The sequence below is a fragment of the Rattus rattus genome, chromosome 11 (assembly GCF_011064425.1).
Source record: "Rattus rattus isolate New Zealand chromosome 11, Rrattus_CSIRO_v1, whole genome shotgun sequence".
In the NCBI taxonomy this organism is placed as follows: Eukaryota; Metazoa; Chordata; class Mammalia; order Rodentia; family Muridae; genus Rattus; species Rattus rattus.
The window spans coordinates 88476820-88548107 of NC_046164.1; the positions used below are offsets into that span (position 1 = coordinate 88476820).

A 71288-nucleotide genomic window follows, 5' to 3' on the forward strand; every position below is an offset into this window, starting at 1 on the left:
GGCTGACCTCGTTCATACCAGAGACCTATCTGAAAATACTGAAACTTTTCTTCTATGTCTTCACCCACCTCTCACCATTTCCTAGATGCCTGACTCATAACTGACGATGTATATTACAAGGATTTTTCTCCTGTTGGGAAACTAGGCAATGTCCACTCCGAACCCTCACTAAGGTTCCAATGACAAGGAGTTTGATCCTATTTATTGGACTTACAAACTGATCATGGATGGGTAGTTACCAAGCTGCATTGGAAGTCTCTACCCAGTGGGGATAATGGCTCCCCACTAGCCACATGGATGGAGCCCCCTACCTTAGAATTCCCCAGCACATACACTTTAGGCCCTCACCAGGCAACATGCAATTAGGGTAAAATTGCATACAAGTAGGTGGAGAGTGCCTGGATACGGGACACTAGGCTAGAGTTCCACGACCCTCCCCACTCCCTCCATCCATGAAGGGATGTCCAGTTGTGATTGAAGATCTTTTGCAAGCAGATACAGCTGAAGCATGGAGATGGCTGCTGGTGTGCTCTGAGGTTAGTACTATACAAGAGCATACGATTTATACATAAGTAAGTTACGATTTTAACGTTTTGACCAAATCTCGTTTAGTTACTGCAGTGGTGGTGGTGTGTGGTCTATATGTACATATCACAGCACACCTGTCAGGGGTCAACTCTGAGGGGCCAAATCTCGCTTTCCACCTTCAGATGGTTTGGGGAACAAACTCAGGTTGTCAGGCCTTCACGGCAAGTGCCATTACCCGTGAGCCATCTTGCTGATCCTAATTCATAGTTTTTGGATGTATAGGACCGTGAGTTCTTTTGGTGATGTTGGGACTCAAAGCCAAGTGACCTGGGTTTTGACAAGTATGTACGGTTATATACCTAGCCGTCATTACAATGAAGATACAGATCCCTCAAACCAAAGACATGCATCCTTTGCGTCTCTTTTCAGACGATCCCTTCCTCCCACTCCTCATGCCTAGCAGTCTCTAAAGGCCACATTCTTTATGTGTATTTTTGTACTTTTCCCCAGGGGCCTTGTCTGTATTCTCAGAATTTTCTAACCGAATGGTAATCTCCTTAAAGACAAAGAGTTGTAGTCATTCAATTTTATATTGTTTAAGCATATATTCCAAGTACAGCTGGGTGGGCATGGTAGGGCATGCTAGAAATCACAGGACACGGAGCTCAGGGGAGTTCGAAGCTATCCTCGACTACACAGTGAATTTGAGGCCAGCCTGAGTTCCATGAGAACCTATCTCAAAATAGCAAAGCACACCTACCCTTCCTTCTCTCCCCAAACCCAGATCAAGGTCTACATACATTTATTACGTACCGGGTCATATACACCTGAAAAAGAGTGGAAACAAGAGAGAAAAGGGAGAGAGGAAAGGGGGGACAGCCACAAGGGCTGGAGAGGCTCAGCAGGTGAAGGTGCTTGCTGCCAGGACTGGTGTTCTGAGCTAAATCTCAGAGTCGTCTGTTGAGACAGTGAAGCCCTGAGACTTGGTCTCGGCCCTTCTCACATGTGTGCCCTGACACGTACCTCCGTACACCCACACATTTCTGCCCTCGTGTGTGCCCTGACATGTACACCCCCCACCCCTGTATACCCACACAGGTAAATAAATAAATGATAAATGAATGTGAATGAGGAGGAGGCGGCGGCTCTGGAGAGATAGCTCAGGGGTTAACAGTAATCGCTGCTCTTGCGGATGATGAGAATTCTATCCGAGGACCCTCTGTAACTCTAGCTCCAGGGGATGCCATGCTGTCTTCTGGTCTCCCCTGGGTGCCAGCACACATGTGTGAATACCTACACACAGACACACACACACACATATATAAATATAAATCTTTTTTCCTTTTTCCCTTTTAAAGGCAGAGCTACCTAGGAGGGCCTTTCTGCTTTCTCTGTCATGCTGAGACTCAAAGCCAGGCTTCACTCGTGTGGTGTCTGTGCTCAACTGCAGATCAGACCTCCACCCTCCAGAAAGGCTCTCCCTCAACCTCAGGGCAGTCAGGAGAGCGTGTAGTGTTTCAGTGAATCATTCTGAGATTGTAGGCAAATTCTGTCTTTGAGTGAGTTTCACAGGAGCTTAGGTTAGAACTCACTGTGTGGCTCAGACTCTCCTCAGATTCCTACCGGTAACATTTGGGGGTTGGGGAGATGGCTTGGTGGGTAAAGTGTTGCATATGCACTTTACCGGAGGACCCTTCGTCCCATGTGAAAGCCGGTGATACACATCTAACGCACTCGTGCTGGAGCACAGATGGAAGGATCCAGGAGCTCAGTGGCCAACTGGAGATCGAGCTCCAGGTTCAGTGAGAGACCTGGTCTCAGAAAGCAAGGTGGAGAGTGGCAGAGGAAGGAAGGCATGTGCGGTTGACCTTTATACAGGGACACATGGTCACACGTAATGCCGGCAGACACACATATATGCCTACATAAGAAATGGGGGGAGGAGAGGGAGAGAGGGAGGAAGAAAGAGATTATTTTAAGATACATCTAAGAGTTGGGAGTAGTGGCACAGGAACTTGATCCCAACACTTGGAAGGCAGAAACAGCTGGAGCTCTGTGAGTTCAAGGCCAGTGTGGTCAGGGAGCAGGACAGCCAGAGCCACACAGTGAGACCCTGTCTGGGAAGGCAGGAAGTATACGATTATTATTGTTATTATTATTATTATTATTATTATTATTATTATTATTATTTCTTTTTTTGAATGTTTTACCTGTATGTATGTATGTGTGTATGTATGTATGTATGTACACCACCTAGAGGCCAAGAAAAGTGCTTTACTATAAAACTAGTGTTATAGATGGTTGTGAGCCACCATGTGGTTGCTGGGATTTGAACTCAGGACCTCCGGAAGAGGAGTCAGTGCTCTTGACCACTGAGCCATCTCTCCAGCCCAAGGAACCTTAATATCAATAACACCTATGTTGCAGTAGGATATAGGAAGCTGGCACTCACTATTCCACAGCCATGATGGCTTGGGGGGTTACTAGAAGATGATTTGTTGGGAAGTTAAATAGTTAATGAAAGAAAGTTGAGCAAATTTACCTCTAAGGAGGCAGACAGATAAAAAAAAATGGAGTTTTGGTGGTAGCCTCTCTGTATGGTGGTAGTGCACTCTGTAGTGCTTTCTTTCTGAGAGTCTGCTTTCCTTAACCTTCATGCTTAAGCCTATATTAAAGATTTATTTATTTATTTCATGTATGTGGGTACACTGTCGCTGACTTCAGAAGAGGGCATCAGATCCCATTACAGATGGTTGTGAGCCACCATGTGGTTGCTGGGATTTGAACTCAGGACCTCTGGAAGAGCAGTCAGTGCTCTTAACCACTGAGCCATCTCTCCAGCCCTTAAGCCTATATTAAAATACCGCCACTAAAACCCCAGCTTGGGTTGGAGAGATGGCTCATCTGGTGAGGACATTTTTTGTTCTTGTTGAGGACCCATGCTCAGTTCCCAGCACCTACCACACTGTAACTCAAGATTCAGAGTATCAAATGCCCTATTCTGGCTTTTGAGGCCAAGAGGCACATGCATGGAACACATACATACATACATACATACATACATACATACATACAGGCAAGACATTCATATACATAAAATTAAAATTAAATGATAGATTTGGGGGTGGGTATTGAGACAGAAGTTCACTGTGTAGCTCTGTCCTGGAACTTACTATGTAGAACAAACTCACAGAGAAGCACCTGTCTCTACCTCCCAAGGGCAGGAATGAAAGGCATTGCTTCACTCTGTCTGGCTTAAATGATAAATCACAGAAAAAGAAAAAAATAAACAACAATAACAACAAGATCTTTGCTTGAAAAATTGAGTTTGGGGACACTTCGGAGTTTTTATTCTGTGAAATGATAGGAGGACATATCTAAACATGTGTGGTGCTTCATTCATCCGTCTAGGGTTATTTCAGAAGTTAACACAGAAAAGAGCCATATAGGATGGGCATGATGGCCCCAGCACTCAGGAGGCAGAGGCCAGTGAACCTCTGAGTTTGAGGCTGGCCTGGTCTATAGAGGGAGTTCCAGGACAGCCAGGGCTACACAGAGAAACCCTGTCTCAAAATACCAAAAACCACAACGATAACAAAAAAAACCCAAAAACCCCAAAACCTATCTATGTATGGTCTGATGAGGCTGTCAAGTCACATGGAGGAAGTCCAGAGGGATGTGTAAAATATACTGAGTACATGGTTAGAGATGAGAACAGCCTCTTTTGCTTATTTTTGTGTCATTGAAATTCAGAAATTAAAAGTAAATCCGCAGTTGGAGATAATATTCTTGCTTAGAACAAGTTGGAAGATAAACTTTGGACAGTGTATTATACTATGCCCTTTGGAATAAATAACCCAAGATAATGTGTTAAAGTTTAGTGGAGATTTAAATTCCTGAGCTGATTAAAGTTAAGGTCTGAAAAATGTATTAATATTAGTTCTGGAGTCCAGAATGAGTTTCCTGGCTTAAAAAGACACTTATTATTACCCAATGTTACAGACGGACACAGAATTAAAATAACTAATAAAAAACAAACAGCAGCAGCAACAACAGCAAAACAAACAAACAAACAACCCCCAAAACTTAACAAACCAACCCAACCCCAAAAGCCAATTCAACTTTAAGGCCTCAAGTAGAAAGACTAGGTTAAGGTTCATTTTAGCCTGAGTCTCAAAAGCACAATGCAGAGCCTTCAAAGGTTGGGAGGTCTAGATGGAGGAGCAGTTTCAGACAGGTAAATCTGATTGCGTGTGCAAATGGACGGGGGGCAGAAGAGAGACTGGAGCAGGGTCCATTTGCAGCTATTTCAACATCAAGTTGCTAGAGTAAAACGGTAAAAACAAAAAAAAATCAGAAAAGGAGTCGGGTGAGTGTGACTACAGAGGCCACCTGACTTTCCTTCTGTCCTTAGAGCAGCCCCAGACTCTGATGGTGTTGGCCCCTGCGTTCTTGCCAGAGCAGAACTCGTCAAGTTGTCCCCACCCCGCCTCATTCGGTCCCAGCGTTCCTGGGAGCCCCCTCCCCCTCGGCTGCGGCACCTCCCTCCGCCCGGTTCCTTCCTCCTCCCCCTCCCCGTGGGGCACTGACTCGCCCTGCTGCCACGTCTCACTGATGACATCAACACAGTCCGCTCGACCTTAGCCAATCCGCTAGGGGGAGTCCGAGCGAAGTCCTAGCCAGCAGGCCAGCGGGGAGGGGAGCAGGAAGGGCGGGGTGTGGGGGTGAGGGAATCGGGACGGGGCGGGCGACAAGCTCGCAAGTGCGCATGCGTAGAGGACGTGGGGCCTAGTGGGAAGCCGAGTGCAGGCTGCCCTCGGCCTCGTCAGGCTGCCCAGCGCGCGGAGTGCTCACGACTCTCTTTCCCAGCGTGCCCCGCGACGCTGCCGCCCTCTGGGCCGCGACAGGCCCCTTGGCCTAGGCTTCCCCAGTTCCTGGTTCGCCGGCGGCCATTTTGGGTGGAAGCGATCACTGAGTGGCGGCGGCTGCTGATTGTGTTCTAAGGGTCGGAGTGGGGTCGACGTTTGCTCTACCGGAACAGCTTAGCTCATTCCTCCCCTTCCATTACCCGTGGCGCGGAGGCTTGGGGCGGCGGCTGCGTCAGCAAGGGCGGTGGCGGCGGCGGCAGCTGCAGTGACATGTCCAGCATGAATCCCGAATAGTGAGTGCAGGAGAGCCGGGGCGGGCCGGGGTGAGGGCGTCCAGCTGGGATGAGGGCCGCCTGGAGGCTCGCTGCGCAGCACTCGGAAGGTCGACCAGGCGAACGAGACGGAGCAGCCCGAGGGCCCCATTGTCTGATGGCCGAGGGCCGCAGCGGGGAGGGGTCGGGCCTCCGGGCCGGGTCCCGGGCGCAGCCGGCGGGGAGCTAGGTGCCGCGGCCGGGCGTTGGGGAGTGGGCCTCGGACAGCCGCCAGGAAGGGCGCGTCCCTGGAGGCAGTGACGGCTGGAGGAGGACTTGTTTTTAAGGGGAGGTAGGTGGGAGAGTTCTGCTAGAGGGCACTGTCAGACCCTGCGCCGGCTCTGCGGAGCTGTCAGCGTCGACAGGAGGAAACCAGCTTTACTTGTAAATCCTGAGCTTGTTAGAGCTCTCTCACGATTGGATTTCTGGTAATATGGATGCTTCTTGGGACTGCGTGGGCTTGAGGGGAATGAGGAGATGGCGAGAAGCTATTTACAATGTTTAGTTTCCTTTAGGGCTTGTCTCCTGGAAGAGTTGTGTAAGAATTGTGAGATGTGACCCTTCTAAAATCCTGAACATTTGTGAAATTTTTGTTTTAGGGGGACACATGAGTCTCTCAGTCACCTTTTGTTTCCGGTAGGTTAACAACATCAACAAAACTGAACTAAAAATAAACTAGAAACGTCTTCCTGGCACCACCAAATTAAAGTACAAGTTTGCAGACAATTTTGAAAAGAAACTAATGGGGCCTTTGATGATAGAACTGTAGGTTTTAGATTACCTGGTTGAATGCCTGTAGATAGGGAATGAGGTTCCATGACGTGTCATGAAAAGTTAATGCATTCCTTTTTCTTGCTTACTCAAGAAGTCACTCTAGCAGATGTGACACACCTGGCACCTTCATGGGAACTGCTCTTCTCTTTTCTTGGATAGATATTGTTGGGCTCTCTCTTTGACCCTAAAATTCTCCTCTGGCTTCCATATATGAAAATAACTCAAAGAGATGTCATTTTTATTATACTTTAGTGTCAGAAATCTTTAAGGGAGAGGGATTTTTTTGTTTGTTTGCTTTGTTTTGTTTTGTTTTTTTTAATAAGAGAAATCAATACTGCCCTAAAACCTGGGCTTATTTGTTGCTTTGGTCAGTCCCCGCTAAGTGTGTCCCCAGGAAAGGTCCATCCATCAGCTCAGCTGACTTGTCATGTGTGTGTCACATGGCTCTTGCAAAAGACATTCTAAGTTCAAGTTTTCTAAGACTGGTTTAATACTGAAATGTGCTTTTTCATTTGGGTTAAGCAGAAGTCTTGGTATCTTGGTAGAACTTTACATACTTTATTTTTATTGTGTGTCTGTGTGTGTGACACATGTGATTGCAGGTGCACAGGTGCCACTTTGTTTGCGGCAGAGGTCAGGGGACAGATTTTGGGAGCTTGTTCTTTCTCCCTTTGTGGGTGGCTTCAGGGAACTGAACTCAGATAAGCACTTTATCCACAGAGCTCTGTGGTTGACCCAGGCTTTTGAATTTCTTTAAGAAGTTGGGAACAGTTCATATGGTGACACACTTACTGTGGTGGCAGCCCCTCTCCCAGCACAAAATCAGTTTAGGGAATGAGGTTCCATGACATGTCATGAAAAATTATTGGGATTCCTAGTTAGATTTTAGGGAAACAGAGAAGAACATGGATTTGTTAGGAAGGTTTCTAATTTCTATTTGAGAAGATTCCTATATTTGTTACATATGTATTTAAATATTTTTATTCTTCTCAAATTTCCTAATGCTATGACCCTTCAATACAATTCATGTTGGGGTGACCCCTACCCATGGCATTTTCATGTCTATTTCATAACGGTAATATTGCTATCGTTATGAATCATAATGTAAATATCTGATAACGCAGGATATCTGGTATGTGACTCCTGTGAAAGGGTCCTTTGACCCCCATCAAAGGAGTTGCCACTCACAGGTTGAGGACTGCTGGGTTAGAGACATCCCCTGGCACTGGAGTTAGAGTACTTGTGACCAGCTGATGTGGGTGCTGGGAATGGAGTTAGAGTTTTCTCCAAGAAGAGAAATATTCTTCACTACTAAGCGATCTCTCCAGCCCTTGTTATATGTATATCTTTTAAAAAGATTTATTTATTTATGTACAGCATTCTTATATTTTTAAATACTGTAAGAGATTTAACTATAAATGACAAAAATTAGATGTTACTTAGACTATTTCTCTTTTTATAAAGTAGTACAAGAGACAGTCATTTTTACTACCTATTAAGGTAGTAGTGTGTCCATGAGTATGTAAAAAGGACAGCTATCCAGATCATGTTGTAAACAGTATAAATCATTTTAAAGCAAGCTAGGACTTAGGAGTGTAAGCCTTAACCTCAAGGGGCCTGTAACATAACATAACATAACATAACATAACATAACATAACATAACATACAAAATAGGTTCTATACATGTCAGATACTAGGAGATAGAGCATGCAGATGTGCAGCATGGGTCAGGACAGTGTGACTTTAGGGCAGAGTCACTTGTTCTGGTTGGCTGTTGGGTTTTGGAAGACTGTTCTAGAAGAGACATGTAAGGTAGTTCAGCAGAGGAAGCCATCTGCCACCTTTATGAGTTCCTTCCTTGGGACCTATATGGTGGAAGGAGAGAACTGGCACCTGCAGGTTGTTCTTTTCATGTGTGTCCCTCCCCCAATAATCTAAACAAATAATTTTAGAGAGCAAAACGTACTCTAAAAAAAGGAGAGTTACTAGCACAGAAGTGAGGCAGGGAAGATTTTTCTGGAGGAAATGGAAGAGGAATGGCTAATAAATAGCAAGGCTAATAACTCTTTTTGTGTTTTGTGATGTCGTCCTGGCTCTCCTGAAACACCCTGTGTAAATGAGGCTGACTTTGTATTTGCAGCAGTCTTCCTGTTTCTGCCTCCCAAGTGCTGACATTACAGATAGGAGTCACTGTGCCCTGAATGGACAGTGCTTTAGTCATTCTTCCTGAGTTCTCAAGCATGCCAGTATCTGGCTTATATTTGCATTCTAGACTGTGTAGTAAATTGACCAGGAGTTTGAGGAAAGGATTTATGAAACTTGCTCAAGATTAGAGGTGATGATAGATATTTTATTACTATTTTAAGTGCAAACATATATTAACTAAGAGTAATGTCTGAGGCACTTGCATTTAACTGACAGTGTGATGTGAACTGTGTGGTAAAGTATATGGAAAGGGCCAAAACTTTTTTTTTTTTTCTCTGGAGATCTGGAAGACAGCTTTGACATTTTACACTTATTGTATGTTTGGAGAGGGGGCATGTGACTGCTACAGTGAATGGGTGGAGGTCAGAGGGCAGCTTGCAGGATCAGTTCTCTCTGGCTACTATGCAGGTTCTGGGGTGGTAATTGTCTTTAGTCATGGCTATAGGCACTGAGATATGCTGCTGGCCCAAGATTTGATTTTCAGAGCTAGGGAGTGAAGCAGGCAGTGATTATTCCAACACACTGATTGAAGATGCTAAACAGAGCCAGGAATGGAGGAGCCTGTGCTCTGAGCACTTGAGGCAGTGGCAGGAGGCTCACTGAAGGTTCAAGACCACCCCAGTCTATATTAGTGAATTCTAGACTGTCAACGGTGACATAGGGATTTTGTCTCAAAAGAGAGATAGACAGATATAAATACAGACTTGATACTAATTAGCCTCATACAAGAAGTAGTTGTCATAATCTATTAGCTTCTAGGGAAGTTTTATTTATTTTTTATCATGAGACAAATTATCAAGGATCCCAACCTGGCCTCAAGCTCACTTTATACCTGAGGATGACCTTCAGCTTCTGATCTTCTGTCTCTGCCTGCTGAGTGCTGAGATTTGAGGTGCTGAGATTTGAACCTATAGCTTTGCGTGTTAAAGCTATCCAGCATCCTACAGCTGAGCTCTAACACAGACCTTAAGCTTCATGTGTGCATGTGTGTTCTCATGTATGTATGAGTGTTGTATGTATGAGTGTTGGGTGTATGTGTACGAATGCCTGCATGCATTTGGTGGTCAAAGGCCAACCTTGGGTTTCATTCCTTAGGAGCTTTCCATTTAATTTTTACCTTTTATTATTTTCATTTTGTGTTTTTGAGTGTTTCCCCCTTACTGTGTACATGCAGTGTCCAAGAGGTCAGAAGAGGCAGTCATCTGAATTACAGATTGTAGTGGGCTTGCATGTGGTTGCTGGGAACCACACTAGGATCTTCTGGAAGGACAACCAGTGTTCTTAACCATTGAGCCACTTGTCCAGCCCCTGTTTATTTTCTTGAGACAAGGTTTCTCACTGGGATATGGGGTTCACAGAAATGGCTAGGTTGGCCAGCCAGCTAGCTTCAGGGATCTTCCTATGTCTACTTCCCTGGTGCTGAGATGACAACAGGTATGGGACACCACACCAGTTTTGTTTTGTTTTGTTTTTTAAATGAAGTGGATGCTTTCTAACTCTGGTCCCCATGCTTGTCAGACACACAAGCATCTCCTAAGCCACCAAAGTTTAAAGAATTTTTAATAGAGCCAGGTGGTGGCGCAAGACTTTAATCCCAGTGCTTGAAAAATTTATATTTATTACTCTGTGTGTGTGTGTGTGTGTGTGTGTGTGTGTGTGTGTGTGTGTGTGTGTGTGTATGTGTAAGACAGTCTGTGAGAGTAAGTTCTCTCCTTATACCATGTGGGCCCTAAGGATTGAGCTGAAGTCTCATGATTGTTTATTAGTTAAGGTGACAAAGTAGCACAGCACGGTGGCTCATCATATGATTCCAGTACTTGGGAGGTTGAAGCAGGAGGATTGCCTGAGGTTTGAGGCCAGGCTGGCATACATAGTGAATTTAAAAAGCTAAACCAAACCAAACCTCACTGTGTAGATGGGAATGACTGAATACCCATTATTTCCCAGATGCTCTGATTAAAAGTGAGCAACCTTCTCTGGGGTTGGGCAGAGCAGTTTAATGACAGTGATCTTTTCTTCCCATTCCTCCTTCACTTTAAAATGAGACTCCAGATTTCCTGAAAATGTTAGCAGTTTTTACACTTTTATGCTTTTCTGAAATAGAGCTGTTTCAATTAAGTGCCTTTCCCTTTTAAGTGTTTGATAATAAAATTGGACTAATCAGTTATCTGTCTGACAGTGTATTAATATCATTCCTGGCTTTCATGTAGTTTTCACTGCTTTTTACTGTTTTGTTTGTGAGTGTGTATGTGGCTGGTAGTCAAATCCAGTACTTGCACATGCCAGGCAGATGGCCCCTGTCATTCTCTCCTCCAACCCTTGTAGAACAATTGGAAGAAAGGTGATTTGGGTCCTTACTGTGAGGAATGTGATTTTAGTGTCCAAAGCATCACTGTCTGTGGTTGTCAGGTAGACAGGCAGCTTTTGGAACCTTTACAAAATGTTCAGGCTGCAAATCTCAGTACCCAGGAGAGTCAGGAGTTTAAAGCCAGTCTTGATTCCAGGGCAGCTTGGCCTACAGATTTGTCTCAGAGAAAAGTCAGAAAGGACAGAAAACCAAAACCTGAGTGCCATTATGTGAGCTATTTTAGATGTGACTTACTTTTTATTACCCTGTCTGAATTTCACATTGGAGTGTCTTAGTAAAAGACATTGGTAAATTGCTCCCTCTGCCTTTTAAAGAGAAAGGAGTGGTCTGCCTGTTGTTTTCCTGTAGAAGTTGGGGCTGAAATTGCTGCTTTGGTACTATAATATGATTAATTTTTTTAAAAAATTGATATTTATGTTTATGGGTGTTTTTCCTTCTTATTTGTCTGCACCTAATGGATGCCTGGTGTCAGAAGAGCTAGAAAAGGGAGTTGAATTCCCTGGAACTGGAATTATGGGAATTGAACCTGGATCCTCTGGAACATTCTGCATCTAGTGCTCTTAAATGCTGGGCTATCTCTTCAGCACCCCTAGAATATAATTTAAAGGAAAAAACCCTGCTTTTTGTTGCCAACATTGATTGAATTTATGGTCTCCAAATGCATCCCCCCTAACCCTAAAATTTTTAAATTTAAGCCAGATAACATTTAGATAAACATCTACTTTAAAATTCATGGAAAATTTTTTATCTCTCTCACACACACACACACACACACACACACACACACACACACACACACACACATACACACTTACTTTTAAAAAGCCTTATTTTTATTTCATGTGTATTGGTACATGCATGTCTGTAGGAAGGTGTCATCTGCCGAAGCTGGAGTTAGAGGTGGTGGTGAGCTTCCCTGTGGGTGCTGTGACTTGAACTGAGCCCTCTGAGAGTGCAGTCAGTGAGGCATGCCCAGCCCGGACACACGTGCTTTCAGACTGGGGGTTTTACTAGACCGTTTTCCATGCTAGGCATATACTCTGCCACTGAGCTTTTCTCTTTTGTATTTCAACACTTGGTCAAAAGGGGAGTTCAGGTTGGCCTTGAACTGGCTCTGTAGCTGGGTAGGCCTTGAACTTGTGATACTCCTGTTTTAGCTTTCCAGTTAACTTGAGATTAAATGCCTGCCACCAGACTCCAACGGAGAGATTTAAAAACAGAGAGAGGCTGTTTTGAGTAGGGACTAATGACATGTTCCTGTACTCCTAGAGTAGGCAGGGGAACCTTGGGAGTCTTAGGTACACAGTTCTGACAAGAGGGTTTGTGAAGTTTACATGGTGGTCCATGCCTGTAATTCCAGGCTACTGAGAAGGCTAAGGTAGAATTGTAAATTCCAGTTCTAAACTTAAAATGCAGAGATGGCAGCAGTCATGGAATATGACATCTATAGTTAGGTCTAAGTGGCCTTTGACCTCTTTTAAATATTGTGTCTGTCTTTTCTCTTTCTTGTCTATTGCATGTTTTTTATTGGGACCTTAGAAGTTGTGAAGTCTTTCTGAGAGTGAAAAGCCATGGAAGCCATTAGCATTTTTGAACTCCTGGAGCAGCTATGAGTACTTATGTAAGACCTTCCCAAGATTGAACCATTGGCTTCCTGTCATGGATCAGCAAGGGCTTCTCCCTCCAACACAGCCTTCCCTGAGAGTCTTCCGGAGCTATTTGCTGGGGGAAGGAGATTCATTTTCCTCAGTGGTGTAGCCACTGACAAGGTGCCTGTGCTCCTGTAAACAACACTAATGAAGTTCATTGCCACCCCCACCTCCAATGGAAGTAGAGGGAGTATTAGTTGAAGAGGATCAGTGACCCTTAGAAGTAGGACAAGAGAGGGAGGGCCATGTGAGTATGACCAAGATAGATATGCAATGCCATACTAAAATGCATAATGTATAATTAACAGATGCTAATTAGTATTTTTGAAAAAGTCAATCTCAGTTCCAAAGACTTAGTGTCAAAATTGTTTACCGGTTCATGTAAAGAAAAGGGCTGGTTTGGCTAGATTGGCTGGCAAGAAGCCACAGCGATCCTTCAGTCTCCCCAGTGTTGGGATTACAAGTGTGCTGTGCTGTGCTGTGCTGTGCTGTGCTGTGCTGTGCTGTGCTGTGCTGTGCTGTGCTGTGCTGTGCTGTGCTGTGCTGTGCTGTTTGTTTTCCCTTTTTTTTTTTTTTTTTTTTTCTCCTTTTGGTTACTTTATGTAGCCCTTACCATTCTGAAGCTTGCTTTGTAGATCACCAGGCTGACCTCAAATTCAAAGCCTCCCAAGTGCTGGGATTAAAGGCGTGAGCCTCTACTGCCCGGCTGTTTTTTTTTTTTATTTTTTAATTGAGGTTTTAAATTTCTGACTCATCACTGTTTCCATGAATGTTCTTTTTCTGGCCTAGGGTTTGATCCAGATTACTCTGGATTGCTCTCTTTATATTAGTTACCTTTGTTCTCCGTGTCCCTCCTTTTTCATTGTCTCGGCACTTGTTAGGGCTTTTGTCTTTTTGAGACAGGATCTTGCTTATGTAGCTAGCCGTTGTTGGCCTGAAGCAGACCGAAGACTTGTAGGAGAGCATTCTTTTGCTGTCTCCAGAGTACTAAGGTTATAGGCATGTGCTACTCTGCTTGGCTTAATGATGTTGACATTCATTAATTCTTTGTTTCTCTTCTTTCCTTCCTTTCTTTTCTTTCTCTTTCTTTTTTCTTTCTTTTTTTTTTTTTTTTTTTTTTGAGACAGGGCTTCTCTACATAGCTCTGGTTGTCCTGGAGTTCATTCTGTAGACCAGGCTGGCCTTGAACTCACAGAGATGCTCCTGCCTTTGCTTTCTGAACCACTATTGCTGAGACAGGTTCCTTTTTACAGTTTATTTTTTATTTTTCTGTTCTTTATGTGGATGGGTGTGTTACCTGTATACACATCTGTATTGTGTGTGGCTGGTGCCCAGGGAGGCCAGGAAAGTTAGATCCCCTGGAATTAGTTATTGGTGGTTGTGAGTTGCAATGTAGGTACTGGGAATTGAACTCAGGTCCTCTGGTACAGCCGCCAATGCTCTTAAGCACTAAGCCATCTCTCCAGCCCCATAAGTTTATCTTTTTAGTTTATCTGTGTATATGTATATCTGTATAGGACTGTTTGAATGATAATGTAGGTGCTTGTGGAAGACTGAGGCATGGGATCCCCCCTGGAGCTGGAGTTACAGATGGTTATGAGCCAAATTCAAATCCTCTGTTAGAGCAGTATGTTCTATTAATGCCTGAACCATTTCTCTAGCCCCAAGATAGCTTTCTTCTCCGGGCTGGCCTTAACCTCACAATTTAGCTGAGTGTGCCCTTGAGTTTATGGGCTGCCTTTATCTTCTACAGGCTAGGATTACAGTATGGGAATGTGTCTTCAGGCTGGGTTTATGTGGTCCTGGTGGTTAAACCCAGGGCTTCATGCATGCTAAGCAGGCATTCTTCCTACTGAGCTGTCCTCAGCCCTGAGTCTGGATATCTTTGAAGTGTGCCTAGACTGCCTCTCACTTTACATTTGCGTGTTGCTTTAGTTTTCTTTTTCAAGGATTCATTTGCATTTATTTTATGTGTTTGGTTTTCACCTTCATGTATGTATATGCATACAAGTGTTCCTGATGTCAGCACAGGCCAGAAGAGAGTGTCGAATTCCCTAGAAGTGGAGTTAGAGATTCTCATGAGCTGCCATACAGGTTCTGGGAACAGAGCCTTAGTCTTCTGCAGCAGTCACTGCTGGGCCACCTTCCAGCCACACCCACTCCCCCTTTCTGAGGTAGGGTCTTACTGTGTAGTCCTTTCTGACCTGGAGCTGACTAGGTTGCCTTTATTTTATATTGATCCTTGTCTCTGCCTCTCAAGTGTAATGAGTTCATCTGGTTAATTTATAACTGGTTAAGGTGATAGATTTTGGGAAAATGCTACAGAAGTCAGTGCTTTTTCTATTCATTGCACTGTATCAGAAATCTTATGACAACCAGTATGGGATTTGACTCTTCATTCTGGTGATGCTATTACTGGAACATTGTTGTAATATCTGTACAGCATTGTAAATGACAAGTTTGGAGAGCCGCTAGTGCCCTTGAACACTAGTGTCCTTCAAAAGTGTCTTCCCCCTTTGTCTGTTTTATTAGATACTGACCAGATTTGCTCCGTCTCCCAGGGAAGAAGGATTTAAAGCAGTTATTGGATAGAGTTGCTAAAATCAGCAATGCAATGCTAGGTGTGGTGCCTGGCTGTAAAACCAGCTCTTAGTCAGGGTGGGTGATCAAGAGGTTTTGGGCAGCCTTTGCTTCCTGTGGAGTCAGAAGCCAGCCTGGGCTCCATGAGACCCTGTTTCATAAGAAGTTTCTCCCAAACAACAAAGCCCGCCAGCGCAATCAACACTTGGGAGGATGTAATTTGAAGCCACACAAATACCTTATTTTTCTCTTAAGTTGTACCTACTAATTTAACTTCGCCTGCAGGTTTTCCTCTTGGTGATCTACTCGTTTTCTGTTTTCCTTCTGTATGTGCATGGAGATTCTATATGGAAGAGCTGTTTCTCCAAATTATTTAGTTAACCATTTATACCACAATAGAGTAATTTATATGTTTATTTTTTGAGTTATAATCCAAAATGTGGTTGTATATACTTTGTGGCTCAAATTTTTCTGGCTTTGCCTTTGAGAGAGCCTTAAAGTTTGCTCCTGTATCTTTTTAAAAAACCTGAGTGAAGATGATTATAAATTATCGTTTTCATGCCTCTGTTTTGCTAGTAAAGCTTATGGTTTAGGAGCTAGGCTCTTTATTTAATATTACCCCTAGTTTTGGCTGGCTGGCTGGCTGTGGTTTTGTTTTGTTGTCTTGAGACAACAGTGTCTCCAAGGTAACCCAAGCTGGCCTTGAACTTGTGGCAGTCTTGTCACCTCAGCCTCCAGAGTGCAGGGTTATAGGCATGCACCACCAACCCCAGCTTCTGTAATGGCTTTGACTTACTTGAAAACTCCATGCTCAAAAATAACATTTGCAAAATTTTAGACTATGTTAAGTTAAATGCTTTTTTTTTTAGTTCTTTTTTTCGGAGCTGGGGACCGAACCCAGGGCCTTGCGCTTTCTAGGCGAGCGCTCTACCACTGAGCTAAATCCCCAACCCCGTTAAATGCTTTTTTTAAAAGGTCAGTGCTATAGCTAGTAACAGTGTTTCTGTATCTTCCATCCTTGTCATTGTGCTGAATAAACCAGAGTCGTTGGTTGATCTTTAAGCAATGACACTGGGCTGGAGAGATGGCTTAGTGTAAGAGCACTGACTGCTCTTCCAGAGATCCCGAGTTCAATTCCCAGCAACCACATGGTGGCTCACAACCATCTGCAATGAGATCTGATGCCCCCTTCTGGTGTGTCTGACCACAGTGTACTCAAATATATAAAATCAATAGTTCTTAAAAAAAAAAAAAAAAAGCAATGACACCTCAGGCATCATTGGTGGCCCAGTTCAGTCCTTTATTGTAACAGGACTCAGGACAGCTTAGGGAGGATATGCTGTTCAGACAGTGTCAGATTGGAAATCTCAAATTTGGCAACTTATCTGTGTTTCTTTTTGATTTGTAAAAGGCCTAGACATGAAATGTAGGGTCTGGCGTGTGCTAGGTAAGTACTTTGTTATATATACATGCCCAGGCCTCCTTTACTGATGAAAACATTTTACTATTTTTATGTATATAGGTGTTTTGTTTGCATGTATGCCCATCCACCATGTGCATGCAGTGTCCATAGTTGTGAGCGGCCACATGGTTGCTGAGTGTCTAACTTAGGGCCTCTGGAGCAGCAACCAGTGCTCTTAACCACTGAGCCATCTCTGTCCTGAAACTGTTTGTTTGTTTGTTTGTTTTAAAGGTAGGGTCTCATGTATGTCAGACTGGTCTAGAATCTTCTGATCTTCCTGCCTTCACCTCCCAACTACAGGGATTATAGGCGTGTGCAGCTGTGTATAATGCAGAGTATCATGTGTGATAGACATGTGTTGGGCAACTGAGCCGGTATGCCCCAGTACTGATTTGTTCAAAAAGGCCCTTTATTTTCTTCTGTGACCTCTGCTTCACTGCTCATTAGCAGTTTAGATTTTTCCTTTTAATTTTTTTGTTCAGATATATTTAGGAGTAAGTATACTGAGGTAATTTGGTAAAATCAAAAAGATGTTTAATAATACAGCTCTGCAAGCAGAGATAGGTAACAATTTATGGATAGTCACAACTTGCTTACATTGGAATTATAGTTTCCACAATAAAGATTAGTCTTAATAGATAAGCTGTTTTTTAATTAAATAACAAAGCTCAAAATGAAGTGTACCTTCTGAAATTACAGAGTCTTGATTTGGGGGTGTGCTTAGACTGTGAGAGTAGTCAGACTTAGGGAGGACGGAGATTCCTGTGGGGGACGGGATCATCTGCTGCCTTTAGGTTGGGAAGACATCTTTAAGTGGTGGTTATTTGAGTTAGTCCTAGCAGCGGGGATACCAGAATCAAAATCAAAGCCTGTGCCATCGAGTGGCCCCAACAAGCTAGGTTTGGCCACTCATCTTTGGCAAGCCAGTGAAAAGAGCCAAATTAATAGCAAAAAGCAGAAAGGGGGACATTTATTCAGCATGACACATTGGGAAGAAGGGCAAAGAGATCCAGCAACACCTTGAGTCCCTATTTAGGGCTCTGACATGAGGGTGAGGTCTAAGTAGAGGCCAGAGTTCTCTATGCAACCAACCAGTCTCTGTCAAGGTGAATTCTTGCCTGTCACTGTCTGGCTTCAGTCTCTCATCCCAAGGTGGTCTGAGAAATTGCTAGGACTGTGTGCTGGCACCGGGCTTCTGTGCTTTTCTTTTCCTGGCGTGAGATCCCTGGGGGATCTTTCAATTCCCTGGGGTCTGTTGTTTCTACTAGTGGCATAACTAAAGGAAAGTTAAAGTTTCTCTTTCAAATATTCTCATTCTGCACGAGGAAATTGGTTCCATGGTAAAGACTTGTCCATCAAGCTTGATAGCCTCAGTTAACTTTCTAGAATGTGCATGGTAGAGAGAACTAACTCCTACAAGGTGTCCTCTGACCTCCATGTGGCGTGTGCATGAGCACACACAGTTAATGTAAAAGAAAGCTGGATGTAGTGTCACATGCCTTTCATCTCCTTACTTAGCTGTCAGAGTCTGGATCTCTGAGTTGGAGAACAACATGATCTACATAGCAGGTTTCAGGACATCGAGGGATACATAGTGATTAAAAACTAAAGTTAAATCAAAACCGTCCCAACAGAACTTAAGAAAAATTTCCCTTTCATTTTAGGCATTATGGTTACACTGATGACAATATCTCTATCTCTATCTCTATCTATCTATCTATCTATCTATCTATCTATCTATCTATCTATCTATCTATCTATATATCAGAGTCTAGCAAGTTTCCTTCCTACCCTTTTTGATAGGGTCTTAACCCTGTAGCCCAGGCTGGCCTAGAGTTCTCCATGTAGATTAGCAGTCCTACCTTGGCCCCTTAAGGCATGCCACCATAACCTGCTTCAGAGCCAAGATGCCCCCCAAGCACCCAGCTTGGGGATTTAATATAGAGTGTATATGCTTGGTGAGCTCTCTCCCCATAGCTATTATCTCTATCGCCAGAACCTACTTGTCCAGGTCTCTGAAGACTTACTTCAATAAGCTTAAAATGTTGGTAGCATTTTTATTATGTTTCTAGAGTTCAACATTCAAAATACAGGCTTTCACATGCTTTAAATATGTGTATGGGTGTTTCGTCTGCTTGTGCACCATGTTATGCAGTGCCCTGGAAGGCCAGAAGAGGGCATCAGAACTCTTGGGACTGAATGGAGTTCTTGGGAGCATTGGAACTCAAACCTGGGTCCTCTGCTAGAAAAGCCAGTGCTCTTTACCATGGAGCCATATGAGGGGACATTAGACCTAAGTCTAGGAAAGGATCATAGAAATTATTTCATTGGAGGATTATTCTGCATAGTGAGTCATTTGGTTTTCGAATTTGGAAGAGAGACTTTTGTTGTTGTGAGAAGGTCTCATATATTCCAGGCTAGACCTCTAACTTGTTATGAGGCTGGCCTAAAACTCATGATTCTCCAGTCTCCCCCTCCCAAGTGCTTGCTGAGATTATAGGGTTGGGCCACTAAGCCTGGAGAGGCTAATTTTACTAGGAGCATAGGGTATGCTCCTCTAGTCTGATAGGGTAGAGGTCTGGGATTTTGTTAGCGTAAGGCTCCTCGGTCCTCTCAGAACAGGAATCATGAGCTTCCTGTTGTACTTTCTTTGGAAGAGGAAGCCCACTCATCTGAGAGCCCATGGTGGCATTGCCTGCCTTACTGGAGTTCAGCTGTGCACCAAGGGCTGCTGTTGGCTTTTCAGGACCTGCAGTCTTCATGACGTTGCTTGTCATTAGCTTTGCTTCCTTGTAGAGCTTACGGTGCCACACGCTCTTACTAACTCGGTTCCCTTCTCTCTTTGCAGTGATTATTTATTCAAGTTACTCCTGATTGGCGACTCTGGGGTTGGAAAGTCTTGCCTTCTCCTTAGGTTTGCGGTAAGTTGAAGTTAAAATACTTTTTACAAATAACAGTGTGCTTAGTTGGTCAAATAATGCAGTGGTTTTTGTTTTAGACAAAAATCAAACAATTTTATATAGTTCTTTCAGAGTTTATATATCTAAGTGCTCCCAAGCAACGCGCCCCTACCCACAGTGGTATCTTTGATTGTTAAAATAAATGTTTTTAAAAGAAAGTCAAGGGAGAGCTGGCTCTGGTAGTGCATTGCCTGTAATCTTCCCACTTGGGAGGTGAAGAGCGGGCGTCACTTTGGGCTTGAAGTCAGTTAAAAAAAAAAAACAAAACAAAAAGAAGGAGAAGAAGAAGAAGAGGAAGAGGAGGAGGAAGAAATAATAATAATAATAATAATAATAATAATAATAATAATAATAATAATGGGTTGGGGATTTAGCTCAGTGGTAGAGCGCTTGCCTAGAAAGCGCAAGGCCCTGGGTTTGATCCCCAGCTCCGAAAAAAAGAACCAAAAAAAAAAAAAATAATAATAATAGGAAGAAGAAGAAGAAAAGAAATGGCCAAGGAAGAAGTGCAGGGAAGTATGAGATAAAGTTAGTGTCCAGTGCTAGTTGTAGAAGGCTGCTGAGTCCCACACAGGTGGAGAGGAAGATGAGAGCCTTGGCCTATATTGAAAGTGACCTGAAAGGACAGACTCGAGCCCTATCTTAAAAGACTAAAGAGAAGTGTTACCAGCCGGCAGAGGGGGCTGTTCCATGTTACATGTGTTGAGGTGACACGGACAATCCTGTAACTCAGATTAAGCTCTAGAGCTGTGATAACATAGTTCTTTGTAGCTTTTTTTTTTTTTTTTTTAAATTAATTGAAATGTGAAAAAGATCTTTAAATTTTAGTTCCTTACTTCATAAGCCACTTGGGGCTAGTGGCTACCTTATTGCCTGGCAGTTTATGTCATACACTGCTCTTACTAGAGTCTGGCTTGACTAAGTTGAGGTCCATCATTGTTTCCAGAGTACTCTGAGGTATTGCCTTACAGTTCTGTGATGATTAGTCGTTCCAGTCTGGATTTTTTAAAAAGTTATGTGCGAGTACACCATTGTGCCAGAAGAGGGCATTAGATCCTATCATAAGATATTGTGAGCCACCATGTGGTTGGTGGAAGTTGAACTCTGGAAAAGCAGCCAGGCTCTTAACCACTGAGCCATCTCTCCAGCCCCAATTCTGGAATTGCTTTTAATGAAGACTTCTTTTAAAACAGTTACTTACTCTGGGTGGTGGCACATACCTTTAATCCCAGCCTCCCAGCACTTGGGAGGTAGAGGCAGGTGGATCTGTGAGTTTGAGGTCACCCTGGTCTGTGGAGAGAAGTCAAGGCTACACAGAGAAACCCTGTCTCAAAAAACAGAACACACCAAAAAAACCAAAACAACAATAACAACAAAAAAACCCCAGAAACCCAACCAGTTACTTGTTTTTCTATGTATGTGTGCCTGGGCGGAAACATACACAAGCATAGTAGCAGGTCGAAGGTCAAGAGACAACTTGCAGGAGCTGGTTTCCTCCTTGTACTTTTTGAGTCCTAACAACATTGAACTCAAGTTGTTAGGCTTGGAGGCAGTCAGTTTTATTCTCTGAGCCATCTCAGGGCCCCTCATGAATTCTTTCATTTGAAATAGAGCCTCACTGTGTATCCCTGTCTGGCCTTTAATTTCCTAGACAGGATGGCCTCAGATTTTCAGTGACTTTTCTGCCTCAGACTCCCAAGTACTGAGATTACTAGCATGTCCCCAAAAAGAGAAACATTGGTTTAAAAAATTGACAAGCAACTTGATAAGAAATGATCACTTATTATTATAATGACCCCCAAATGGAAACTACCCAATTCTTTCATAAATGAAATGTATCAATGGGCTTTTATTCACCTGCAAAAAAGGATGTAGTTAAAAAAAACAAAAAACTGGGGGTTGGGGATTTAGCTCAGTGGTAGAGCGCTTGCCTAGCAAGCGCAAGGCCCTGGGTTCGGTCCCCAGCTCCAAAAAAAAGAACCAAAAAAAAAAAACCAAAAAACAAAAACAAACAAACTGAAGCAGTACGTCTGGCGAGATGAATCAGCAGGTTAAAAAAAAAAATGCCTGCTGCCAAGGCTGATGAGCTAAGCCTTGTCCCCAGGACTGACAGGGTGGAAGGAGAAAGCTGACTAACACAGATTGTCCTATGACCACCACATGTATGTACTAGGCACGCACATGTCTACACACAGACATTGAGGAATTTGTCTTGAGACAGGGTCTTAGTATGTATCCTTTGCTGAACTCAATATTACAGTCCAGGCTGACCTTGAATTCACAGAGATCTACCGATCCCTGCCTCCTGAGTACAGGAGTAAAAGTGTGCGCCACCGCGAGCACTTGATAAAGTAATAAACTTACAAACCAACCGTTAACCTGAGTAAGGTGTGGTGCGCCTGTGATGTCAGCACGAGGCCAGCACCAGCTACCAGCTGACTCTGATGTCTACGAAGTGTTCCCTAGGCAGAGCTCCAGGGACAGTGAATAGTTTGGTTGCTGTGATCTGAAAGAGAAAAGGCAGTAGAAACTGCTAATGAGTCTCCTTTTGGGTAGTGAAATACTCTGGAATTAAATAATGGTTGTATAACTTTATGTGTTTACTAAAAACCACAGAGTTGCACACTAATAAACAAGGAATCCCTTACATGCATTAAATTTCAATTTAAAAACTCAACCAGGTTGTAAAACAGACTCTGAAATCCATCCCTAAGAGGAAAATGAAATGAGCACTGTTTTGTGGTTAATGTATTGGATGTTTGAGGTTCAAGAACTTTACTGATTAGCAGTTAGGAAAACTCATAGGGGTAGGGGAGCTCTGACAATTACAGAATCTTTTCCTGACATGTAAAGAATTTACCAAGAGATGCTGTCTTTAGTTGGGGTTTTGCTGCTGTGAACAGACTAAGGCAACTCTTTTTTTTTTTTTTTAAAATATTTGTTTACTTATTCTATATGAGTACACTGTAGCTGTCTCCAGACACACCAGAAGAGGGGATCAGATCCCATTACAGATGGTTGTGAGCCACCGTGTGGTTGCTGGGAATTGAACTCAGGACCTCTGGAAGAGCAGTCAGTGCTCTTAACCACTGAGCCATCTCTCCAGCCCCCAAGGCAACCCTTACAAGGACAACATTTTAATTGGTTCAGAGGTTCAGTCCATTATCATCAAGGCGGGAGCATGGCGAGCACCAGGCAGGCCTGGTGCAGGAGAAGCTGACAGTTGTACATCTTCATCTGAAGACTGCTAGCAGGATACTGACTTCCAGGCAGCCAGAATGAGGACTTTAAAGCCCAAACCACAGTGACACACCCACTCCAACAGGGCCACACCTTGGGCAGCGCATATACAAACCATTACAGATGTATGAAAAAAAAAAAAAAAAAAAAGAACTTGAGAAATATCTCAAAGTAAAAAGAAACTTTTAACTAATTGGTATTTTGTAATGAGATAATTAGAACATAAAACAAGATAGAGTCAGATGTTTAAAAACTTAGTTTATAATGTAAGCAAACTAACAGATCTCCTGTGTTAAACATTGATTTCACTGACTGTCCCTCAGGATGACACGTATACGGAAAGCTACATCAGCACGATTGGTGTGGATTTCAAGATACGGACTATAGAGCTAGACGGGAAAACAATCAAGCTTCAGATAGTAAGTGGTCTTGGAAATTATGTTGGTAATGTATAGTATGTATGTAGTATGCTAACAAAGTTGAATATAAAGTTTCTTTTTTTTTTTTTTTTTTTTTAGTTCTTTTTTTTTTTTTTTTTTTTTTCGGAGCTGGGGATCGAACCCAGGGCCTTGCGCTTCCTAGGCAAGCGCTCTACCTCTGAGCTAAATCCCCAACCCCGAATATAAAGTTTCTTAAAAAGAGTCATGCATTGATACAGATTTTAGACCAAAAAGCATTTCCCAGGCTTAACTTTTCTTATTGATAAACATCTATTTCGAGGATTGAACCCGAGGTCTCCCATATGCTAAGTCTGCACTGTTCACATGGAGCTACAGCTCATGTCCTCTTTGTTGAAATTTGTTTGTAAGGCAGACTTTACTTAATTAAGTCAGCCTTTTCTCCTACTAAGTCAGAAGTCTGAGCTCCTCGTCTCACAGTGTTACTTGGCATCTTCTGTGTCTCCTCCTGTGCTGAGTGGTACCACATGTTAGAAGGAACCTAGGGGAGCCTCTTTGCTTTAAAGGTGACTGTTTCGTTCTGTGAGTGTTTCTCTTTTTTTAAGGTCCTATATTCCAACTATAGAAACAGAATTTTATTGGAAAGAAACTCTTAAATATGCGTGTTTTACTCTCAGACAAAAAGGATGCTCAGAGAATCATTTGTTTAGGAGAACCAAGATGGAGAACCAGAGCTCTCCATCTTCAACCTGTGTTCCCTTGCTATCTTCAGTACCTCGTCCATCCTCACTCCCACTCCAGTCGAATGCTTCTATGTCTTTAGCATGAGTCTAGGAACTACCAACATGTTAAGAAGGAAAAAGTGATCATGGGTCAGTGTGACAGCCCAGCAGGTGCTTGGTGAGTTAAGGACGACCTGAGTTCGATTCTCAGGACCTGTGTGGTCCTGTGTGGAGAGAAGTGACTTCCTGCAAGTGGTCCTTTGCCCTCTGTGTGGCAAGGGTGTTGACAGTATGAGTATCATCACACACACAGAGACACAGACACACAGACATGTGAGTGTGCACGCACAGTTAATAGGAGTGTGTGTTTGTTTAATTTCAGAAGTTAGTCTGTTGTAGAGCGGGCTCAGTGTAAAGGAACACTGAACACTGACCGTTGCTCTTTTCAGAAATGGAGTTTGCTCTGTGCTGAAGTCCTGAATTTTGAGTCAAAGTTATTATTTTGATTTTGATATTTCTTTCTTTTCTTTTTCCTCTTGGGTTTTTGAGGCAGGGTTTCTCTGTGTAGCCTTGGCTGTTTTGGAACTCTGTAGGTCAGGCTGGCCTCCAACTCGGAGATCTGCTTGCGTCTGCCTCCCAAGTGCTGGGGGTATGGGGGTATGCCAAGCTTTTTGATGTTGACTTAGAAAAATAACAAGTTTGCTCAGCTCCACCCCTCGTACTGTCTCCTGGCTTACTAATTTATGAGGTAGTTTTGAGAATTACATGGCTCCTGCTATGTGTGTCCCTTTCTGATCTTGGAGACAGGTCAGTGGGCTCTGGGGTATGCTATTGTATGATACGCTATGTGACACAATATTGTACAGGACCCATCCAAGCCTAGGTATCAGTAGAATATGTGGTCATCAATCTCTACAGGATTTGTGTATTTTAAAATATTTTAATTTTGTCACTTCCTTTGTCTGGAAAGGATCTTGCAGTTTACTCTCTGTAACAGGAGTTTTTAACAGGAATTTTCTTTCCTTATCTGGTGTTGTTACATAAACATATTTAGGAAATTCACCATTTTCAAAAGCAGGTACTTTTAGTTTACTGGCTCTAGCTCTCCATTCTTTATATTGGGCTGGAGTCAGTGTCCTTTAACTGTTGTGGAATTCCTCTGCAGTTTGAAGCTGTGTGAATCAGGTTAATTACTTTTCTTTTGGCATCGAACTTTCATGTCTTGCATTTTCAAGTACCTTTTATAAAAGGGATTCCTAAAATATAGTACAATACAGTATGTGAGACAAACTTTTCTGAATTTCTTAAAAATTTTCTCCCTTTGGGTGTGGAGAAGTGGCTCAGTGCACTGGGGGTTCAGTGCTGCACACACCACAATTTCAGCCCCATGAAGTCCGATGCCTTCTTGCCTCTGTGGCCGACAGGCATGCACTTAGTGTACAGACATACATGCAGGCAAAACACTCATACATAAAAATAAAATTTCTCTCTTGGTCTTCGTGGATTTCATGCTTATTGTTAATCTACTAAAGAATATAAAAGGAATGCATGAGTTTACATTCACTGTTACATTAAGCACCTTCCCCAGCAGTCTGTATTGTTAAGATTTAGCTTTGCTTGTCTTTAATTTGGGGCGTGTGTAGAAAGGGCTGCAGATATGGTCCAGTAGTACTTGTGACTGCGAGGACCCGAGTTCACCTGTGAAGATGCTGTAGGTGGGGACCCACCTGTCTGTAATCCATGGAAGGCAGAGAGTGGGTTACAGGAGCATGGACAGCTTTGTCAGCCATTCAGTCAGCTCTGGGCTCAGTGAGTAAGGTGGAGTGTAATCCAGGAAGGCCTTAAGTCCCTACATATACACGCCATATATACACACAAAAAGAAAATGTTATAAGAATGTAAATGCAAAAGTGTACGTCTGACCTACTGCCTGTCAGCTTGTCAGGCCGTGTGCTTTCTTCCAAGTGCTCTAAGTCTGTCCCTTCATGTTTTATGCTCTGTCATGATGGCCAGGTCTCCCTGAGCTGGGTTGGAAGACTCCAGAGGGAAAAGTGAAATGAAGCCAGTATTGATTTTATTTTGGATTTTAGATAAGTAGCTGCTCACCTTGAATATTATTTGCTTTCATTTTCTTTTCTCCCTCTCTTTACCATTTAACAGACCTGACTCTTCTGAAAACTGCTTTGTAGACTAAGCTGGCCCTGAACTCACAGATCTACCTGCTTCTGCCTCCCAAGTGCTAGGATTAAAGGTGCGTGCCACCACACCTGGCTGCTTTCTGTTTCATCTGGAAGTTTCCTTTGTTAATGTTTAAAGGCTTTGGGGGTGTTTTGAGACAGACTTACTATGTAGCCTTGGCTGGCTTTGAATTTGTTGTAATCATCCTGCTTCTGCGCCCTCACTGCTGCTGGGACTACAGTTATGCACCACTACGCCCAATTTTACAAAAAAAAAAAGACTTACTATAATTAATATGCATCTACATTTTATTATCTGTTTCACCATTATATTTAACAGAATTATCATTAATATTTTATATCTAGTTTTCACATTTTCCCAAATGTAGTTTTTGTGTGTGTGTATGCATGCGCATGTGCATCTAAATGATAAGGTATCCTAATGTGTTACACATTTTTGTCTTTAAAAACATAATTAATAATTGTCAGCCAGGCATGATGGTGGACACCTTTAATTTCAGCACAGGGGAGGAATTACAGAGGCAGAGGCAGAGGCAGATTACTGAGTTGGAGGATAGCCTGATCTACAACATTCCAGGACAGGCAGGACTACACAGAAACCCTATTTTGAAAACCAAAATCAAAATAAAAATTTAAAAGGCCCTATTAATATTACCATGTGTGTGGGACTTCTGTGCCATGGCACATCTGTGGTGGTCAAAGGATTTTTATTTTTAAAAGAGGGTCTCAAACTATATAACCCTAGTTGGCCTAGAACTTGCTGTATATAGAAAAGGCTAGTCTTGAACCCACAGAGCTCCACCTGCCTTTGTTGCCTCAGTGCAGGGACTATAGGCAGTAACCACCTTACTTGACCTGAGGATACCTTCTTATAGTTTCTTCCTTCTGTCATGGGTTCCAGGGATCAACCTCAGGTTGTCAGGTTTGCATAGCTCTTGCTGGCCTATCTTATCTGTCTTTTCTCATTAAAAAGTATTTTTATTAAGCATATGTGTATATGAATGCATGTGCCTGAAGAAACCAGAGGCATTGGATGCCTTTGAAGCTAGAGTTAGTTACAAGCATTAATCTGGGTACTGGGAATTGAACTCAGGTTCTCTGGAAGACCAATATATCCTCTTAACGGTTGAGCCTTCCCTCCATGCTCTTCTCCACTTAGAAGAAATGAGCTTCATTTCAAAGGTGTTAAGGAACATTCTCCTTACATTATTTCTGCTCAGACTGAGCTAGCGCCTCCTTGTTACCCTAGGGCGTGGCAGAGCCTGGTCTGTGACAAGTGGCTGCAGCCAAGAAGTAAGCTGTGGCTCTGGACTCTAGTTTTACTGACGGCCTAGCCTAGCCTAGCATAGCTTATATTCTCAAAGAATTTAGAATTTTGGCATCAGTACTACCTGCTAAACTGTAGGCATTATCTTCTCTTCTGGATTTTAACATATTTGATACTTGCAATGCAATTTAATAATGTAAGCATTAAATACTGCTGGTATTTCAAATCCTAGTAATCTACAGTTTTCTCCTGCATGTTCCCCCAAGTATGTTTTAATGGAATTGTTTGCCTTCCCTGATTTTTTTCTATAGTGGGACACAGCAGGCCAGGAAAGATTTCGAACAATCACCTCCAGTTATTACAGAGGAGCCCATGGCATCATAGTTGTGTATGATGTGACAGACCAGGTAAGTTTCTAGAGAATATTATATGCTACCAACAAAGCAGGAAGTCACTTTTGTGTATGTGTGTGGATGATTTTGACACAATCTCACTGTAGTTTTGGCTAGCCTGAACTCACTGTGTGGACTGGCCGCCCTTGAAGGCTTTTGAACAGACCTATAACTTTCGGTCAGAAATTTATTTTTACTATTCGAGAAAAACTAACTCATTTGCTTGTAGCAAATGTTAAATCTGAACTATCTGAATGAGATAGTTAATTTGGAGATAACTTAAGAGATTTACCATTACAAGCAAAAGGTAATGGAATATGAATAGGGAAAGAAAATGCTCCATTAGCATGATGTCCTGTGCCTCCAGTTAGCTCCTTGGGAGGCTGAAATAGGATCTCAGGAGCCCAGGAGATTGAGACCAGCCTAGGCAGCAGAGCAGGATCTCATCTCAGTAAAGTAAAAACCCAAAGCAGACGTAACTTGTTAATTTTAAACATCTGTAGACTGTTACCATAGTTTTTGTTTGTTCTTTAAGACGAGTTTCTCTGTAGTCTTGGCTGTATATAAAGCTGACCTTGAGCTCAGAGATCTGCCTGCTTCTGTCCCCCAGCACTGGAACTAAAGGCATGCACCACCATACCATGCCCAGCCTCACGTAAAACATTTTTATGTGAAAAACAAAATGGAAAATCCTTACCTGTTGTTTGTAGATTTCTCCTCCCATCCCCTGTCTTACAGTGGGGTTTAAGATCAGGGCTTTCTGTATGCCCAGCAACTTGTCAGCCATTGTGCACCCTAGGCCAAATAATAGTGCTGACACTAGTGTTCTTCATAACCAGTTTTTTGTTTTGTTTTGTTTTTCAGTCAGGATCTCACTGTGTAGTCCAGGCTGACCTGCAACAGCTTTTGTAGACTGGGCTGGCCTGGAACTCGAGATCAATCTGTATCTGTCTCCCAAGTCCTGGAATTAAAGCTGTGCCACTGCACCCAGCTCATAAACCAGAATTTTATCGTTTCAAAAACTAGGTCTTATCAATATTTTAAAATTTCAATTTAAAATTGGGCTTGCTTGTCATTAAACGTCAACTGTTTCCCTTTCCAAATAAGCTATTTTCACTCCAGGCCTGGGAGTCCTTCTTCCCATTGACTGGGTGCGTACCGTTGTGTTAGCAGATTTCTTTCCTTAGTTACAGCTAACAGTGGCCTCGAGCCCTTTCTCAGTTGGTCACTGGTGTCCCGAGCTGCATCACCCTTTTCTCTCCCTCTGCAGGAGTCCTTCAATAACGTGAAACAGTGGCTGCAGGAGATCGATCGCTACGCCAGCGAAAATGTCAACAAGTTGTTGGTAGGGAACAAATGTGACCTGACCACAAAGAAAGTAGTAGACTACACAACAGCCAAGGTATGTGTGGGTTTGACTTTAACACTGCATTCTAATTGTGGGGACTGCCTCACCCGCTAAAAGCCAGTGAGCTGAGTTCCCCATTCCCATTTCAGAAGGCAGGAGCAGACTAGGTCAGAGAGAGACTTTCCATTGTTCATTGTGCCTTATTATTCTCTCAGGAATTTGCAGATTCCCTTGGAATTCCATTTTTGGAAACCAGTGCTAAGAACGCAACGAATGTAGAACAGTCTTTCATGACCATGGCAGCGGAGATTAAAAAGCGGATGGGTCCTGGAGCAACAGCTGGAGGTGCGGAGAAGTCCAATGTTAAAATCCAGAGCACTCCAGTCAAGCAGTCAGGTGGAGGCTGCTGCTAAAATCCGCCTCCGTCCTTTTCTCACAGCAATGAATTCGCAATCTGAACCCAAGTGAAAAAACAAATTGCCTGAATTGTACTGTATGTAGCTGCACTACAACAGATTCTTACCGTTTCCACAAGGTCAGAGATTGTAAATGGTCAATACTGACTTTTTTTTTTATTCCCTTGACTCAAGACAGCTAACTTCATTTTCAGAACTGTTTTAAACCTTTGTGTGCTGGTTTATAAAATAATGTGTGTAATCCTTGTTGCTTTCCTGATACCAGATCGTTTCCCGTGGTTGGTTAGAATATATTTTGTTTTGATGTTTATATTGGCATGTTTAGATGTTGGGTTTAGTCTTCTGAAGATGAAGTTCAGCCATTTTGTATCAAACAGCACAACCAGTGTCTGTCAGTTTCCATGCATAAAGTTTAGTGAGACGTTATATGTAAGATCTGATTTGCTAGTTCTTCCTGGTAGAGTTATAAATGGAAAGATTACACTATCTGATTAATAGTTTCTTCATACTCTGCATATAATTTGTGGCTGCAGAATATTGTAATTTGTTGCACACTATGTAACAAAACTGAAGATATGTTTAATAAATATTGTACTTATTGGAAGTAATATCAAACTGTATGGTGATAAGTATTGTTTTAATTCCTATGGTTAAAGGGAAATAGAGCTTTGCAGTCTACTCAACAGCCATTTGTGTGTGCAGCACTGTAGACCTATCTTAACAGCACAGCGCCCAGGGTTTGCTTTCTAGTACAGTCTGATGAGTGACCTAGAAGCTTTCTGCTGTGTAGACTTCACCAACCTCACTGGTTCAAGGAACTCAAACTCTGTGGACTGTGTGCTTCTTAGCGCTTCATCTCCAGCCCTGACCATCCGAAGTGGCCTCACCAGCAGCACTTGTCATGCATGTGTGATCGAGATGGAGCACAGCACATGCTTCCTCATAGGCAGTGATCTGGTATGTGTGCTGCTGTTTCTTCATGCTGAGTCTGAGGGCATACAAGCCTTTCTATTTCTTCTTTATTTTTTATTTTTATTTTTTTTGGCTATTGGAGACAGGGTTTCTCTGTGTATCGCTGGCTGTCCTAGAACTCTCTGTAGACCAGGCTGGCCTTGAACTCAGGGATCCGCCTGTCTCTGTATCTGAGTGCTGAGATTAAAGGTGTGCGCCACCACACCTGGCTTTTTTTCCTCCTTTTTTGATACAGTGTCTCACTATGTAGCCCTGGCTAGCCTGGAACTTAAGTGTGTAAAACAGGCTGACCCCCCCCCACCTGCCTTTTCCTCAGAAGTGCTGGGATTAAAGGCATGTCCCAGACTGCACCCATTTTTTTGAGACAGTGTCTCACATAGCTCAAGAGGCCTCAAATTCACTTGTAACCAAGGATGGCCTTGAACTCCTGATCCTCCTGCCTCCACTTCCAGGTGTCACCTTTATTCTTCTCAACTGTATAACTCATGTTGGAGGAGAGGTTAAGCATTAGATTAGAAAGCAGGAAATGTTGATTGCCCTAACTGTAGACATTCTATCCCCCAAATTAACTGAAAACATGAACGCTAGATGGGAATGATGGGAGAAATAATATATTTATTTCGGTGAAATTTTGCATGTGTGAAAGTTTTGTGAACTAGGACCTTCGAGATCCTAGACTGCTTTTGTCTTACTGTGGGAAAGAGTCTCTTGTAGACACTAGCATTTTAAGGTGACAAAGGTCAGAGGTTGTTTCCTTTGGTTTAAGCGGCAGCCAAGCATTCTTCAATTGGGGGCTTAGGGTGTGGCTGTTGACAACACATTTTATTATGGGGTCTTTAATGATAAAATATTAATCTAAAAATAAGCCAAAAATTACAGGTTTATTTTTCACTAAACAGACAATTGAAATACATGGTACAAAAATAAGTGGTAAGATTATTGTAAAATGAAAAATGGACAGAATAAATATTCAATTTAATTTTCCATCTATGAGAATTTCACAATAAAATCATAGTTTACTTTGTATTATAGATGCGCTTGTTGGGTCTATTCATCCTTATATATAAAGAAGGTTAACTGGAAATTCCTCAGGTCACCAGTAATTGGGTATCTCTTTTACTTTTTCTTTTGTAGCTGTTGGTTTTTTTCCTTGTCAATACAAAGGGAGAAAGAGTTCATAAGCCATTTTCTGTCATAACTAAATGATACAAAACCAGTATAAGACAAATGATGCCAAGCACTTTAATTTTACACAGCAAAAGTTGTCCAAACTGTCAGCTTATTCTGTTAGCAGAAAATATTACATGAATTTATTTTTAATATAAACATATTTACAGACTTTGTAAAATTCTAGTGCTCTTTCCCCACTGGCAGCAAGCTTAGGGCTACCAGATCATTTCAGCATCCTTCACTGTTTGCTTTTATGTATGTGCTGACAATTGCTGTTTTAGAGGAGAAATAACCCATTTTTCTTACACACCAGAAGAGGGCATCAGATCTCATTACAGATGGTTGTGAGCCACCATGTGGTTGCTAGGATTTGAACTCAGGACCTCTGGAAGAGCAGTCAGCACTCTCAACCTGAGCCATCTCTCTAGCCCCCCATTTTTCAAGTATAAACATTTCAAGACTCCAACTTGTTCACATAATAGAAGATTATTCCTCACTATATTTTAAAAATGACTGCCGTGGAGTAACTTGCATGAGGAGCATTCTCTGTGTCCATGGCTCACCCTAACTTCCTGTGCTCACTTGGATAGAAGTTCCCTCGGGCATATATTTGGCCAAACCTTGTACTACTGTTTCCTTTGGGGTTCCATCTAAGTTTCAAAACAGCTTGTGTTTGAATTCTCTTTGTGCTAGAGCTTACCTGTAGACCTGTAAGAACCCTGTCTCGAGATGCTACTTTACTGTGAACTCAATGAACTTTAAGGGACCATTTATAAATTCTAAAAAGGCTATTTGAGTCTAGTCTGGCCACATTTGCACGTGGAAATGGCGGTGACATCCGAGGCTGAGACAATTTTAGTTGAAGCATAATACACACCAGAAGATGTAATTAACAGCTGTGTTGATGTTCCTAACCGCAGTCCCAGCCAAGGCCAGCCAGACCCTAAAGTTACAGTAAAGGCTGCCTTTCTGTTACAAAGAGGCTGAGCAAACCAGACCATGTTCAGGCAAGCACTCTGCTGCGCACCATGTTGATGTCAGGTGAATGGGTTGTAATTATACAGTGAAAGAAGAGGGTTGCCCCATTTTGCATTCAGTTGGTACAGCTCGCTCTTTTCTGAGTCCCCTGACTTTCATGCTTGTCAAATGGGTTTAATACCTGAGGGCTCCTCTAACATTGGTGAAAGGCAGTTTAAAGCCACATCAAAAAGGTAAGATGTGCTTCTGGCCAATTTAGGTTTCATAGGATGTTTTACATTTAACTTAATTATTTTCTAGAAAAGTTTTGTTTTAACCTTTTGAAAGCACCATGCACCATGTCATGCAGCATGTACAGTATAAGAAATAAGCTTAACTTAGAGATGGCAGAATAAAACTAATTTGAGTTGGGCGGTGGTGGTGCATGACTTTAATCCCAACGTTTGGGAGGCAGAGGCAGATGGAGCTCTGTGAGTTTGAGGCCAGCCTGGTCTACAGAGGGAGTCCCAGTCAGCCAGGGTTCTGTTACAGAGAAACCTTGTCTCAAAAAATCAAAAACAAACCAGTAACAACAAAAATCTTTAATTTGGATCATGCCCGTAAACACGGTAAGTCATACTGTGTAGCAGCAGGCATGTGAAAATACTGTGTTTTATGTAAACTTAATGAATAGCTAATCTTTTCTTTATAAAGGCCTGGCCAGCCTGGACTCTAATTAACATAAACTAGGCTGTCCTCAAACCCAAGCGCTAGGACTAAAGTCACATACATGCTTATCTAAGCAGCTATTTTCTTTTTTAAAGCTGAAAAGCCCACCTCTGATACTTTGCGGAATTTGTGGTACCCAGCATACAAACACTTTGCTTCAAAAGCTGTAATTGATGCTTTGAACAGCTAGATAGATAGGGATTGTGATAGGTCCATAGAAATTTTTTCTTACTGACAAGGCACTACCTGTTGACTCCCAAATCACAGAGTCGTCTCCCTCCCCACGCCCCCATCACCAATGGCTGTTTTAATTTATGTACAGATCAGACCACGTGGCTGTCTCTACCCATTCCCTTCCTTTGACTAGTCTTCAAAGGAGAGAGGAGTAGCGGTTTGAGTGCCCCAGAGGTAAGCAAAGCTTGTAGTTCAGAAGCATGATGGCAGGCCAACTCCTGAGGCATCTTCTCCACAGGGTGGGAGACTAACCACTACAGGTGGCACCCGGTAGGCCGCTGCCAAAGGACGCTGTAGAGGATCTCCTGACTTCTGTGGACTAAGGGCTAACATTTTCCCTCTCTTAGATCCCACCCCCCTGTATGCCTGAGAATCCCCAAGTATTTGGGACCTTCTTTCTGTAGATGGCTTCAACACATTTTATCTGCTGGTTTTTAAACAGAGGGGTGGGGTGCAGGAGACCCACAAGTCAAAGTGTTTTACCAAATAGTTATAAAGCCACATATTTTTGGTAGAGAGGCACCAAAAGATAAGGTCTTAGTTTGGAGGATTCATAGTAAATGAAAATAGTAATAACTCAACCCTTCAGAGGTGAGAAAGGCATCTTAAAGTACGGTAAAGTTGAATCTCTCCCCTTCCTTAACTATTAAATGGCCCTTGCAAGGAGTTCTTGAGTTTTCTTCCCAACGGCCAATTAGCTGATGACGCCACCTCTGCCTGAAAGAGAGAACAGCAAGGGTTACAGTCCTGTTGCAGAGGCAGAAATGGCCCCACCACATCTATTTACATCACTTTGATGCAAATACAAGTGCCTACTATTTTTTTTTTTAGAGATGGCCTTGGTATGTAGCCTGGGCTGGCTTCTATAGAATCCTCTTGCTTCGGCCTCCAGAAGGATGAGATTACAGGTTTGTACTACCGTCCTCCCTCTGCTGGAGTCTCTGCTCGACGTATTTCCAGCATTTGCTCACAGATTTATTTGATAAACATTTTGTAAGAGGAAAAAATGCAGTCCAACGTGGGATTCTGAAGTGCTAGGTAGTGGAGGTCCCAGGATAGGCACCAGGTAACCTTGTTTTTCTCTTGGCTTTTTCCTGTCTCATTCCCAGTCTAAAAGTTGTATTTAACAAGTAGTATTAATTAAGTCTCTAAGATGTGTCATCCCCCAGTTTTGGGGAATGATGTGGTATGGGAGATTTGCAAAGGTCCTTTGTAGCATAGAGATCTGGCGGGTAACTGGGTTTTTGTAGATGTCTGTGTTGTCAGAGATGCTCGGAGACAGGTGCTAAGTGACCTGGGCAAGAAAGTCTCCAGGACAGCCACGGTCACAGTCTGATCACGGCCCCACACTAGAGAAAGGGGCACTGTAAGGATTACCACTGTGGACTGTGGGTAGCAGAGGAGGTAAAGAGAAGACAGGTATGGGATGTGTTATGCTGTTCAACAAGCACATGTAAATAGACACTGGAAACAGTGAGTTCTACCACAGGAAGACCACGTTCCCGGCAAGGGCAGGCTTCCTTCAGAATTAGGAGTATTAATTACCCCAGCCAGGTACCTAGGCAGTAATTATTCACAGGACAGCCGTGTGCTTATTTACTAGCACAGCGGCTGGATAGCAAGTTCTCTTCTTGGATTTCTCTACTTACTGAGTCAAGGCCCTTCGTGCGGGTGTTCTGCTGCTGCTCTTGGCTTGTTGTCAGGGATGAGGGTGCAGCCAGCCAGCTTGTCCAGAGACGCTAAGATAGAGTCATAGAGGTGATCTGCACGGCTCTCCAGCTCTCCAGACTGCTCTGCGATCCTCCCAAGGACATCCTTTAAAACTAATGGTCAGGTTATAAAAAGGTGTAGCATGTTGCTCAGATAGGACTGTCATAGTTTCAGTGACTCCTACCCCAGCAGGGTCTCATACAGCTCAGGCGGACCTAACCTTTCTTGCTGTATATGACCTTGAGCTTCTGATACAGGTACACACCACTGCAGGACACTACAGCAGTTTATGCCATTCTGGGGACTGAAGCCAAGCAAGGCTTTATGTGAGATACGCAAGCACTCAGCCACTGTCCCAGCCATTTACTCTTCCTTTACACAGTGAGGTGCCCTCTAGAGGCTCCAGAGGCTTCTGTTGTACTGGGGAAGTTTGTGCACTTTTGGGGGTCAGAAGGATCAGTGGCCAAAGCTGGAGGAATGGTTTGAGAATGGGCTAAGAGTCAGCCCTGCCTGTCTAAGGGGAAGAGGGAGGTGCTGGGTCAGAGCGCTCACAAATGCCTGGCTGTTTCCTTTGTTAAATACAGAAGCTGCTTGCTTTCCCGAGCTTTATCAGCTGTGATAAACGCTCCCTAGCTTCCTGTCAGAGCAACATCTGCCAGCAGAGGATAAGAAAGAGGAAGCCTTTGTTCTGCTCACAATGTGAACTAGATGGGGCCGGAAGGGAAGGGGAGCCGGCTGAGGTCAGCCCCTCAGGAAGCCACGTCAGGGCCCAGTGCTGGCCTAACAATTCTCGGAGCTGGTGGCAGAGGGATGAATGTTGCCAGGGTTGCTGAGCCAAGCTCCGTCCAGTCTTCCTGAATGTCGCAGAACTCTGGAACTTATCTGAAACTTTAAACAGTCATGGAAGAAAGGGTACAGGTTCCTCTTTCCTTAAGATTTATTATGTAGATAGTGTCCTGCCTGCATTATGCCTGTAGGCCATAAGAGAGCATCAGATCCCATTACAGATGGTTGCGGGCCATCATGTGGTTGCTGGGAATTGAACTCAGGACCTGTGGAAGGGCAGACCTCTGAGCCATCTCTGCAGCCCTGTTTTTGATTTTCCTTTTTCCACCCATGCTTTCATTGTATACATTCACATGGGAGCCTCAATTGGTGTAATTGCCATGAGTCCCAGTCACGTGACTCATAAGCAGTTGGGGTATAAAATAAGATGTCAGCCTGTATTTCTGTAACTAGATCAAACTTCCTTTGACAGGGTGCTGACAGGGGCCTCTTGGCGGTAGGGGCAAGCCTCAGCCACTCCTGCAGTTACACTTGGAGCCAAGAAAGCAAGCAGGCACTTAAGCAGGATGGGACAGTGTGTGTGCTGACAGAGGCTTCTGGGAAGAGGAAGTAGAAAGCATCAAGAGTGACTTGAACAAAACAGCTAAGCTTTCCAGTTATTCCTGGAGGAGCGCTGGGAGTGGTTAGAGCACCAATCTGAAAGTATCTGGGCATCTTCTGGGACACAATGAAACCCAAAAGCCTCTTCTGGCCAGTTTGACTCCTAAGTCTCTTCTCAGAGGAGGACAAAGTGGAGTGTTCTTGTTAGCTTACTCATTTAAGTATTAATGGATTTATTTAAAAGTGAAAGTCAAAATAGTTTTGGGCAGCCTTCTATTACACATGGCTTAATGGATGCCCTCTGTGAAGAGAAGGCCTATACCGAACTCTTCCTGCTCAGGCCCTGGATCTACAAGTCTCTCTAGCCCGATGCTAAGATTGTTTGGTAAATGCCAGTGTAGTCGGAAGCAATAAAGCTCGCAACACCAAATTTCTGCCCCAATACAAAACCTAAAACTTGAGGCTGGTGTGATGGCTTAGCAAGTTAAGGCATTTATCACAAAAGCTTACAACCTAAATTCAATCTTTAAAATATGTATAAGGGTAGAAAAGAACTACACAAATTATCACCTGACCACTTACACACACATACACACACAGAGACACATACATACATACATACATACATACATACAGACAGACAGACAAGACACAATCACATCCATTCATATACAAAACAACCAAAACAAAACCATTAAGGCTAAGCTACAAAAGCAACACCTAAAAATCCTATGTAAGAGAATATAGGAGGACTTTCAAAACAGGCCTTCAGGGAGGCAAAGGGCTCACCAGTTCACACTGCTGGAGACCTGTTAGTGGTTGCTCTCCATTGAAACCTCTCCATGTGTTCACTTCCCAGGGAACACCTGGCACTGCCTGGAAATGTTTTAGGTGTTAGCACCGCAGGGTTGTGAGGGCTTCTGTGTTGCAAAACATCCTGCAATGCACAGGAACACCCTACAACAAAGTTACGTAGTTCTGTATGGCAGCGGGACCAACCCTGAGAAACCATATTCTGTAACTTTTCCAGTAGGTACCTGGCCATCACCTCTTACAAGGTTCATCATGAATGTCTTTATGCCATTTAGTTCCCATGTAAATTCTTCCCCTGGAACTGAGGCATAATATAACTGGATTCTTCTAGTACCTTCTTATACAGTACTACACAATGTGACTAGCTACTTATCAATTTAAGGCTTTAAGGATACATCAGTTCTTGGCAACAAGCAGTTAGAAATACTCTTCAAGTTCTCATTTTGTGCTAAATTTGGAATTTACCCTGCAAATGGGTTTGAGTCTGGCTTATATGTGACTAACCCTGACCCCGATCAGTTCAGTTCTCCACTCCTACCCCAACCAACAGGGTTTCTCTGTGTAATAGCCCTGGCTGCCCTGGGCTGTCTTGTCCTGACCAGGCTAGCCCTCGAGTGCAGAGACAGCTGCCTCTGTCTCCTGATCATGCTGGGATCAGAGGCATGCACCACATGCCCAACTCCCGTTTAATTCTCAAAATTCATACATCCATCCGTACTACATCCACTTGTGAAATTTATATAATGTGTTCTGATCATACAGTTCCCCATTCATTCCCCTAATAAGTCTGTCTTTAATCAGTCTGTTCCTGGTTTGAGGGCTTACATTGACTACCCCAGCCACAACTGAGGACTAGATCAAATTCTGGATTCCTGGGTCTGATTTTGAGAGAGTGGACCTCTTCTATACCTGTGCCATGCACACACACCGGAATGCACACATCACCAGAGACTGATAAAAGTGCACTTCTTGGGGCCCAGCAAGATGGCTCAGAGAAGGCGGTGCTTGCCATGCAGCCCTCACAGTCAGAGCTTGATACCTGGAAGCCAAGTAGAAAAGCTGAAGGAAGGGGCTGGAGATGGCCCAGCGGTTAAAAAGAGCACTGACCTTCCAGAAGTCTGAGTTCAATTCCCAGCAACCACACTGTGGCTCATAATCACGTGATGAGATCTGGTGCCCTCTTCTGGCCTGCAGGCATAGTTGCAGGCAGAATGCTGTATATATAATAAACAAATCTTTAAAAAAAAAAAGGGTTCAGCAAGATGGCGGGCAGCCGGGAAGAAGCCAGGGGGAGTATGCCTGTGCCTTGCCTCACACACTACATTAAAAAAATTATTTAAAAAGAATATTTTTTGTAGGTTTGGTGCCTGATTTATAATAAACTTACTTTTATGCCCACAACTCCACCATCATGGGTTGGCGACAGTGATGGAAGGAAGCTAGCGGGTTCTTTGTGGGACTCTATTAGGCAGTGTGCATCTTTTCTTGCAGTAGAACAGGAGAGCTCTGGCTACTTCTGAAACCCGAAGTACAAGGCTGGAGGTGCAGCTACTGAGCAGTGGTAGCATCTATCTTTCACGCTCACAGCCACAGATTTCCTTGGCAGTGGCTTCAAGCAAACAAAGGCCAAATAAAAGAAGGCCACTCAAAGCTAGAGATGGTTAAGAACACTTACTGCTCTCGGAGAACACCCAACTTTGGTTCCTAACCTGCCTGGAGACTCACAATTACCTTTTAGGTACAGTTGCAGGGGATCCAACACCTTCTGATGTCCACATGTTCTTGCATGCATGTGGTACACACACACACACACACACACACACACACACACACACACACACACACACACACACACACACACACACACGAAACAAACATAGACAGACATGCGGTGCAGGAGGTGTCTCAGTGGTTAAGCTAACACAGTTCTTCCGAGGACCTGAGTTCATCGCATTGCATTGTGCTGCTTACAAGCCACTGTAGCTGGGAGGGGATTTGATGTCCTGGCCTCCAAGGGGACCTGTACTTATACGCATATACCTTCACAGAGATACGTCCATACTGAAAATAAAGTCTTTTAAAGGGGAAGCGAGGGGTTTCCTGGGCATGGTGGCATAGCCTCTAATCCCAGCACTTGGGAGGCAGAGACAGGTGGATCTCTGAGCTGAAGGCTAGCTTCGTGAATTCCAAGACAGCCAGGGCTATTATATAGTGAGTCCCTGTTTCAAAACAAACAAAAGATATTATAGAGCCAGCACAGTAGGTCTCAAGGTTTTGTTGCCAAGTTTGATGACTTGACTTTGATCTCTGGAATCCATATCATACACAGGAATGCAAATAAATACCTACCACAAGGCTATCAGGTGCTAGGAGACTGTCTCACAAAATGAGATTGTGGTGGCTCAAGCCTGTAATTCCAGGACTCAAGGCATAGGCAGGAGAATCCTTACAGATTCAGGGCTAGCCTGGCCTATCTGTAGTGAGTTCTTGGCTAGCCAAGCAATAAGAAACAAAACTACTAGTATTAATAGTCATTTGATTAAAGATGTGGATAAACGATGTAGATACTTCAGAAGCAGGTATTAGAAAAAGCAACAAGTCAGTTAAAATGGCTAGTAGAACGGTGGTGGCCTCACACTGGGCCCACAGGTAAGTCAATTACGTGTATACAAGCATAACCAAACAGACTGCTCTCGGTTACCCACCTGGGGTGTTATCCAGCAGGCACTGAAGAAGAATCTCTCCCTTCTCCAAGACGCTCTCTGTCAGGGACTGATGTTCGTCTATATCTTTCTTAAATTGCTTAAGATCAGGAGAAGAAAAGCTTTAATACCATTGCTGTAGAAGAACACTGTGCTAGGTTCCGCTAGCCCTCTCTAACATGGCAGACAGGGAGCATGCGCTCAGGAGTCCTTTGGTGGTCTGGCTGTGTCAAGCCTCTGAACCCATAGAATACATGCATTGATTTGTTTTTGGAGACAGGGTTTTGCTTTAGCTCAGGCTGGTCTCACAGAGGCTCTTTACTCCCCCTAGTGGTAAGACCACAAACCTGCACCCCGCCCAACAGAAGGTTCTCCCCAGAAGAGGCTGCCTCTTGAACACTGATTCCGAGCTGTATCCTACTTGCTGGTGTTCTGCGGTGTGGGGTTGACACGATAAAGCACACTCTCCAGCAGCAGTCTGCCACTGCACTAACCATGCAGAGCTGGGACCTCTCTCTCTATGCCCCCTCTGTTGACCCCATGCTACACCTTAGTATCAGGGTAGCTGCTCTTTTCTGAAGAGCTCATCCAAGCAGGTCTCCCCTCGCAGCTACAAGGCCTTGATGATTCCTATTCTTACTTCTTCACCGACAGGGCCTCGTTATGGAATCCAGGCTGTCCCTGAACTCACCGTGTGCACTGGGCTGGCCACAAACTCGGAGGTAGCTTGCCTATTTCCTCAGTGCTGAGATTAAAGGCTATAGCAATTTTTTTAAAAATCTTCCCTTAGCCACTAAGAGCTGTATAAAATTGAACCCATGACATGGGACAGGCATCATGGGACAGGTTAGTATTTTGAAGGTGCTCATTTTGTTCTTGGATTTGTTTTCTGTCTTTTATTGTCTTGTGCTTAGCAGTTTAGACATTGCCTTGTCTCTGCTACATTAAGATGAAGTTGCAGTATAGGAGGGGAGGGGATGAGTGATAGCTGAACTGTGAGCACAGCCACAGAAGCCCCCCACCACTGTAGCTGTGTACACAGAGGCCTAAGCTGGACCAGCATGCAGGGGTGACTCCTGGCTCAGATCCTAGCTACCTATAATGCAAGATGGCTCGTCTGGGAGTTGAGTCACAGGGTGTTACGAGGGCTAAGATGGAGAATGTTATAAGTCCACCTGACTTGTTTAGCTCGGCCAGGAAAAGCTCCTGAGAGAAGTCAGAGCAGTCCCTGTCCTGGGACTCCCCATCACACAGCAGTGAACGGGGTGCACCTTCAGATTCAGCCTTCATCTCCGTCCTCACGGTTCTGTCTCTACACTGTATCTAACAGCATCCCCACCAGGAGGGGACAGCTGGCTAGCCCAGGCTGGATTTTAGTTGCTTCTAAGACAGAAAACAAAGGGCCTCCCCTCCAGATGAGGTGTGGTCTCCTCACCCCATGATGCCAGTCAGAGGCTGGTGGTAAATGAGTAGAAGCTGAAGTAAACCTCCCCCTGCTGCTGAAGAAGGGTTGGGTTATAAAGACCTGTGCACTTCCCTCCCTCCAGACTAGCAGCAGGCCTGGGCCAGAACCGCTACCCACCAACATGCGACTAAAGTCAGCCAAGGTTAACTGAGGTAGTAGTTACTGACTTACCCTCCAATTCAATATATTTTTAATCTAGTATCAAGTTAACTAAAACTCACAGGGGTGAAATAACAGACCTTAGTAACACAAAGGCCGAAATAAAACCTGAAGTCCCAAACACAGGCACAAACTGATGTCAAACTTTTGGATAAATTTGGCATAAATCTGTTCTTGTCTGTGCCTGGATCCAGTAGTTTCAGCTCAGCTCCATAAACACCAATATAGTCCAAAAGAACTTTCGGTGTTGTATGTTGTGTCTGCACTGTCTGGTGTGGCGGCCACTGCATAGCTGTACACGTGTCTAGCTAATTGTCATACTGGACTAGTGTCTGTAAATCAAAGCCTAGGATTCTAATCCCGAGATGTCTGCCAGAGTCCCATGCAAACTCCTCTGAAGCGTCTCTCCTCTCAGTGACTGGGATTATCCTCTCTCTCACTTACAAGTTACCTCATATTTTAGTGTTCAACACTGAGACTTTGAAAAAGACGCCTTAATTAGATTTATCAGATAAAATAGTCAACTGTGCTACAAGATTCCAGTTACTTGATATTTTTTTTATTTTGTAAAAGTGATTTAACTCCCATCCCCATGGATGAACAAGCCAGGACTACATATTACCCGGTAAAGCTGCAGAGAAGACTTGAGACCTGTAAGGCTGGCCCTGGGTGGAGCGCTGAGGTCAGCAACATCTGTGACATTATACAACCAGCAGATCAGCTCTTCTAGCTGACAGCAAAATGTCTGTGGAAACAAGAACAACTGGTGGGCTGGACTGAGCTGAGTGATGAAGTCTGCCTACTTCAGCCATGTTCAGGGCCCAGTACAACAAAAGAAGTCTACATGGTACATCTGACTGAGCTGCTATTTACCTTGTCCAAAGGCTAAAAATGCCACCATTTTGGCATACAAACTGTCTAGAGTTTTTTCATCTGGTCGTTTGTCTCCACCTCCACCCCATGACTCCAGATTCTCCTCTGTGAGGATGATGAATGTCATACTTGGTTGTGTCTCAGCCAGACGTGATATCAGAACCAGGCTCAGAATGCAGTCCTGAAGGTGAGAATGGGACTACCGAGGAACAAGGACCGTTAGCGACCACTAAACTTTCTATGCAGAAAAGCAGATGCATGGTGAATGAGTAAATTAGAGCTACCCGAGCTACAGTGAACACTGATCAACTTCTACCAAAGCACACGCAACACTGCTGCTACACGTGACCTAATTTCTCTGCCAATTTTTACAATCATTAAAGGAGAACGACACCTAGAATTTGGGGTCATATATGTTGAGGGTGCTGAGACATGCTGTTGGTGGGCTGGGGAAAGACCACTTTTTCCAGAAGCTTCTCCATGAACATCTTTACCTGCACACACTGCAGTAGAGACGCTTTCTCCTGCTCTTCTATTCTCCTGGGAAGCTTCTCTCCAGCCACTGGCTCCGACAACAGCCACTTGTCAGACACAGCTTTTGAGGAGGGGTGAGTCTTCAGCTGTTTTGCAGAGACCCCAAGGGTCTGGCTGCTCATCAGCCTACTTTTGCCTCTAGAGTCCTGGGCCTGGACAGAGTGTCCGAAGCAGGGGCTCTGGCCCACAGGCCCCTGAAAGGCAGGGCCAGAAGGATGCTGCCTTTGGCTGGCGTCCAGCGTGGGGGAAGCTGGCTCATCACTGTCTGACACTTGCAGTGACCTGTGTCCCTCAGCAGCCCCAGTGGGTGGGGTCACGTAGGTGGGCCTGGCACCTGAGTAGGACACCAAACTAGAGACCTGCGTCAGCCTGGAGGGCAGAGCGAGGTACTCCTCATCACTTCCAATCTCCTCTTCTGATGGCCACTCAGGCTTCACACAGGCTGGACACCCAGCACTCTGTCTGCCTGTCTTCTCCCTCTCTCCTCTGGGAAAGGGTGGTCCTTTCTCCTTCGTCTTCAGCTGGGGAGAGCCCGCACTGGCGTTCTTGCCTCTAGGGAGATAGTCCTCTGTTGTGCCCCTCAGGGCTGCCTCTCTGTTCTCCCAAGAAGCACCTTCCGTGCCTGGGGTTCTAGGGGTCGATGCCAACTGGTTCCAGGATGCCAAGCTTGTGCCACCCTGTTTCTGGGACACTCCCAAGGGCCAGCGCTCAAGACATGGCTCTCTGGCTCCAGACAACGGCAGAGTAGGCACTTCCGCTGATGAGCAATTGTGGGAGACATTAGTGGGTGACTTGAGAGTGCTTGCTGGGGAGACAGAGAAACTGTCCAGATCTACACCTGAGTCCTGCATGACAGGGTCAGCCAGCACATGACTTTCAAGTTGCTTGGGGAGCTGAGGCCCAGGCCTCAGAGGGTAAGTGTAGTCAAGCAGATCTTCGTACTCTTTATTTGGGTTCCAGAGTGGAGAGTGACGGTTAGGGGAAGGAGGCAGAGAATTTGGAAGCACACAGGCCCAGTATTCTGCCTGAAAGGAGAGGTGTCTCTTACCCAGGCCTGTAGCATCGCCGCCAGAGGCCACAGGCTGTGTTGACCACTGGAACGGAGACCCTGCCCCCACCACAGAGTGGGCTGCCTGGGGTACAGTCAACTCCTGAGAGGAGATGTTGGCAAAGGAGCCACTCTGAGGTTCTGCCTTGTCTAGGTGGTCCTGGAGACTGCTGCCCACCGAGGAGACAGAGATGCTTCCGCTAGAGAGCTGAGGAGCGCCTGGGCTCACCGTGGGCTTCCACTGGGACAGGAGAGGGAGACCTGAGATGTGTGGCTGCTGGCCAAGGCCCAACACCTGAGATGGAGCAACTGCAGGCTGGAAGTCTTCACTGTCAGCCTCATGTCCTGAGCAAACGGTTATAGTTCCAAGGACTTTAATAGCTGGAAGTAGGTCCCGGGAGGCAGGAGGCTTGTTTTCCTCCATCTACAATAACAAGGGGGAAGGGCACTGTGATGAAACTGAGCAGACTTCTTGATTTTAAAGAACAGTTTTCTTCACAAGATTGAAGGAGGGGATTCGGGAAGAATATCAATAAAAACAAAGAAAAGGAAGAAACAAGAAAGGAAGGTAGAAAGACAGATTTGCTTGTGTGCCCGAGGCATCCAGGGAAGATCTCAAGGTGTCTGCCCACTGCTAGTGGTTAGTACCAAGACTCATCCCATCTTGGGAAGTCTCCTGCAACTAAGTCCCACCCATCTTTTCAAAAGTTACTTATTCACATTTTAAGAGGAGAACTCAAAGACAGTTCTGCATGCAGAAGCCTCTCTGACTATGGGTCATGGCAAATGAAACCTCTCCATCACCATTAACCACAGGGTGGGGTAGGTGTGCCCTGTTCAGTTCATGTGCCAGTAGGCTGGCAAAATCAGTCCCTCTTCACTCTGGATTTTTAATCTTCAGGGAGTAACTCACCACAGAAGAAGACAGGGTAACCAACATAAGGGCTTCAGAACCAGATGACCTGAGGCTAATGAACTATCTATACAACTTTCTGTAAGGACCCTGGCATTATTCTCTCCAAGTCATGCTTGGAGCCTTCTCACAGGATGGGGCTCCGAGCACAGCAAGCAGCCACAAGCTCAAATCAAAGCTGTTCTGGGCTGTGGTGGGCTGAACATAACAGGTTGTCAGAGCCAGCAGCAGCAGATCTCTTTCCCGCTGCAGGGCTTAGAAGATGCACTGGCCTTAGGACACAGGGGACCCCTGCCTCACACGGCTCACCAGAGAGAGAGGGCGCTGCCTTGTTCTTCACAGTCATGGAGGTCAGAGACAGCTGCCCACTAAAGGAGTTTCAGGTTCTGGCCAGCACCAGGAGGATTTGGTCTGGGAGCCCACAGCCCTCTACCAAGTCTTCCCAGGGTCCCCTAGAGGCTTTCAGATCACTAAATCAGAAGCAGGACGGGGGTGGGGTTCCCTTGTTAAGCAACTCCTGATCCTAGTCCTCTGGACAGTAGGCTCCCAATGAACCTATCACTGTGCTTCAGAAGTCCTCAGCGACTCTTTGGGAACAGGAGAACACACAGAACCCTTTGCCAACTTCAAGGTCCAACTCACCAGGAGAACCTGGAAAACAACTCGTTCCTGGATCACACAGCTCCCACCTTATAGTGCCTGGGGCGAGGGTAAGAGTCAGGGAAATGGACACCCAACAACAGCCCCAGCTTGGCTCCAGCCTTAGCTCCCTCCTACTTACTTGGCTTCCCATAGGGCGTAAAAGCTCTCCAGTTCCCACACTGGCAGAAGGAAGTGGGCCACTGAGGGGAGGCTTAGACCTGTCTGCTACTGGTTCTTTGCTGGCAGTGTGGGTCTGTGACAAGAAGCCTCCAGAGATGCAGCCAGGGTCAGCCTCGGTCCTCCACAGTGGCCCTCCCTGGACTTCCAGATGCTCTGGTTCTTGCCCTGGGGACAGCAGCCTCCCAGAGTCCCACCTGCCACAGGATGGGACCTCTGTGTTGACAGACACTTCTGTCTCAGCCTCATCTTCACCCAGGGACATGGAGCCTCCCCTGTTAGGTCTCCTTTGAAGCCTTCAGGAACCTACAAAACGAGGGAAGAAAAGAGAAAAATAGATTTTTTTTGATGTGTGCATCAAAATCTTGATTTTTAAGTGAAGACAAACTTTTCTGGCCAAAGGAATGGTGATGACTTCCATGGCCAAGTGCCAACATCTGGCTCTTCCTCAGCCCCAGACCCTTCAAAGGGAATGCCCAAGTATGACTTTGTCCTCTGTCGTTGTGACACTGTCTCCTAAGAGTCAGGACAGGTGTGACTTGGCTAGCCTGTGCTTCATTGGGTCAAAAAACACGGCGACAGAAGAAAGAAGTAGTGTAAGCCAGCTGATCTGAGAGGCAGACCCAAATCCCAAGGCCATTATCTTCCTAGCTTGGCAGCTGACAAAGAAGGTAAGCACAGGCTAATGGCGACTTCCCACGGTGGAGGCGTGTGATAAGACCCCTCTGACCATCTGCTCACGAGATGCTTTTCAGGTCCCCACACCTCAGGACAGATCACTGTCTTAGGGCTGCTCTTCTCACTGTTGTGGCCATCGCACAGGGACAGACTGGAGAGGTGGCTACTGCACTTGGGAGAATGGAACAGGGGTTAACGGCGAGGCCTTGCTTCCGTGTGCAGCTCCATAGATGTAGTTCAGAGAAGAATCTTGGGCCTGTGTGTATGTTGTCACTTCTTTACCTCAACCTCATTAAGGGGTCCAGCCCTGTAGTGGTTCTCTTCAGCCAATGGCTTGGTTAGCAGCCTGAGTCTGGTTCTATCCTTTCTACCTCAGAGGATAGCAATTTCAGGTATGCCTAGACCTTCACTGGGCTCAGGAGGATGCTTCTAACTATTTTTTGGTGGGAGGAGACAACCAGACTATGGACCAAATGGGGTTTCTCAATGACCAGAAGCAGATCAGCACTCCTTGTCAGGCTGCCTTGGTGTATGCTGACCTTGACAGCCCCAGGAAGCCCCAGAAAGCTGGGTGATAACGGGGTGAGTTTGTGTGAGAAAGCAGAGCAACCCAGGCGACTGGTGAGGGAGGAGCTGGGGAAAAAGGAAAGACTCAGTGGGATCTGCAGAACGAGAGCTCCAGACAACAGAGGGCAGCCAGCGCTCCTCCCAGCACTGGTGGGATGACAGGAGGAAGTCTGACCTGAAGGACATGGAAGTGGGTACGGGGAGCAGTGAGCACTTGAGTGTGTGCAGTCACCTGCACTGGGACTAACCTGGACAGGGACAGCCTTACTTTCCTCAGAGACTGGAAGCTGACAAGGTGGGAAAGAGTGGCCACCTCAGGCTCATCCTGTTTGGCTTTCACGCCACGAAATACAACTCAGGTAGAATATGAAATTCCTGCTCCCCCTTACCTGGGCACATGGGGCTCAGGCCATTGTGACACGCACGACTTCAGAGGAAAACCTACTTTAAATGCACCCAGCTCACTCCTGTAAGCACGAGATCCTTCAGGGCTCTGAGCCCACCTGTCTTCTGTTAGCAACAGCGCCTAATCTCCATATAACAACCAAGTCTTTACCACTCAACAGTCAGTCCCACAAACACAGGCAAGCAGTATTGTTTAGTGTTAGTGTGACTCCTATCACATGAGACACACACAAACACAAGTATCTTCCCACATAGATACTTTATAAGTGCTGAACAGGGCAAGGCATACCATTCAAAACCTTGTCTCTCCCCACTTCAAAACAAAACAAAAGAAACAACTCCCTCCCTCAAAAGAAAACCCCAAAAAACAGTACTAGGGATTGAACCAGAACCCGAGAGCTCGTCTGGAGATCTAAGGGTAGCATAGCTCCTGGTACACTGACCGCTGCCTGGTTCATCAAGAGCTAGATTCTGAACTTGGCTACTTAGCATGTACAAGATTCTAGGTTCAGGATGTGAGGATGATCTGGCTACACAAAAATACATGTAATAAAAAGTTTTTCTTTTAAAAAAAGGCCTGAAACTTGATGATTTCCACTGAATAATACTTCTGAAGACAGAATCTATGTGGTTATTCTCCCAGTTGGGAGAACCACACTCTTCACAGTCTGACTTATGAATCTGCTAATAAATCATGGTCTGCCCTGCATAGGTTGTGGTCTTGCTGCTCTGACAAGCACCTATGGAGGTGCTGGGGTTTATCCTAGCTCACAGTTCAAGAATGCATCTGTCACAGTGGGAAGGTCCTGGGAGGGGGCCTGTGGGCTGCGCCTACACTGCATACACAGTAGGTGCACGAAGTGATGCTTGAGAGATGGTGCTCACACTTTCCCTTGTCATCCATTCCGGGGCCCCAGCCACAGGTGAGGTGGCACCCCACCTCAACTAACCTAAGCTAATAATCCAGTATAGATACACCCAGAAAACCGTCCCTACATGATTCCATATCCTGCCAGGATGAAATAATAACCGTAACTCCATACCCAAACTTAACCACTGTTAAGCCATAACCTTCCTTCTCTTTCCCCTACCCACTAATAGGTTCATAGCCATCTTATAATGCAAAATACATTCAGTCCAACATTAAAAAAAAATTCACAGTGACAGATCCGATACTGTTTAACAAAACTGCTGGGGGCGGGAGAGAGAGCTCTGAGGTGAAGAGCACTGACTACCACAGGACCCGGGTTTGATTCCCAGCATCTATATCGTGGCTTACAACCATCTAAACTCCAGTTCTAGGGGTCTGACTGTCTCTTCTGCCTCCTCAGGCATCAGACACACATGTGGTGCACATACATACATATAGGCAAAACACAAAACTCATACATACAGAAAACGTACAGCCACCACCAAGTCTTCTGAAACTCAGTACTCTGGTTTGTAAGTTCCTGTACAGCCAACGACGTCACATACTTCCAGCATACAAGGTTTAGGATATACAGTCCCGCTCCCGAAGCGAAGAATGGGGTGACAGTGATAGCAAGGGATAAGATCAAGACCATACATAGGAGAGCAAACACCAACTCCTGCGGCTCCATGGCTAGCGTCTGGGACCCAGCTGGAATACTCTGGGTTCCAAGGCTTGCCTGGCAGATGCTGGTACAGCCTCTTGGGTGGGCCCCGGTCCACACACCCAACTTTCCTTTACAGATATACCACGGTCTTAGCCACCGCCAGCACAGGAAATGAACAATGCCACCCGCCTCCTTTCTGAGGAAGGTCTGAACACAGAACTGCCAATCAAGGGACTACCTGTGCTTTAGCATCTTCCAGGGCGCAACAGAAACCCACTGTTAAATCTCTCAGTTCCCAGACCCTGCAAAGGCTATATGACCATCAGCCATCACTAGGTGTGATCAAGTGGCTTTCTCTCGTCCCATAGTAAAACCACATTCAGCACTATATCTCTATCTACACACACACACACACACACACACACACACACACACACACACACACACACACACAGGACACCTGACCCTTCCTGGTATCTGTTGAGTCACCCTCAAGCAAGCTTGTCCTAGCTGTCTGGCTTCTTCCCACACATTCCTGTTCAGAGCAAATGAGAGAGGCCTGGCAAGTGCGGGAAGGAGCGCGTTCACTTCTAACTCATTCAAACAGAGGAATGATTCACCAAGGAGCAAATCTCTGAACAAGAGAAAATTCCTCTGCATGATTCTTTAAGCAGCACCGCCCTAGGAAACATGCATCTATCCCAACTGTCAACATTTTTGTTGTGACAAATGCGGTCTCTGTTCCCACGGCCACCGACAGCCACCTGTACCGGCAGGGATGCTCCTTTCGGTTTGGGGCCTCAACAATGAAGCCTCACTGGACTCACAGGTCCAGAGAGAAACGCCATAACACCCAGCGGCAGATCGTGTCTAGTAAGCGAGGAAGAGGAAAGGCGTGAGCAGGGCATGGAGCTCAACAGGATATGTGGCTTCACGGCTTCTGGGAGCGGGCAGCACAGTGGAGGCCAAGCTAGGCAGGACGGCAACACACAAGGGGTAAATTCATAATGACAAAAGGGAAGACAGGCTTGAGATGGCCGAAACTAGCTGTATGCAGGGTGGGTATCAGGAAAACTGTGGTCAGCTTTTAGAAAAGGAGAGAAAATGCTCTCATAAACTGTCCTGTCCCTACCACACGCATGTGTGCTGCCTCTGACCTCCACACAAAGTAACTGCTTCACGTGGTGGGGATCCCTGAGGAGAACTGTGGTGAAGGACAGATATGATCAGCACACTGCATACAGGTATGCAATTTTCCTATGCACATGTATGCTGTACCTACAGAAGCCAGAAGAGGGGTGGACCCCTGGGACTGGAGTTGCGGACAATTGTAGTGGCCATGTGGGTGTTGGGCACTGAGCCTGGGTCCTCTAGAAGAACAGCAGCCAGTGCACGTAACTTCTAAGCCATCTCTCCAGCCCCCATATGAAACGTTCAAGAATTAAAATTCTTAAAAAGTTTCAACCTTGCGGTCCTAGTGGCCCTGTGGGTGGATGGTGGCGTGTATTGGTGCTGCCCTGACAGCGGTAGGCAGTGGTGGGCCAGGGCCTGGTACATACTTCCAGACCCTCTTCCTGCCACAACAGGGTAAGGACTTTAAATCTATGAATACTTTCCCAGGTCACAGCAGCCATCACAAAGGGCTCAAGAATGAAAGGACAGGGAAGGATGGCCAGCCAGAAATGGAGAAAGAAACGGGACAGTGCTGGGGAGAGGGAACAAGTCACGTGGCAGACGGCAGGTAAGTATAAACGGGTTAATTTAAGTTATAGGAGATAGTTGGAAACAAGCCTAACCTAAGGCTAAGTTTTCAAAACTAATAAAAGATCTCTTCATCATTACTTGGGCGGCTGGCAGGTCGAGACAGTTCGGTGATAATTTGGTTTTCAAATGCCAACTTGCATTCTAGATTTATTTTAATTTGCTGTGCTGGATTATCTTTTTTTTTTTTAAAGATTTGTTTATTATTTATATGAATACACTGTCGCTGTCTGAAGACACACCAGAAGAGGGCATTGGATCCCATTACAGATGGTTGTGAGCCACCATGTGGTTGCTGGGAATTGAACTCGCAACCTCTGGAAGAACAGTCAGTGCTCTTAACCTCTGAGCCATCTCTCCAGCCCCATCTTTTTTGGTTTGATATTTAGTTGATTTTTTTTTCCCACTTAAATTACGAGAAACCGGTGTGAAGCTTTCTTTTCTCATGTTATACTTGTCAAATGTTGATATTAATATTGCACTGTTTCATTAAACAATTTGGTAAGTTAAAAAAAAATGAAAGGACAGAGACAGTGAAGAAGCAAGAATTATACAGATGCTTGGTACTGGTACTTGGGCGGGGGCAACACGAGACAGGGTCTCTGTGTTATATAGCTCTGGCTATCCTGGACACACTATGTAGGCCAGGCTTGCCTGAGTCTCGGTGATCCACCTGCCTCTCTTTTCTAAGCACTCTGGTGGGTCTTTTCAAGTACCTCTTTTTATCTTAGGTGTTTTAGGGATTTGCACTATTCCTCTACCTATCCATGCCCTTTTTTCCTCGTCGTGCTGGGGCCTAAATTCCACTTTATAGATGAGAAAAACTAAGGCACAGAGAAGTGAACTTATCCTGAATTAGTAGTGAGCAAGGGACTGACGTCTGATTCAATTCCGAGAGCACAGCTGCTTCCCTAACCTGTAAAAATAATCCAACAATTTAAAGGCTTCTAAAGGTGCCGGTTTCCTCAACTTTTGGCTTAACTTGTTCTTGTTTTCTTTTGGCTTCCTTCCCTTACAGACCTTTCATCCTGTTAGGGGATGGGGAAACCACCTCAGTGCCAACAGAAGCCCATAAAGGCCGCCCAGAGAAGGGTATGTTTTTCAGTTGTGGGGACAGGGAAAAACTTTTAAAAAAGCTTTCGTGATGATGTGAAGCTGGGTTCCTTACACTGTTCCTAAGGAATCCAGATTTAACCCAGTCCGCTCGGGAGAACAGGAGGAGTGGTGGCTTGTATTTTAACCAAGCCCGAACCACAAAGTGTCGCAAGTTGTATACCAGACTACCTCTTTCCGTGTCTAAACCTCGTCAATTCCAAGCGAGGTCTACTCTGCTCGGGCATTGGCAGTTTTTCGCTTCCTTTTTTTTTTTTTTTTTTAATAATAAACAACGCACTGAATAAAACATGGTAATCATAAAATTATTAAGTTTGGGGCATGTGCCCCGGGGCTGTGGAGACTGGCTAACAGGTGACAAGGGTAGATCTTAGAGATAACCAGTGAGCCGCTTTGCTTTCCTCCTCGGATGCGTTCTCTGTGCCAGGGGAAGCAGCGGCCACCCGGACGCGAGTCGCTGTGACCCGCTGATTCCCCACGACCAAGGTCGACGCGCGCACAGCTGCATGGCTGCCAGAGGTGCGGCCCCACGCGCTCTGCAGGCCGCGCCCGCCCTCCACAGCCTGCCCTTTCGCTCGCCTCCACCCCGCACGGCCCGCAAGATGGAGGCGAAGGCGCGAGGCGCCCCCACTGCGGCCAGCCTTTGTGCCCTCCGGGCCGCGGGCCTCCCACAGGGTCCCCCACGCGCAGCCCCAGGCACGCGGGGAATGCCCGGTCTCGAGTCTCGGCGCAGCGACACTCGCGCCCGCCACAGCCTTTTTACCTCACTCCGCGCCGCCGCACGTCCCAAGCGGCTGGGGTAGCTGGGCCGGGGTCCCAAGCAGCGACGACGGGCCTCCTGCGGGCGCCCGCACTCCTGGGGCTGGGAGGGCCCAGCGCCCGCCACGCCCTCCGCCCGTGCCGCTTCTCCGCGGAGGACGCCCGACGAAGCAGCCAATCCAGACCCTCGGTTCGGATGCTTCACTAATCCGCAGCCCGCTTCTGCATGAGAGCCCGCCCCCTGCAGGGCCCTGGCCTATGGGAGGCCGGAGCTCCTTTCTCCGCTGCTTCGACGCGCGGGCGGGGTGGGTGTTCGCGGTCCTGGCGCCCACGCGGACTCGCGCGGGTAGCAGGGGGCGCTCTTGGCGGATGGGCTGCGGGGGCCACTGTGGGTTCAGGCTTGTGTTTGGGCGGACGTGCTCTCCGCCGCAGGGAGGGTGGTTCCAGGCCTGGTGCTCCCCCTTTTACGTTATGTGAAAACTCCAAAGGCATGCTCGAAGCAAGAGCGGGAGGCGGGCGAAGACCAGGTTTGGGTTGAGCATCCCTCTGCCCGTCGTCACCATTCGGAGCCTCTGAGTCGCAGGAGGCCCAGACTGTCACACCAATAGTTGGAGAAGGGACTTCCATAGTGGCCTGGGCCTGTGCGGTTACAGAAGGAGCTGGACTGATCCTAACACGACAGAGTCCAACCTAAGGATCACAAACTTGACTGACAGGTTGGCCTGGTCCCAGGGCTTCTCCTGCCTCAGCCTCCCCAGTGCAGGGAGTACAGGCAAGCTCTATCATGACCAGCTTTTTATTTGGCTTTTTGTTTTTTTGTTTTTTTGTTTGTTTTTTTTTTGTTTTTGTGAGAGTAAATTTCATCGTATCCCAGGCTGATTTTGAAGTCCTGATCTTCTGTCTCTGTCTTCCAAGTGCTGGGTGTTTTAAAGTAAAAGTGTATTATATGGGGGCTGGGGATTTAGCTCAGTGGTGGAGCTTGCCTGTAAGCGCAAGGCCCTGGTTCGGTCCCCAGCTCCTAAAAAAAAAAAAAAAAAAAGGAAAGTGTATTATATACAAGGCCTTTAGTTCCCTCTTCAACCCAGAAGGAAAAAGTTAAAAAGGAATTCAGAACTGAAATATGTCAAATGGGAAGTTAGCATTTACCAGTGTGTATCCAGTTACTTGTTTAAGGGGGAAAAAAAATAAAGGACTTAAACGAAGTCGTTTAGCAGTCAATACTGTAAACGCGATTGAGTATCTGGATGGTCTCAACAAGGTGTGTTCTGTACTCTTCTTTGATCTTGCCCCACCGTCCTTCTGTAAGTGTTCCTGCTCAGTAGGAAGGGCATCCTGAAACCCAGAAGTCCAGGAAACACAGCTCAGAGAGGAAGCCTCCTCAGCAGAGGCGGTGCAGCTCCCAAGGGAGAGTATCTCCAGCTGAGTAGAGGAACTCAGGAGCCTCAGCCCTGCTCCAGTTCCAAAGTTCCTTCTCCATTGCTTCTTGACTTCTTCTGACCAGAGAGTCCCACCAGATAGCAAATCTCAAAAAAGATTTATTGGAGGGTCCAGGATGTAGAGAGTGGCCGCCTCTGACAGGAGCAGACAGCAGGGGATGGAAAAAAAAAAAAAAAAAAAGATCAGGGCTTATATAGGATTTCTTAGAGGGTGGAGCTTTTTAGGAGAGAGATTTCCAGATTAACGATTGGTGAGATTTCAAGTCTGAGCTTGGGGAGCTAAGGGATTGGTGGTTTCTTTTTTTGTGTCAGAGATTAGTATATTTTTGTTAGAAGCTCGGGGATTGGCGAGTTTTCTGCTCAGGGATTGGTGCCTTTTTACCCCCACCTCCTTTTCCTTGCATTGGGTCTATCTATGGGTTGGGATGGGAAGTCCTTCCCAGCCACAGGCTGCTTCGGCTGGGGCGCCATCACTGCTGAGCTGCTTGGGGAGGCTGGGGGAGGCTGGAGAAGGTGTTATCATTGTCAACAGCTCCTGCTGTGGTATTTCGGGAAGGCCATAAGCTGAGGTGGGAAGTGCTGCCAGCTCCTGTAGGGTACCTCCTGCAGGCTGAGGAGATGTATCTGTTTTGACAGTTGCTGTTTTTGGATAACTCCCATGGTGGTGTTTTACAGCGGCAGGCTGGCGCCAACACTTTGACAGATCTTGCACTGCTCAGGGACTATACCACCTTCTTCTCACCTACCCTATAGGCTCCTCCTCCCCTCCCCTTCCTCTTCCCCCTCCCTTCCCCTCCTCCTTCCCACTCTCCCTCCTTGAGACAAGGTCTCACATATCTTTTTTTTTTTTTCCAGAGCTGGGGACCGAACCCAGGGCCTTGCGCTTCCTAGGCAAGCGCTCTACCACTGAGCTAAATCCCCAACCCCAAGGTCTCGCGTATCTTAGGCTAGATGGGAATAACTGATCGTCTGAGGTCCTCTTGCCACTACATCCCCAGTGCTGGGATTGGAGATCCATGCCGCCACACCTGGTTGATGTGCCGGGACAGTTAACCCAGAGCCTGGTGTATGCTCAGAAAGTGGTCAAACAACTGAGCTGCGTCACATCACCAGACCCCTCAGCTTTTTAATCCTTGGTGTAGAAAAGAACCTATATAGTTTCATTTGTTGTCTTAATAAGGCAAGTTGATTTTTCTAAGCCTTTCAGACATTACTGCAGAGTATGATAGTGACCAGGATTTACACATGATCACAACCAAAACAGTAAAGTGTACCAATGAATGAGACTTTAACATTCTCCAAAACAGGAAGCTGCCATTTCTAGTGAGACATTTATTTCTATACCATATCCGTCTTGATCCCTTACTTCTGTTTTATTCATTGGTGCTTTCCGAATATAGGTACAGATAGTATTTTGCATTATCCTCTAAGTCTTTTAAAGTTTTATTTTTTATGACATTTATGATTTGTGTGTGAGGGGGGGTCACACACCACAGGGGGAATTCAGGTAACAGAGGACAGCTTGTGGGAGTCCATTCTTTCCTTTCACAGTGTGGTCCCAGGGATTGAATCCAGGTCATCAGGACTGGAGCAAAGGTCGTCATGGCCAATAAGATGGCAATGGCGTCCGTAGTAGGAATTCCGGCCCTGCAGTCTGCCAGGTTCCTGTGAGGGACATTCTAAAGTCACTTGGGAAAGCACATTAATAAATGACAAATAAAAAGAGAAAGGGAGGAAAAGAAGGAGAAACGCCTGCATTCACTATCCTTTCTCCCTCTCCTATGTGGAGTGCTCACGGATTTGGAAGGATAAGATCAGCAGAGTTCCACAGGGAATTCAGCCGTTATCTGTCCCTCAGTGACCAGCCATAGCTCCCTCCTCGTCTCCTTAAAGTCCCAAGGAAGAGCTGAATGTTGGGCTGGTCCCGACGTACTGGTAGTTTTCATTCTGAGCTACTTCAGGTCTAGATTGGCTGACAACTTGGATACCCTCGGAATCGCTGCTCCCCCCAATAGATTTGATTCTGCATAGCAGCCCCATGTTAAGAACTTCAGCGGATATGTTGAAGCTTCTCAAAGAAGACGGTATAAACTTGGCAAGACCGTCACTCTGCTGTCTCACTGACAAGGAAGTGTGTATAGAGACAGCCATCTGGGTAAACCTGAGGGGTTGGGATACAGAGCAACAGTGAGGAGCTCAGATGGCTCTGTCGTGTGGCGTCTGCACCACAGACACAAGGGTGACGTTAGAAGTCGTGGCTGGAGGAGTGAAGGTGAGCGTTCTGTCATATAGGTGCAACGGAACTGTCATCAGGAAAGAGATCCCGTGGGTGTAGAGAAGAACGTAAAGCTGAGAGGCCAAGAGCAGGTGCTGTAGTAACCTATTCAGCCATCTTCTGTTTTGTTTTTCTAAAAGTTTTATTACATTTCGTTTAGTGTGTGTGCATGCGTGTGTGTGTGTGTGTGTGTGCATGTGAGTGTGAATGTGTGCGCGAGCGCGAGTGTGTATGTGTGCGCGAGTGTGTATGTGCGCGCGCATATGTTCGTGTGTGCACATGTGCGTGCATGCTCGTGTGTGCATGTTTGTGTGCGCGTGTGTGTGTGCGTGTATATGTGTGTGTGCGTGCACGCTTGTGTGTGTGCGTGTGTGCGTGTGCGTGCATGTGTACATGCATGCTCATGAGTGTGTGTGTATGTGTGCGTGCACGCTTGTGTATGTGTGCGTGCATGCTCCTGTGTGTGTGCGCGAGCGTGTGTTTGTGTGCGCGTGTGTGTACACATGTGTGTGCGTGAACGCGTGTGTGTGCATGCGTGTGTGTGCATGTGTGCATACATGCTCTGTGTGTGTGTGTGTGCATGTTCGTGGTGCCATGGCACACGTGTGGAGCTGATAGCTGGTTCTCTGCTTTTATTATGTGGGTCCAAGGGACTGAGCCTTACTCATCAGCTTGGCAGCACGCACCTCCGCCCACTGAGCTGTCCTTAGTCAACCATGTTTTATAATAACTTGAGAATTTTAAATCTGGAACAAACTTTTGCCGAGTGTGTGGTGTCAGACTGTTGGAATTCGTGTTCAGCCCTCAGACTGCATCCTAACATCCATGGTTCACAATATCATGTTATTAAACTTCTTGAGGCTGAGCAATGCTCCGGGCTACAGACGGAATTCATCCCTAAGTTTCTCCCTTTCCCTCCTCAAGCAGGCAGCAGGTTTGTTGTACGTTCCTCAGGGGCTCTTTATGGCAGGCAGAGAGCTAAATCACCTTCCTTCCTTCCTTCCTTCCTTCCTTCCTTCCTTCCTTCCTTCCTTCCTTCCTCTCTTTCCAAGAGGAGGGTTTATTTTGGCCCATGGTTTCAGAAGTGTCAGTCCATCTTGGTGTGGAGGGCATGTCAGAGAAAGACAGGCAGCCAGGAAGAAGGAAGGAGGAAGGAGAAGGAGGAGGAGGAAGGGAATGGCAGTGCCTATTCCCCTTTCCCCCTTTCCCCCTTCCATTCAGTACAGGCCCCAGCCCATGGGAGAGTGCTGCCTGCATTCAGGGTGGATTTGTCCCCTCAGTTAATCCTCTCTGTGAATGCCCCCGCAGACACACCTAAAGGTATGTCTCAGTACCTTTTAAAGTGATTCTAGATCCAGCCACTTAATAGAAAGATGGCCCATTGTAACTCAGTTTGTAAAGTGCCTACTCTGCAAACACGAGGACCTGAGTGCAACCCCCAGGACCCTCAGGCTGGGGAGACAGAGAGGCAGATCCCTAGAACTCACTGGCCAGCCAACCTAGCATAATCAGTAAGCCCCAGGTCAAAGAAGGACATTGTCACAAAATAAAATAAAGTAGTGACCCTTAAGGTTGACCCCTAACTTACACATGCACACATACATGTGCATGAATCCACACACAAATGAACATGCACACATGCACACACACAAAATGCCATAATAAAATCCATTTTTAAAAAATTACATCACCCCTGAGTATCACACCTGCGTCTTGTGCCTAAACTATCAGCCTTCTAAGAGTCTGAGGGCAAGAGGACTGCAACAGTTTGAGGCCAACCTGGGCTATGTAGTAGGTTCCAGGCCATCCTACATGTATTATGCCTTCCAGATTTGAAGTTTAAAACTAGAACCCTCTCAAAAGTCTGAGGAAAATCTGGGGTTCGAGATCACGTGTTATGATCCAGTCTCCAAAAGTTAAAACAATAAATATAAATAAAACTAAAGTACTCTGTTCAGTGGGATGGCGGCGGGGACTGGGGACCTGTCAAGAGCTAGTTAATATTCCATACGAGTCTGGAGTGGTAGCACTTGCCTGTGATTCCAGCTCTGGCAAGGAAAGGCAAGAGGATTAGGAAGGAGTTCAAGGAGCGCACCAGTTGTGTAGTAAGTTCCAGAGCAACCTGGGCTCTATGACTGTTTCTCAGAAATCTTCACACCCAGGGATGTGGTGGCAAGAAGGTTAAGTGGGTGTAGATACTTGTCACCAATGCTGACAACTTGAGTTTGATTTCTTAGGGTTTTTATTGCTGGGATAAAACGCCACAACCTATAGGGACTGGCTTAGGGAGGGAAGGGTTTATCTTCCAGCTCGAAGTCCGTGATCCAGGGAAGCCAGTGCAGGAACCCTGGCAGGAATCCGTGTGAACTGATGAAGAGGCCATGGAGTGAGGCTGCTTACCATCTTGCTTCTACTTTAATGGGAGGCTCACAATGTTTGGGGAGGGGAGTCTCCTGGAATCAGTGACAGCTCAGAATCAGTATCCAATGAGTCACCCAGAATCCTTTGCCCCAGTGGACAGATTCTCTGGTAAAGCACTGTGGATCCTTGGGTGGGACAGAGAAAGGCTAAGAGGAAGGCTCATAGGTGTCGGGCTCCTGTATGGTGACTGCTCACCTAGCCATCAGTGAGTCAACATGCCAGTGGTCCCTACTAATTTCAGGCACAATTAAACCTGTTATATTTAACTCATCCAATTGAGAATCAACATCTCCCACTGTAAGGCCTGGCACAAGAAGGACGACAACAGAACTCTTCAAATGTGCTGGTGTCTCTCTCGTTATCTTTCACTTTATAGTACTAGTGAAAGGGATGGCACTATGGAAGATTAGAATATATATATATATACCTATATATATACACACACACATATATACATATATATATGTATATAGATACATATACACATATATGTATACACACATACACATATACACATGTGTAATACACATGTATACATATTATATATAATATACACATATGTTACATTGGTGTTTTGCCTGCTTGTATGCTTATATGAGGGTGTCAGATCCCATGGAAGTTGTGAGCTGCCATGTGGGTGCTGAGATTTGAACCCAGGTCCTCTGGAAGGACAGCGGGTACCCTTAATTGCTGAGTCATCTCTCCAGCCCCAAGGATTAGTTTTTAAGCAAAAAAAAATTCACTCCAGCATCCCAATTTCTTTAAGCCTTAAAAAAATCTCTCCTTTGACATGAAACCAAGGACTATTAGGCACCTCTAGCTCCTTTTCAGTAGGCCATCTTTTCACAACTACTTCAAACTCTTGGTATCTGTTGTCATTTTCTTTTTTTTTTTTAATTTTCTTTTTTTTTCTTTCTTTTCTTTTTTTTTTTCCCCCCGGAGCTGGGGACCGAACCCAGGGCCTTGTACTTGCTAGGCAAGCGCTCTACCGCTGAGCTAAATCCCCAACCTCCTGTTGTCATTTTCTAACTGTGCCAGCTTTAATATCAAGCTTGGAATCTCTGCTCGGTGACCCCATGCTGAAGATAAACTCAGCTGGATTCCGTTTTATGTCCCTTCCACCATTTCTCCATGCCTGTAAAGTCTGTTGCCCTCGTATTACCCGGACTTCTGCCCTCGGTTCTTTAGTGGTGAAGTTCAGCTCCTATGTCATCTCACAGTCTGCTTCACCTCTAGGGGCTGCTTAAGCGTGAGCCTTGTTATAGATCTAAAGGTGACAATAGGTGGCTCCTGGGACAGCGGCATTGCTGTGTCTGATGTCTTTAGGGAAGGTCATAGCCTGCTCTACATAGGGGACAGGATTAATCAAGTTAGGCAAAGGCAAAGAAGGCAGCATTGCAGGGGTCGGGAGGGAGGGTACGGATGCATCTTCTGCTAATAGTGGAGCATCCATTTCCAGGAAAAGGGACCCCTCAGAATCTGAAGGGTTAGCACCTCCAACCTCATTAGGGCCCTCTCACACTGTACGATGGTGGTAGTAGGGATCCTACTCTTTTAAAACTCAGTGCTGTAACTGCTGACATTCAACAAAGCTGACAGCTAAGTTTATGTTGGAACTCAGCTAATCGTATAATGAGGGCTTGGGTTTGGTTTTCTGAAACCCGAGCTCTATGACTTCAGGAGGAAAGAGTCTCTCCCATTGCACACTTAGAAACCTTCGGAATGTTTATACGTGTCTGGGGCCAGTCAGTTTTATCACTCAGCTCACTGTCATTTTGTAACTTTGTCCAAGGATGCTAAAAAGAGCCAACTAGCATTTCCCGCAAATGTTCGAATTTTTCACATAGGAGATCGAGTGTATTTGTCTAGACAAGTTCTTTAAATAGTGCGCTCCACGGATTCAGTGCTCCAAATACTATCCGCGGGGTCTTTCGTGTTAATAGGTTCTGTGTATCCCGCTGAAGATCCGTTCCAGCTAAGCCCACTAGAAAAACTCATCCTTAAAATTCTTTTTCTCCAGAATCACTTTTGGTAACAACTTATTGTAGTCAGGTTCTCTAGAGGGACACAATCAAGGGGATGAAAATGTATTCATATGTGTGTGTACGTACGTGTATATATATATGTGTGTGTGTATATATATGTATATATATATAGTATGTATATGTGCTTGTCTATATATGTGTGAATGTGTGTATACATACATATATACATTTATTAAGGCTTTAAAATAATAATGAGAAACCAATACTCAGTCCTTCAGGTTTGTGCGTCAATGCTCTCGAGTAGTTTCAGAACAGCTGTCTCTCACTGGGTAGTGAATGGGATTTGACAACCAGTCGTCACTTAGTCCAAAGGCCTCTGTAGTCCCAACCTGCAAGCCCACGACGTTCCTAGAGAGCAGCTGATCCCTATTCTAAGATGAAGATAGAAAGTTGTTTTCTGAACTACACTCATTTATATACAGAAACCAAATAAAATAAATGTAAAAAAAATTTTAAGTTAAAAACCCCATACAGGGGCTGGAGAGATGGCTCAGCGGTTAAGAGCACTGACTGCTCTTCCAGAGGTCATGAGTTCAATTCCCAGCAACCACATGGTGGCTCACAACCATCTGTAATGGGGATCTGATGCCCTCTTTTAGTCTGTTTGAAGACAGCGACTATGTACTTGCATACATGAAATAAATAAATCTTTTAAAAATCCCATACAGACTCCCTCCCCCATTTCATATGACATAGGAGGCAGGGTCAAAGTGAGATTGTGGTTGTGGGGAAAGAGGGAGACTCTCCTGTCTTCCAGGAGATGATACCCAGAAGCCATTTCTGCAAGTGGACGAAACAGGCAGCTATCAAAGCCCCTTTTACAACATCCTGTGTGGAAATGAGAGAAGATGAGAATCCTAACTAAAGAGGCAGTGTGGTTTGGTAGAGCCTATTGTATGGATCTGATATCTCTTGGGCCAGTGAAATGGCTCAGCACATACAGGAATTTGATGTCTGAAGTGGAAATTTGTGGTTTCTCTGGAGACTCCGTTGTGTCACGTGATGTTTTCCTGGAAACTGTCTTATGAGAGGATGCTTTTCTTGAAACAGACACATGAGGGAGGGGGATGTTTTGCTGAGAACAAACACGTGGTGTTTTTCTGAAGGGAACCTGGGCAAAGAGTATGTGATGTTTTGCTAAAGGGTATGCTTGAGAGAACACATGATGTTTGGAAAGGACAAAAATATAGCACAAGGGACAGTGGATGATGCTGGATGGTATTGGTATGCCTTGCCACTCTTTGCTGACCATCGTTGGACACTGGTCTTCGCTGATGATGCTGTGTGGTATTGGTATGCCTTACTTTTTTTTTTTTTTTTGCTGGTCATCGTTTGTTGTGACTTCATAGAGAGAAATGTGCCAAAAAACGTTTGGTAGTGTTCTTGTCACTTCTGCTGACTCGGGCTGATTGACAGAGCCTTGTGCTTTCTTCTGGATTGACCTCCCATTACTGAGTCATGAGTGGTGTTTGCGAGTGGATCAAGCTGCCACTGCTGATTTGTCTGAACTGAACTGCTGATATTCTGACAAAACGATTGGATTTGCTCTAAACAGGTCCACATCCTCCTTTGCTCAATTTACCTTTCCTTTTCACTACCTCTGGTGGGTGGTGGGCTAGAAGGGAGGTTAAAACACTTAAGAATCCTTATTAAAAGTAGGTTTTGGGGCTGGGGAGATGGCTCAACAGTTAAGAGCACTGAATGCTCTTCCAGGGGCCCTGAGTTCAATTCCTAGCAACCACATGGTGGCTCACAACCACTTGTAAATGGGAACTGATGCCTTCTTCTATTGTTTCTGAAGACAATGACAGTGTATTCAGATACCTAAAATAAATAAATTGTTTCTTAAAAAGGTAGGTTTTGAAAAATCTAAGCCTACAGATGTTGCTGGCTGTCTTGATGTTGTTTCTATTTTGATGTTAATTTTGTTTCTTCAAAACTGCTGTTTTCGATAAGCAGTTGATCACTTACCCAGGTGATCCCATGTGAAACTTCTCCCCATTTTAACTAGTCAATAAAGACTAGAGCCCGTGATTGCCCATGGTGGAGGGGAAAGATGGGTCAAGAGGTTTTTGTAGTGGGGGCAGGTAGAGAGGAGAGGAGAGGAGGAGAGAGGACTGAAGAAGAGGAGGAGGAAGCCATGATGGACCAGAGCCATGTGGCCAGGGGAAACCACAAGTAACAAGGGGGTCTCATACCTGGGGAAAAGTTGGTATAATGTTAGATCTGCCCAATCTAGGTTTATAGCTTTTAATTATAATAACTGGATTGTGTGTTTTTTATATAGGCTTATTGGGGTTGGAAATTTCAACAACAAATTGGCACCCAATGTGAGGCAAAGAACTCAACTGGCCTGAGATAATTACTGCCCCCCCCACACCTAAGCAGCTAGGGCTGTGCTCTAAAGCTGCGTGCAGCAGTGTGTAAATTAAACGCGAGTGGGTCTAAGGGGTCCACAGAGAGCTGAGAGGCGCCCTCCCAAGCCCCAAGCAAACCTCAACAACCAGAAACAGCACTCCAGCCCTGTGCTGGGACTTAGTCCATGCCACAACACAATTGGGGTTCCCTGAGCCTAAAACAAGACCAAGGACCCTGGGTTACCTGTAAAACAGCCGTCACAACTAAAGATCAACAACAACAGCAACAAAATGACATTTAACTTTCCAAAGCCTTCTCACAGACGCAACAGGTTGATCTGGGAATCTCCACTGAGCGATCCTTCGTGTGCCTGATTTCCCATATCCCCACTTCCGTGCACGATCTCCCGTATCCCCCACTTCCGTGCTCGATCCCCGTATCCCCCACTTCCCGTGCTCGATCTCCCGTATCCCCCACTTCCCGTGCTCGATCTCCCCTATCCCCCACTTTCCGTGCTCGATTTCCCATGTCCCCCATGTCTAAACAGGGTGTGGGACGGCCAGATCTTTTCTTACAGTACAGACTACCTGAGATTGACACACGCTGCCGGCCACAACCTACTGGAAGACAGAGATGGGCTCAAAAACACAAAAGCTGCTGGTCCTTCTACAGTTAGCCTCCCTTCGAATAAAAGAATTCGAGAGAACAATATCCTGAGTTGAACACCAGAGGGAGACAAAGGTACAAGAAGCTCCAGATTAGGTATTAAGAATTATAAATTGATAGTACAAGTGTATATTTATATATATTAATAGATGAAACTGATCAACAGAGGGATACGTTTAGGACCTGACTAAACTAAAGGTACAGGACTTTATAGGTTATGATAAGCAACAGAGAGGAAAATGAAGTTTGGAGACAGGAGCTGGAGAAGACACTAGAAAAAAAAAGTGGTAGAGCTCACAGATCAAACTGAGTGGCAGAGATAAAATAATGAAGATTGGAAACAAGACTTGGAGGAGAGTCTTTTAAAATCAATCAATCAAAATAAAATAGACATTAGAGTATCAGAATTACAATATAAAGAAAGAAAGCAGGGGAGCAGACCCTTGAACAGAGGATACAGATGTTTATGGAGCAGGAGGAACAGCAAAAGGAGAGAGATAGAAAGCATGGGCACTGACCTTAAGGGTGGAACTTAAGACATTAATTGGGGAAAATACTCAGGTAGATACAGAAGATAAAATCAGAGAAAGCCCACCAAAGGTTGTTAGAAAATAAACTTTAGTTTCTCTGGTTCATATACAACAAAGACCACCAGATGATGACCGTCTACAGGCTTACTAGGAATTTGAATGGCAACCCGTGGATGAGTTAGAACTGAGAAAATGTAAGGAAAGTGACACTAACTTTGGAATGCATTCGCCATTTTAGGAACAAATCCTGACTTCTTGGGCTATTAAAAATAGACCAATCCTCCAAGACTGGGAAGATATGGCAAAAACCAATATTAAAATTTAATATTGGGGTTGGGGATTTAGCTCAGTGGTAGAGCGCTTGCCTAGGAAGCGCAAGGCCCTGGGTTCAGTCCCCAGCTCTGAAAAAAAAAAAGAACCAAAAAAAAAATTTAATATTAAAATATTAAAATGTGACCTGGGTCACATTTACAATGGTTCTCATGGTGGAGAGAAGAGGTAAGTGAGATAACATTACAAAATAAAACCAGAGGTAACAATATTTCTAAAGATCAACTGCTTGGTGAGGGTGGTTTTTGCTGGGGTTGAGGTTCAGGCTGAGTATGATGAGGAAACCTTGACAGCTTTAAATGCCTGGGACAAGGTCACAGAAACAGGGAAAAGGCTTGAACCACTTTCTCAAACCATACAAGGTCCAAAGAAAACATTCCCTGACGTTTTACAAATTGACTTCTGCTATAGAAAGGAGTATATTGGATCCATCAGCCAAGAACGGCAATAATCGCGTCTTTAGCTTTTGAAACACAAATGCTAAATAGAAAGAAATAATCAGACCATTAAAGGTCAGCGTCAACAGATGAGGGGATTAGACAGGGGATTAGACATACAGCTGATATCAGACCTTGTTTGCCTGATAGGATCTTAATAAAAGAAAGTGCCCCTAGAGGCCTTGAGATAGCCCAAAATTTCTAGTATCTTAATTGTGAGCAGGGTCATTTCAAGATAAACTACAGAGAAAACCAAATTAATCCCAAAGGAAGCCTTATGCCTCCTGGAATATGTTAAAGATGTGGCAAAGGCCGACATTTGACGAGGGAACGTAGAGCAACAACAGACAAATGGGGCCACACTACCCAAAAACTCCCAAGGGGCTCTTGTGGGTCCCAATGCCAGGCAGGGAGACTTCTCTTCCTCAGGACAATTAAATGCCACTGCTCTGAAAACAGACATTGTGAGACCCTATAACCAGGCTTAGGGAAATTCTATAAATGATTCAAAAAAACCTAAAAAGGGGCCAGAACCAAATATTTTGACAAACGTCGAAGGCCCAGGCTGAGAGTATTAGTGAACAATATTGAGACCGAAGGGACGGTCAACACCGGAGCAGATGTTGCCATTATCTCTCCAAACTTTTGACCTACAGGTTGTCTACTTTTTCAAGAAGTAGACATCCAATTTCAAGGAGTTGGGACTTTATCCCAAATAAAACAAAATATACAGGGCCAGAAGGTTGTATAGGAAAATTAAGGCCGTATGTGACTGATATAACCATAAATTTATGGGGGAAGAGTCTGTTACAACAGTGGGAAACACGAATTAATATCCCTTTAGTTTCGGAGGCTGGCCACAAAATCGGTCAGGCTCCTAATAAAAAAATTAAACTAGTTAAGGAATGTTATCAAAGACAGTCACAGACCATCCAGGCTGTCCGTAAACAAGACGCAGCAGGGGCTGACAATTCAGCCTTACATCAAGAAGCCACTGATGATAGGACGCCAACAGCCTTACCACTAAGGTAGTTGACAGACCAAACCATTTAGATTGGGCAATGGTCGGGCTGGAGAGATGGCTCAGTGGTTAAGAGCACTGACTGCTCTTCCAGAGGTCCTGAGTTCAAATCCCAGCAACCACATGGTGGCTCACAACCATCTGAAGTGAGGTCTGATGCCCTCTTCTGGTGTGTCTGAAGACATCGACAGTGTACTCACATACATGAAATAAATAAACCTTTAAAAAAAATAGATTGGGCAATGGTGTATGACAAAAGTCCAGGAACAGCTGGAGGCGCTCAACATATAATTCCACAAGCCCTTGGAGTTCTCCAGTATTTTTTTTTCTTTTGACATTTTTTCTTTTACTAAATAGTTTTTTATTTACATTTCAAGTGTTATCCCCTTTCCCGGTTTCCCCTCCAGAACACCCCTATCTCTCCCTGGTTTTATGAGAGTGCTCCCTACCTACCCAACTACTCTCTCCCACCTCCCTGCCCTGACATTCCCCTACACTGGGGCATCGAGCCTTGATAGGACCAAGGGCCTCTCTTCCCATTGATATCCCACAAGGCCATCCTCTGCTACATTGTGATTGGAGCCGTAGGTCCATCCCAGTGTACTCTTGGAATAGTGGTTTAGTCCTTGGGAGCACTCTGGGATCTGGTTGGTTGGCATTGTTGTTCTTCTTATGGGGTTGCAAACCCCTTCAGTTCCTTCAGTCCTTTCTCTAACTCCTCCATTGGAGACCAGGTTCTCAGTCCAATATTTGGCTGTGAGCATCTGCTTCTGTATTTGTCAGGCTCTGGCAGAGCCTCTCAGGAGACAGCTATACCAGGCTCCTGTCAACAAGCACTTCTTGGCATCTGCAGTAGTGTCTGGGTTTGGTGTCTGTATATGGAATGGATCACCAAGTGGGGCAGTCTCTGGATGGCCTTTCCTTCAGTCTCTGCTCCAAACTTTGTCTCTGTATTCCCTCCTATGAGTATTTTTGTTCCCCGTTTACGAAGGTCTGAAGCACCCACACTTTGGTCTTCCTTCTTCTTGAGCTTCGTGTGGTTTGTGAATTGTATCTTGGGTATTCCAAGCTTTTGGGCTAATACCCACTTATCAGTGAGTGCAAACCAAACGTGTTCTTTTATGATTGGGTTGCGTCACTCAGGACGATATTTTCTAGTTCCATCCATTTGCCTAAGAATTTTATGAAGTCATTGTTATTAATAACTGAGTAGTACTCCATTGTGTAATTGTCCCACATTTTCTGTATCCATTCCTCTGTTGAAGGGCATCTGGGTTGTTTCTCTGGCTATTATAAATAAGGCTGCTATGAGCATAGTGGAGCATGTGTCCTTGTTATATGTTGGAGCATCTTTTGGGTATATGCCCAGGAGTGGTATAGTTGGGTCCTAATTTTCTAAGGAACCGCCAGACTGATTTCCAGAGTGGTTGTACTAGCTTGCAATCCCACCAACAATGGAGGAGTGTTCCTCTTCATATCCTCGTCAGCATCTGCTAACACCTGAGTTTTTGATCTTAGCTATTCTGACTGGTGTGAGGTGGAATCTCAGGGTTGTTTTGATTTGCATTTCCCTGATGACCAAGGATGTTGAACATTTCTTTAGGTGCTTCTCACCAATCCTATATTCCTCAGTTGAGAATTCTTTGTTTAGCTCTGTAGTCCCCCCATTTTTTAATTTTTTAGATTTACATTATATTTTGAGTGCATTTATCAATGAGTGAAAAGTATGTTTTTCTGTGATTGAGTAACCTAACTCAGGATGATATTTTCTAGTTCGTTCCATTTGCCTATGAATTTCATGAAGTCATTGTTTTTGATAGCTGAGTAATATTCCATTGTGTAAATGTACCACATTTTCTGTATCCATTCCTCTGTTGAAGGGCATCTGGGTTCTTTCCAGCTTCTGGCTACTATAAATAAGGCTGCTATGAACATAGTGGAGCATGTGTCTTTGTTTATGTTGGAGCGTCTTCTGGGAATATGCCCAAGAGAGGTATAGCTGGGTTCTCAGGAAGTGGAATGTCCAATTTTCTGAGGAACCTCCAGACTGATTTCCAGAGTGGTTGAACCAGTCTGCAATCCCACCAACAATGGAGGAGTGTTCCTCTTTCTCCACATCCTCGCCAGCATCTGCTGTCACCTGAGTTTTTTTTTTTTTTTTTTTTTTTATCTTAGTCATTCTGACTGGTGTGAGGTGGAATCTCAGGGTTGTTTTGATTTGCATTTCCCTGATGACTAAGGATGTTGAACATTTCTTTAGGTGCTTTTTGGCCATTTGATAATCCTCAGCTGAGAATGTTTTGTTTGGCTCTGTACCCCATTTATTCGGCTCTCGGGAATCTAACTTCTTGAGTTCTTTGTATATTTTGGATATTAGCCTTCTATCAGATGTAGGATTAGTAAAGATCTTTTCCCAATCTGTTGGTTGCCGTTTTGTCCTAATGACAGTGTCTTTTGCTTTACAAAAGCTTTGCAGTTTTATGAGGTCCCATTTGTCGATTTTTGATCTTAGAGCATGGGCCATTGGTGTTTTGTTCAGGAAATTTTTCCCAGTGCCCATGTGTTCGAGATTCTTCCCCACTTTTTCTTCTATTAGTTTGAGTGTTTCTGGTTTGATATGGAGGTCCGTGATCCACTTGGATTTAAGCTTTGTACATGGTGATAAGAAAGATCGATTTGCATTCTTCTACATGCTGACCTCCAGTTGAACCAGCACCATTTGCTGAAAATCCTATCTTCCTTCCATTGGATGGTTTTAGCTCCTTTGTCAAAGATCAAGTGACTTTAGGTGTGTGGGTTCATTTCTGGGTCTTCAGTTCTGTTCCAATGATCTATCTGCCTGTCTCTGTACCAATACCATACAATTTTTATCACTATTGCTCTGTAATACTGCTTGAAGTCAGGAATGGTGATTCCCCCAGAAGTTCTTTTATTGTTGAGGATAGTTTTCGCTATCCTGGGTTTTTTGTTATTCCAAATGAATTTGCAAATTGCTCTTTCTATCTCTATAAAGAATTGAGTAGGAATTTTGATGGGGATTGCATTGAATCTGTAGATTGCTTTTGGCAAAATGGCCATCTTTACTATATTAATCCTGCCAATCTATGAGCATGGAAGATCTTTCCATCTTCTGAGATCTTCCTCAATTTCTTTCTTCAGACTTAAAGTTCTTGTCATACAGATCTTTCACTTGCTTGGTTAGAGTCACATCAAGATATTTTATATTATTTGTGAATATTGTGGTGGATGTTATTTCCCTAATTTCTTTCTCATCCTGTTTATCCTTTGTACAGAGGAAGGCTACTGATTTGTTTGAGTTAATTTTATACCCAGACACTTTGCTGCAGTTACCAGCTATAGGAGTCTCTGGTGGAATTTTTGGGGTCACTTAAATATACCATCAGATCATTTGCAAATAGTGATATTTTGACTTCTTCCTTTTCAACTTGCATTCCTTTGACTTCATTTTCTTGTCTAATTGCTCTGGCTAGGACTTCGAGTATTATATTGAATATGTAGGGAGAGAGTGGGCAGCCTTGTCTAGTCCCTGATTTAGTGGGATTCCTTCAAGTTTCTGTCCATTTAGTTTGATGTTGGCTACTGGTTTGCTGTACATTGCTTTTAATATGTTTAGGTGTGGGCCTTGAATTCCTGATCTTTCCAAGACTTTTACCGTGAAGGGGTGTTGAATTTTGTCAAACGTTTTCTCAGCATCTAATGAGATGATCATATGTTTTTTTTTCTTTGAGTGTGTTTATTTGCTTATAAGTTTTATATATTACAAAGTGGAAGAGGAGAAAGACACCCTGACAAGATTCACACTCTGGTGTGCTGAGATTCTGGGACCTTCCATTCCAGCTCCCTGCCTGATCCTACCTCAACTATATCAAAATATTTCTTTTAAAGACTTGCTTTCAAGACATTTACAAAACAGCTCACCCAGACTTTCAGACTGCTGCAGTCAGGATTTCAGCTAAGCCATAACTCTCTCAACACATAGAGACTAGATAGCAAATGATGCCAACTAGCCTTCCTATGGTAAGACCAAATTTCCTACTTCCCTTCTGGTCTCCCAAAAAAGACTTTTTCACTTCAATTCAGCAGCAGCAGCAGCAACAACAACAACAACAACAACAACAACAGCAACAGCAACAACAACAAAAACAAACAGAAAAGATCATCATCCCCGTCCCTTAAGTTGGGATAGATGGTTCTGGCTATTTTATAAATTATAGATAAGTTGTCATTTAAAGAGATAACTTATAAATGTATAGCTTTGGACAGGGAAGAAACTAGAGAGCTTAGACTCAGAGATTTCTACCTTTCCTTTCCTCTTCTTTATCCTTCTTTCTTAGGTTAAAAAAAGGAGGGGGTGGTAGAAAAGAAGGGGGGGTTGGGGATTTAGCTCAGTGGTTGAGCACTTGCCTAGCAGGCTCAAAGCCCTGTGTTCAGTCCCCAAATATGGAAAAAAAAGGAAAAAAGAAAAAAAAAAGAAAAGAAAGGAAGAGAGGGAAATAGTAATTAAAAATTAGAGAACTAGACAAATAGAGATAGGATATTAAATTTACTCTTAAACAAAGCATTATATAGCTATAATCTTATATTGGTAGAAATATTTATATTTGATACAAAATTCAAGTTATAATTTATGAGATTGGTAGAGAATTTATATATTGACACAGGTTTAGGATTTTCATTGTATCAAACTTTGTACATTGATACAAAATTTAAAATTAAT

General features: G+C 44.7%; 2 protein-coding genes across 3 annotated transcripts; one reads left to right on the plus strand and one right to left on the minus strand.

The window, feature by feature from the left end:
- Positions 1-5453: 5453 nt before the first annotated feature.
- On the plus strand, positions 5454-31690 carry Rab1a (RAB1A, member RAS oncogene family). The gene is made up of 6 exons (XM_032916961.1): positions 5454-5689; positions 19595-19667; positions 23270-23365; positions 27843-27938; positions 29194-29325; positions 29487-31690. Exons 1-6 carry the CDS (start codon positions 5667-5669, stop codon positions 29682-29684), a joined length of 618 nt encoding a protein of 205 aa, XP_032772852.1. The 5' UTR covers positions 5454-5666; the 3' UTR covers positions 29685-31690.
- Positions 31522-53155, minus strand: Cep68 (centrosomal protein 68). Of its 2 annotated transcripts, XM_032916959.1 has the most exons (7): positions 53036-53155; positions 46134-46477; positions 43352-44863; positions 42607-42729; positions 40364-40460; positions 35399-35572; positions 31522-34466 (listed from the first exon to the last, which is right to left on the minus strand). In XM_032916959.1, exons 2-6 carry the CDS (start codon positions 46434-46436, stop codon positions 35403-35405), a joined length of 2205 nt encoding a protein of 734 aa, XP_032772850.1. In that variant the 5' UTR covers positions 46437-46477; positions 53036-53155; the 3' UTR covers positions 31522-34466; positions 35399-35402. The 2 variants fall into 2 exon arrangements, with proteins under 2 accessions (XP_032772850.1, XP_032772851.1); XM_032916960.1 differs by lacking the exon at positions 53036-53155 and having other exon boundaries at positions 46369-46440.
- Between the last annotated feature and the right edge of the window lie 18133 nt (positions 53156-71288).

Coding starts and splice junctions, on each gene's coding strand:
- Rab1a (XM_032916961.1), top strand. CDS start 5,667: ATGTCCAGCATGAATCCCGAATA. Junction 27,939..29,193: donor TGTATGATGTGACAGACCAG/GTAAGTTTCTAG, acceptor CTCCCTCTGCAG/GAGTCCTTCAATAACGTGAA. Junction 29,326..29,486: donor TAGACTACACAACAGCCAAG/GTATGTGTGGGT, acceptor TTATTCTCTCAG/GAATTTGCAGATTCCCTTGG.
- Cep68 (XM_032916959.1), bottom strand. CDS start 46,436: ATGTCCCTGGGTGAAGATGAGGCTGAGACAGAAGTGTCTGTCAACACA. Junction 42,730..43,351: donor CTCTACTGCAGTGTGTGCAG/GTAAAGATGTTC, acceptor TTGTTTCCACAG/ACATTTTGCTGTCAGCTAGA. Junction 35,573..40,363: donor CCTGCTGGATAACACCCCAG/GTGGGTAACCGA, acceptor CCTGACCATTAG/TTTTAAAGGATGTCCTTGGG.